We start from the raw sequence: 72,089 nt of genomic DNA on the forward strand, positions 1-72,089 counted from the left end.
CAGGATTCGGATATTCTTAAGACAACTTTTAGGACCCGATATGGCCATTATAAGTTCCTTGTGATGTCTTTTGGGCTGACTAACGCCCCAGCAACATTCATGCATTTGATGAACAGTGTGTTTCAGCCTTATTTGGACTCGATCGTTATTGTATTCATTGATGATATCCTGGTGTACTCTCGTAGCCAGGAGGAACATACCCAGCATCTGAGGATTGTGTTACAGAGATTGAGGGAGGAGAAGCATTATGCAAAGTTCTCCAAGTGTGAGTTTTGGCTCGGTTCAGTGGAGTTCTTGGGGCATGTGGTGTCCAGTGAGGGTATTCAGGTGGATCCGAAGAAGATAGAGGTGGTGCAGAGTTGGCCCAGACCGTCCTCAGCCACGGAAATTAGGGGCTTTCTTGGTTTGGCAGGATATTACGTCAGTTTGTGGAGGGTTTTTCATCTATTGCATTGCCCTTGACCAAATTGACCCAAAAGGGTGCTCCATTCAGGTGGGCGGATGAGTGCGAGGAGAGCTTTCAAAAGATCAAGATTGCTTTGACCACAGCTCCAGTTCTAGTTCTACCATCAGCTTCTGGTTCTTACACAGTGTATTGTGATGCCTCGCGGATAGGTATTGGATGTGTTCTGATGTAGGAGGGTAGAGTGATTTCTTATGCTTCGCGCCAGTTGAAGACCCATGAGAATAACTATCCTGTTCATGATCTTGAGTTAGCAGCTATTGTTTATGCCTTAAAGATTTAGCGGCACTATCTGTACGAGGTTTATTGTGAGATTTACACTGATCATCGGAGTTTGCAGCATCTGTTCAAATAGAAGGATCTTAACTTGCGTCATCGGTGGTGGTTGGAGCTTCTTACGGACTGATATCACCATTTTATACCATCCCGAGAAGGCCAATGTGGTGGCTGATGCCTTGAGTCGCCGGGCGGAGAGTTTGGGGAGTTTAGCGTATCTTCCAGCAAAAGAGAGACCCTAGGGATTAGATGTTCAGGCCTTAGCTAGACAGCTTGTCAGATTGGATATTTCAGAGCTGAGTCGGGTATTGGCTTGTGTGGTCTCTTGGTCTTCTCTTTATGATCGTATCAGGGAGCGTCAGTATGATGACCCCCATTTGCTCGTCATCCAGGACAGGGTTCGGTGAGGTGATGCTAGAGATGTGACTATTGGTGATGATGGCGTGTTGAGGATGTAGGGCCGGATATGTGTGCCCAATGTGGATAGGTTTCGAGAGTTAATTCTTGAGGAGGCCCACATCTCGCGGTATTCCATTCATCCGGGTGCCGCAAAGATGTACCGGGATTTGAGACAACACTATTGGTGGAAGAGGATAAAGAAGGACATGGTTGGGTTTGTGGCTAGGTGTCTCAACTGTCAGCAAGTTAAGTATGAGCATCAGAGACCGGGTACCTTGCTTCAGAGGTTAGAGATCCCAGAGTGGAAGTGGGAGCGGATCACCATGGATTTCGTAGTTGGGCTCCCATGGACTTCGAGGAAGTTCGATGCTATTTGGGTGATTGTGGATCGGCTAACCAAGTCTGCGCACTTCATTCCAGTTGGTACTACTTATTCTTCAGAGCTGTTAGCTGAGATTTACATCCGATAGATTGTTCGCCTTCATGGTGTCCCAGTTTCTATCATTTCAGATAGAGGCACACAGTTTACATCGCAGTTTTGGAGGGGCGTGCAGCGAGAGTTGGGTAATCAGGTTGAGTTGAGCACAACCTTTCACCCTCAGACAGACGGACAATGCGAATGCACTATCCAGATATTGGAGGACATGTTACACGCTTGTGTCATTGATTTTGGGGGTTCATGGGACCAGTTTCTGCCGCTCGCAGAGTTTGCATATAACAATAGTTATCAGTCGAGCATTCAAATGGCTCCATACGAGGCTTTATATAGGAGGCAGTGTAGATCTCCGGTGGGATGGTTTGAGCTGGGTGAGGCTAGGATCTCGGGTACAGACTTGGTCCAAGATGCATTAGACAAGGTGAAATTGATTCAGGAGCCGCTTAGCACGGCGCAGTCTAGGCAGAAGAGCTATGCTGATAGGAAGGTCCGTGATGTGTCTTTCATGGTCGGGGAGAAGGTTCTGCTGAAGGTATCACCCATGAAAGTGTTATGCGGTTTGGGAAGAGGGGCAAGTTGAGCCCTCGGTTCATTGGGCCTTTTGAGGTACGTCAGAGGATCGGGGAGGTGGCTTACAAGCTTGCCTTGCCACCTAGCTTGTCGAGTGTGCATCCAGTATTTCATGTTTCTATGCTCTGGAAGTATATCAGTGATCCATCCCATGTTTTGGATTTTAGCACGGTTCAGTTGGATGGTGATATGACTTATGTTGTGGAGCTGGTGGCTATTTTGGAGTGGCAGGTTCGGAAGTTGAGGTCAAAGGATATAGCTTCAGTCAAGGTGCAGTGGAGAGGTCAGCCTGTGGAGGAGGCCACTTAGGAGACCGAGCGGGATATGCGGAGCAGATATCCACACCTATTTGAGACTCCAGGTATGTTTCTAGACCCGTTCGAGGACGAACGTTTGTTTAAGAGGGGGAGGATGTAACGATTCGGCCGGTATTTTGAGAGTTATAGCCCTGTTTCCCCCATTTCTACTTCTTTTGTGCTTTATAGCTGTATTATGTCTTACCGGGTTGGTTGGTTTGGGTCCGGAGTGGTTTTGGAGTGAATTGAGACACTTAGTCTCTTAATTAGAAGCTTATGTTGGAAAAGTCGACCGAGCATCGACTTGTGGGAAAACGACCTCAAATTTGAATTTTTATGGTTCCGTTAGCTCCGTTAGGTGATTTTGGACTAAGAAGCGCGTCCATAATGTGTTTTGGAGGTCCGTAGTAGAATTAGGCTTGAATTGGCAAAAGTTGGAATTTTGGCGATTTTGGCCGGCAGTGGAAATTTTGATATTGGGGTCGGATTGGATTTTTGAAAGTTAGAATAGGTTCGTGGTGTCATTTTTTAATCGTGTGTAAAATTTAAGGTCAATCGGTCGTGGTTTGGTAGGTTTCGGCGTCGTTTGTGGAATTTGAAAATTTAGAATTTCTTTAGGCTTGAATCCGGGTGTAATTGGTGTTTTGATGTTGTCTTGAGTGATTTGAAGGTTCGACTAAGTTTGCATGGGGTTATATGACTTGTTGGTATGGTTGGTTGAGGTCCCGGAGGCCTCGGGGTGATTTCGGGTGGTTAACGGCTTGATGGGAGTTGAGGAATTGCAGCTAAAGTTGCTGCTACTGGTGTAACCGCACCTACGGAGCGGGAACCGCAGATGCGGCTAAGGAGGATATGGGCAGAGGACACAGGTGCGATGTCATTACCGCACATGCGATGGTCGCAAAAGCGGATTTAGGACCGCAGGTGCGATGCAGTTCACGCACCCGCGAAGAGCATAGATGCGGTCACTTGATCGTAGGAGCGGAGGCAGAGTTTAGTGATTTTTCCACAGAAGCGGGGCTTTGCCCGCAGATGCGGCTCCGCAGATGCAGAAATGGAGTCGCAGGTGCAAAAAGTCTGGGCAGAACCTATAAATAGAACACTTCGAGATTTTTCACGATTTTCATCATTTTTGAGCTCGGATTTTGGGGATTTTGAGAGAGATTTCAAAGTAATCATTGAGGTAAGTTCCTTATGCTTATTTATCTTCAATAATGGTATTTTCCCACTAATTTTACACCTAGTTGGTGAGTGTTTGAGGTGAGATTTGGGAGATTAGGGCTTGGGAATTGGAGAGTAAATTTTGGGGTTCTGGAGGGGCAATTGAGGTCGGATTTTGATAAATTTGGTATGGTTAGACTCGTGAGTGAATGTGCTTTCGGGTTTTGTGACTTTCGCCGGGTTGTGAGATGTGGTCTCGGGGGGGTTGAGCCGATTTCGGATTTTGGACTATATTTTAGTAGTTTTCTTGTGGAATTGATCCTTTTAGCCAATATTGATTATCTTGTACTGTTTGTGGTTAGATTCGGGGCATTTGGAGGCCGATTCGAGAGGCAAAGGCATTTCAGAGTAGGATTTCTGCGCGGTTGAGGTAAGTAACAGTTGTAAATCTGGTTTTGAGGGTATGAAACCCCGAGAATTTGTATGATGTGAATATTTGGAGGTGACGCACATGGTAGGTCACAGGCGTGTGAGCGTGCACCGTGAGGGATTGTGACTTGGTCCGTCCCGTGAGACTATAAAGTCGAATAGCCATTGTTATTACTTGTTTTTCCTTGTCTTTGAGCAATTGACTGCCTTTCATGTTAGAAACCATGCTTAGGCCATATGATATCACTGTTAAGACCTGCAGCGGTGGAATACTTGTTGAATTGACTGCTAATTGTTATCTTGTACTCAGTCACAGTCTTACTTGTGTGTTATATCTCTGTTCCCTCTCACTTCTTATTGATACTTGTCGTATTCTCTGTTTGGGTTAATTATCATGATATTCTGTGAGCCCGTAGTGCTGGAGAGGTTAGTGACTGAGATAGGTCCTAAGTGCCGAGCTGCGAGCTGTGAGGTATATTGGATCGGGTTGCACGCCGCAACAATATTGGATCGGGTTGCACGTCGCAACAATATTGGATCGGGTTGCATGCCGCAACAAGACTTCGGGCTATATATATATATATATACACACACACACACCGCAATAATATTGAATCAGTTTGCACGCCACAACAATATTGGATCAAGTTGTGCGCCGCAGCAATATAGAGTTTGGGTTGAAGGAGCCCCTACGGAGTCTATACACCCCCAGTGAGCGCAGGTACCTATTGAGAGTGTGTATTGAGGGCTGAGAGCCGAGAGTATGAGCTGTTGAGAAAAGTTGAGTGAGTGCTGCCTTGAGAGGCTGTACTCTCTCTTATTTATTGTTGCACTTAGTTGTTATCTGTTGTTGTTGAGAAATTTCTAGAAGATTCATATCTGTTTTACTTGGGCTCGAATTAATTTGACTTACACCACCAGATTTGAAAGCATGTTCACTCTTTGCGAAATTTTTTGAAATGAACTGTATTTTTATAGCTCGTCACTACTTCTCAGTTCCTTATTTAATTTTGTTACTTGCTGAGTTAGTTGTACTCATGCTACACCCTGCACTTCATGTGCAGATCCAGGTGTGTACGGTTCTGGCGGTCGCTGAGTTCATGCGAGAGCTAATTATCAGAGACTTACGAGGTAGCTGCCGGTGTCCGTAGTCCTTGTTTCTCCTTTCGTATTATCTTTTCTATCTTGTATTGGAATTTGGCACAGACTGTAGTAGACTCTATTTCTAGATTGGTTGTCAGAGGCTCATGACTCAGTGACACCCCGATGTCGGGCTATTTTTCCGCACTTATGTTTTATTTGGGCTTTGCCCCCGTTTTTATGAAAAACTCCGATTATTTTAAATGTCTTAATTCATCTCTGTTAAATTTTGAAAGTGTTTTGGAAAGGTCGGTTTGCCTAGTATCACGATAGGCGCCATCACGGCGGGTTAGATTTTGGGTCATGACATCACCATCAGAAATAAACCACAATAGAATGGAGTGGCAGAACGCATGAACCAGACTTTGCTGGAGAAGGTTCGGTGTATATTGTCCAATGCTAGCTTGGGAAAATAATTTTGGGCTGAGACAATAACATATGCATGCCACCTCATTAATCGTCTACCATTTGCCGCTATTGATGGCAAGACACCATTTGAAAATGGTATGGAAAACCTATTGAAGATTATAGTTTTTTGCATGTATTTGGCTCAATTGCATACTATCATGTGAAAGAGTCAAAATTGGATCCAAGAGCAAAGAAATCTATATTTATGGGGATTACTTCTGGAGTCAAAGGATACCTCTTATGGTGTCCAAAGAAAAGAAAAATTATATTCAGCAGAGATGTTACCTTTGATGAATCTGCCATAACAGATAAGGTGACAGTTGAAGATTTCAAATAAACTGATGGTGCTTCAAAGCAGGTGGAGTTTGAGGGAAAATTAATTTTCCTAACAAAGGGAGAAAACGAGGAAACAATAGAAGACTTTCCCCTGGAAGAAGAGTCAGCATAGAGGGAGATTCTAATTCAGGAACCTCAACAACAACTTAAATCAATAGCAACCACCAAGCCAAAAAGAACAACAAAAAAACCTGTTCGTCTCATAGAGACGGTGGCTTGTGCAGCCTCAATTGTAGCTGATGGTGTTCCTACCACTTATAAAGACGTAGTCCAAAGTTTAGAAGAAGATAAGTGGAGGCCTTCATCAGAATCGCACATGGAAATTGGCCAATCTCCCGAAGGGAAAGAAAGCAATTGGGTGCAAATGGGTATTTGCAAAGAAAGAAGAATTTCCTAACCAAGAAGATGTTCGTTACAAAGCAAGATTGGTGGCCAAAGGGTATGCTCAAAAGGAGGAAATTGATTACAATGAGGTATTTTCTCCAATCATGAAACACTCCTCCATTAGAGTTTTGTTGTCGTTGGTAGCACAGTTGAATTTGGAACTAGTTCAGTTAGATGTAAAAACTGCATTTTTACATGGAGACTTGGAAGAGGAAATCTATATGAATCAGCGAGAAGGATTCAAAGTTGTTGAAAAGGAAAATATGGTGTGCAAACTTGAAAAATCATTGTACGGATTGAAACAATCTTCTAGACAATGGTACAAACGATTTGACAAGTTTATATTGTAGCAGAAGTACAAAAGAGGCAAATACGATCATTGTGTGTCTTTGCGCAAGCTTGAAGATGGATCTTTCATATATCTTCTCCTATACGTTGATGATATGTTGATAGCTTCCAAAAGTCAAGAGGAAATTGAGAAGTTGAAGATTCAACTAAGAAAGGAGTTTGAGATGAAGGATTTGGATGAGGCGAAGAAAATTCTTGGCATGGAGATAAAAAGAGATAAACATTCAAAGAAACTCTATCTATCTCAGAGAGAATACTTGAAGAAAGTAATCGATCGATTTGGCATGAATGAGAACACGAAGTCGGTTAGCAACTCCTCTTGCTCCTCACTTTAAGCTTAGTGCTTCTATGTTGCCAAAGAATGAAGCTGAACGAGAGTATATGTCAAGAGTGCCATATGTGAATGTCGTTGGTAGCTTGATGTATGCAATGGTTTGCACAAGACCTGATATTTCACATGCTATCGGAGTTGTAAGCAGGTATATGCATGATCCAGGAAAGGAGCATTGGCAAGCTGTGAAATAGATTCTACGGTATATTCGTAATACTGTAGATGTTGGATTGATTTTTGAGCAGGAAGATAGTCAGTATTTGGTTGGATATTGTGACTCGGATTATGCGGGTGATTTGGACAAGCGTAGATCAACTACTGGTTATGTTTTAACTTTTGCAAATGCACCAGTTAGTTGGAAGTCTACTTTGCAGTCAACGGTTGCTTTGTCTACTACTGAGGCAGAGTACATGGCAATTACGGAGGCTGTAAAGGAGGCAATTTGGCTTCAAGGGTTGCTTAGAGAGCTTGGTATTGGTCAAGAAAGCATCACACTATTTTGTGATAGTCAGAGTGCTATCCAATTAGCAAAGAACCAAGTTTATCATGCAAGGACGAAGTACATTGATGTTCGATATCACTTTGTACGAGATATTATAGAAGGTGGAGTCATGGTGCAGAATATTCGGACTACAGTCAACCCTGCCGACATGCTAACAAAAGTAGTGACTGCGATCAAGTTTCAACATTGTTTGAACTTGATCAACATTGTTGAACTTTGAAGATTGAAGTTGAAGACACAATCAAAATTTATCAGTGAGAGAAAATTAAAAAAATAGAATCTTGCCAGCTTGGAGATTTATTGAATTTGACAAGATTAATGTGAACTAGTGCGAACATTTGAAGCCTCCTTTTAGGAAGAAATTGGTAGATGCATTTTTCATGCATTTACATTGCATGATCACACTTAATATGATGTCATGCATGACATTATTAAGGCCATTTACCTTCTATAAATAGCAAGGGTTTTGTTCATTTGTAAACATCTCTCACTTGCCTTCTTATCTCCTAAGGCATTTGAATCTTCTTTCTCTCTTGTAGTACTTCACCTGTATTTTTGGAGTGAAATAAATTTGAGTTGATTGTGTCCGAGGACTAGGCAAAAATCAAATTTTGCCGAACCTCGTAAATTTCTGGTGTTCTTTTTATTATTGTCTTATTTACTATTTATTAACTACCTTTAGATATAGTAGTTGTGATTTATTCACTCTCTGTATATTCGGCTTCCGCAGTAACCTCAAACCAAAAATTAACTCAAAGCTCAACCACGACTTTGCCTTTCAAATTTGTCTCCAAACCAATCAAACTTAGCAATTTATTTACTAACAATTCAATTTGAGCTTTAGAAATTATTCACAATACGACAGAGACTTAATTTAAGTCATTTTCGAAAAAGTCAATGTGGAGCCCACTTTTTGGAATCCGACGAAAAATAACAGAATCCTAAAACCCATTTCGATACGAGTTCACCCGTACAAAAATTATCGAATTCCGACATCGGATTGCCTTTCAAATCTCCATTTTTTTTATTTTTGGAAGATTTTACAAAAATCTGAATTTCTTCAATTAAATTCACGGATTCATGATATAAATAAGTATGGAATCATGATAGATAAATGATATAGGATAAATAACACTTACACTGTTCAAATTTGTGAATACCCCCTCTGAAAATTGCCCATACTGAGCTCCCCAACTCTATTTTTGTTAAAAATGGCAAAACTCCCTGTTTATAGTGGTTTATGTCAGTATTGCCACAGGTGGCGTGGGGCGCTGCTTGTGGCGCCATTTCTAGAATCCCAAAAATTCCCAGCGCCAGGGCTAGCGCCCCACGCTACCCTGGATGCTGGTGGCGACGAGAAATCTTTCTTGACACGGAAATGGGCTTACTCTCTCATACAATGTCCGAATTCGACGATTATTTTTCCTATGGCTCCGAAAGATAGGGCCTGCTGCAGGCGGGCAACCTCGATTCATATAATAATAATAATAATAATATATATAAAGCCGATATGGCATGTTGCAGACGGGCAGCCCTGATCCCACAAATATTCTCACAATTGATGAACATGACTGAGTATGAAATGTAAATTTTAAAATAGTTAAATTCAACAGCAACACGACCCTATGGGTCCCAAAATATCGGCACGTAGCCTAAACATGATCTTTAATACGAGTCTTAGCTCAATTTTCCTAACACGTGGAGAATATTCAGATAATAACATGATTCTTTAATTTTTATAACTCCATAGAATTTATTCGAGTAAAAAATTCTATGGTGCACGCCCACACGCTCGTCACCTAGCATGTGTGTCACCTCCAACAATTGATATAACATAAAATTCGGGGATCCATACCCTCAGAATCAAATTTAAAAATGTTACTTACCTCAAACCGTAAAATTACTTATTCTGCTATGCCCTTGCCTCGTGAATCGGCCTCCGAACGTCTCGAATCTAGACACAATTAATTCGATTTAGTTAATACAAATTATAGGAATTAATTCCATATGAAAATATAAAATTTTCAATAAAATCCGAAATCGCACTCAAAAATCACCCGTGGGGCTCACATCTCGGAACTCGACAAAGGTTACAAAATATGAACACTCATTCAACCACGAGTCCAACCATACCAAATTTACCCATTTCCGACATCAACTAGACCTCCAAATCTTAAATTCTTATTTTGAAATCCCTAGGTCCAAATTCCCGATTTAAACCTCAAAAACACGTAATCTAGTCGGATTATTTGATGATAATTCAATATTATGGAGTAGAAATAATCACAAGTGACTTACCTCATGTTTTCCCGTGAATTCCCTCTGAAAATCGCCCCAAAACCGTGCTTGAAAGCCCAAAAATGGCAAAACTCGAAACCCCTTCAAAATGTATACTGCCAGGGCTTTCGCATCTGCGGTATTTTAACTGCTTCTACGGACACGCTTTTGCGAAGAAGCTATCTACTTCTGCGACGATTCCAAACTCCCCCTCCCCCATTTCCGCTTTTGCGATCAATCAGCCGCATCTACGACCTTGTAGGTGCGGAAAAATCTTTGCACCTGCACAACCTGCCCTGCCCTTCACTCCTGGCCGCTTCTCCGATGGTCATTGCGCACCTGCGGTGTCGCACCTGGGGTCAAAGCTTCGCAGGTGCGGTTACACCAGAAGCAAAATTTCTAGATTTTCCTAAGTCCAAATTTTAGATCTGTTAACCATCCGAAACTCACCCGAGGCCCCCGGGACCTCAACCAAATACACCAACAAGTCCTAAAATATCATACGAACTTAGTCGAGCCTTCAAATGACATCAAACAACGCTAAAAACACGAATCAAACCAAATTCAAGCCTAATGAAACTAAGAAAATAATAACTTCTACATTCGATGTCGAAACCAATCAAATCAAGTCCGACTAACCTCAAATTTTGCACACAAGTCATAAATGACATAACAGACCTATGAAAATTTTTAGAACTGGATTCCGACCCCGATATCAACAAGTCAACTCCTCAGTCAAACTTCCAAACTTAGATTTTTGTTTTAGCCATTTCAAGTCTAATTTAACTACGGACTTCCAAATAACTTTTCGGACAATCTCCTAAGTCCAAAATCACCATATGGAGCTATTGGAACCATCAAAATTCTATTCCGGGGTCGTTTACACATAAATCAATATCCGGATAACTAATTTAACTTAATCTTTAAATTTTGGAACTAAGTGTTCCAATTCATTCCAAAACCTCACTGGACCCGAACCAATTACCCCGACAAGTTATATAATAACTGTAAAGCACAAATTGAGCAGTAAATGAGAAAATGGGATTGTAATACTCAAAACGATCGGCCGAATCGTTACATATAACCACATCTCTGGTCATAATAGTTGTTCATAATCAATTTCAGCATCGTCAATTAACCTCATATTAACCAAAACTTTATTTTGAGTTTTCACAACACTGACAACAAAATGTGAGACATGAAGACCTCATAATTATTTACCCGACTTAATGAGTCACATTTAACGCCACCTGGACACTCACCTCGTGGGCTAAAACTCAATAATTACAGCACGAAATGGCTAAATATGCACAGAAAAACACATACAAGAATTATCAAATAAGTCTAATAGGCATGACTCCTTATTAGTACCATAGTACAATTTTAAATTTGACGAAGGGAGAATTTATAACACATGAATTTAATCACAAAGATCTCATTATGATATAACTTCCACCGCGACACGTAGCTCGGGTTAAACATATGAAAATCATATGAAAATGCGAGGATCCCATCCTCAACTCTCAATCACAAGTATTATGCACATTGTGCCAACTGAAACTTTCCATTTCTTTTTCTTGTTTTAATAAATTCCGTCAAAAGAATTCACAACACATAATGAACCCTCATACCGGTAGGGCATATAATTCATAAAATTAAAATTAATTATCTCGAAATTATACCAAAACCCACTGTAGTGAGTAACAGAAAGTCACTTTTTGACTCATAGCCCTCAATAGTTTGCAAAACAAAATGATAGACACGGGATAACAACATCAAATATCCCAACAGGGATAAATACGTGAGTGGTGTACAAATCACAAACTCGCCCTATATGGAGAATGATAGGAGGTCTTACCTCGATGATCAGAATTGAATCAAAATAAGAACGACACCATCTGGTGTAGCAGCCTTAGCCATATCATAACAATTATATCAATGGGTCGTGCCTCCACCTCTTAGGTGCCCTCTACCCGCCTGTCCTCCACCCCTAACTGGCTATGCATGTGGAGTATTAACTGGAATAAAGCTTGTAGCCTGAGTGTTCTGATGAAATCCACCCCTCCCAAGTCTGGGACAATCTCTCATGATATGCCTAGTATCACCACACTCATAACAACCCCTCTGAGGTCGTGGCTGCTCATACTGAGTTTGTGCCGGATATCTAGAATAACCACTGTAAGAACATCATACCGGTGGTGCACTAAAAGTTCTAACTAGAGCATTGCGAGTATTCTGAATTATGGACTAGGCTGACTAACTGCCCAAGCCTCCGCCATGATAAGTGATAGCTACAGAGTACAATCCACTAAATTCTATAAAATTTCGAGACCTCATGGCCTCATGTAGACTCCATTTCCTTACTTCAAACACGTTCTAACATCCTGGAAATCTCTACTTGCTGAAACGGAGTATCAGACTGCAACTCTCGAGCCATACATATTTAAAAATAATAATAGAGCCCTTCGATGAATCTGCGGACTCGCTCTCTAACTATATGAAACAAAATAGGTGCATGACGAGTTAACTCACTGAACGTGATAGCATATTTTGACACCGTCATAGTGCCCTGATGTAACCGTTCAAACTCTGTGCGCCACACATCTTGGAGAGTCTAGGGAACAAACTCTTTCAAAAACATCTCTGAAAATTGAGCCCAAGTTGGTGGTGTTGCATCGACTGGTCTACCCTCTTCAAAAACTTGCCACCATTGATATGCTGCTCCTGACAGTTAAAATGTAGTAAAGGCAACTCCACTCACTTCCATAATACCCATGGTGCGGAATACGGTGATACTTTTCTAGAAATCCCCGGGCATCCTCGGTAGTTGTGCCACTAACAGTAGGTGGGCTATACCTCTTATATCTATCAAGTCTCTTTTGTTCTTCTTCTAACATCTCTGGCCTGACCTCGGGCTGAACCAGAATAACAGGTGTTATCGGTACCACACCCAGAACCTGACTAATGTGAACATGTTGCTCTGGAGTACATGTGGTAGAAGTCTGAACTTCTCCCCTAATCTGTGAAGTATTTGGTGCAACAGAGATCAATCCTGCTCGAGTTAATGTACCAAACATGTTCAGGAACTGTGCTAAACTATCCTGAAGTCCCAGGGTAACAACAGGTGTCGCCGGTGCCTATCCCCCAACCGGAGCTACTGGCGGCTCCTCGACTACTGCTCTGACAGGTGCCCTAGCTACGGCACGTGCCATTCTTTGGCCCTGGCCTCTTACGGCCCTAGTAGGATACGCTGGTGTCTGTTCAGCTGTAACGACCCGGCCAATTATTTTGAGTATTACAAGCCAGTTCCCCAATTTACTGCCCAATTTATGCTCTACAGTTGTTATGTGACTTACGGGGGTGATTGGTTCGGGTCCGGTAAGGTTTTGAAATGAATTGGAATACTTAGTTCCAAGGTTTAAAGCTTAAGTTGAAATAGTGATCGGACGTCGACTTATGTGTAAACCACCCCAGTATAGAGTTTTGATGATTTCAATAGCTCCGTATGGTGATTTTGGACTTAGGAGCGTGTCCGAAAAATTATTTCGAAGCCCGTAGCTAAATTATGCTTGAATTAGGATATGATTCGTGGTTTTAAGCATTGTTTGATATGATTTGAGGTTTCGACTAAATTCGTATGATGTTTTAGGACTTGTTGGTGTATTTTGTTGAGGTCCCAAGGGCCTCAGGTGAGTTTCAGAGGGTTAACAGATCAATTTTTAGACTTGTAGCTTTGCTGGAATATTTCTGATGCACTATCTGGTTTACTTCATCGTGTTTGCGAGAGGAGTCTCGCGTTCGCAAAGAGGAATTGAGGGACATGCAAGATTTGCTCTTCGCGTTCGTGAAAGGTTGGGTAGGTTGTGCATCGTGAATGCGAGAGGGTTGTCGCGAAAAAGAGAGGGAGCCGGGTTTGGACCAAACGCGTTGGCCTACGTTCGCGAAGGCCTGGGGTCGTTAACCATCACGTTCGCTAGTAGGATCTCGCATTCACGAAGAAGAAATTGGGGAAGCATATTTTTGTGCTTCGCGATCGCGAGGCAAGGGCCGCGTTCGCGAAGAAGGAATCGCTGGGCAGAGAGTTTAAGTTCTGAAAATGGGACTTCGTCCTATTTTCCATTTTTGACGAATTGGAGCTCGGAAGGAGGCGATTTTCCGGAGATTTTCAAGGAAAACAATTTGGTAAGTGTTCTTAACTCAATATTGGTCAAATTACCCGAATCCATTGTTGTTTTTAACATTTAATCGGTGAATTAAGTTGGAAAATTTAGAAAACCCTCTTGGTTTAATTTGAAGATTTGAGGGTTGAGCTGATGTCGGAATTTGGTAAAATGCACATGGTTGGACTCGTAGTTGAATGAGCGTTCTTATTTTGTATGTTTTGTCGGGTTCCGAGATGTGGGCCTCACGGGTGAATTTTGGGTGCAATTTCGGATTTTTGTTGGAAAATTAGTATTTTTATATGGAATTAATTCCTATAATTTATATTGACTAAATCGAATTATTTGTGGCTAGATTAGAGGCATTTGGAGTTCGATTCGCGAGGCAAAGGCATTGCAGAATAAAGAATTTCACGGTTTGAGGTAAGTAACAGTTCTAAATTTTGTCTTGAGGGTATGAAACCCCAGATTTTGTGATATGTGATTGGTTTTGAGGTGACACACATGCTAGGTGACTGGCGTATGGGCGTGCACCGTAGGAATTGTGTCTTGAGAAATTCCATGTAACTGTATGGTTGAATAATTTGTTGATATCCGTACATTTTTTACGTATTTGAGAAATCGAACTATAAATCATGATTAAGATGTGTGTTGACACTGTAGGGACCCAGAGGTAGTGTACATGTAAATTATCTACTAAATTGCTATTTTGCACTCAGTCACAATTTTACTTGCACATTACATCTCAGTCTCTATTGTTCTTTATTGATGCATAATATCATTGCTATTTGGGCTGCTTATCATGATTTTTGAGAGCCCGAGAGACTGGAGAAGTTGATGACTGAGTGAGGTCGATGGCCTGATTGTGAGGATATTTATGGGATAGAGTTGCACGCCGCAACATGTTTCATTGTTATATGCCATGATTGGCTTGTTATAGCGCTTGGGCTGAAGGAGCCCCTCCGGAGTCTATACACACCCCCAGTGAGCGCAGGTACCTACTGAGTGCGAGTGTCGAGTGTTGAGTGATTGAGAGGAATGAGTGACAGTGAGGAAAGAGTGATTGTGATGTTGGAGTGAATGGGAGGATTGAGTGACTATTACTTTGAGATGATGCATTGATTTCATTATTTTTGCACTTCAGTTGTCATATATCACTGTTTTGAAAATTTTTGAAAGACATTATCTTCTGTTTCAGTCGAATTTGATAAGAAATTACTGTTTGAGTTTTAAATGTTAAACATGAACGAATGCATATCTTCTTATGTTGGAAATTACTGTAATTGGACTTAGCCGTGAAGCTCGTCACTATCTTCAACTCTCTATTTAGTATTGTTACTTGCTGAGTTGGTTGTACTCATACTACACCCTGCACCTCCTGTGCAGATCCAGGTACTTCCGGACACAGTGATTGCTAGTTTTTTTGAAGCTTTATCTGTTGGAGACTATCGAGGCAGCTGCTTGACATCCGCAGACCTTGACTCTCTTTCCTTTTAGTTTTTGTACTGTTCTATATTTTCAGACAGTGTTTAGTCAGTCAGACATTGCTATCATTTAGATGCACATATACTCAGTGACACCGATTTTTGGGAGTGTTTGTATCGGTATTTGCGAGATTTCTGGTATTGTATTTAAATATTATGTTTTCAAACTTAAAGGAAATCGTGATTTATTGAGGTTGTCGGCTTGCCTAGTATTAAGATAGGCGTCATCACGACATGTGTGATTTTGGGTCGTGACAAGTTGGTATCAGAGCCTAGGTTACATAGATCTCATGAGTCATGAGCAGGTTTAGTAGAGTCTTACGGATCGGTACAGAGATGTTTGTACTTATCTTCGAGAGGCTGCCGAACCCTTAGGAAAATTTCACTTTCTTGTATTCTGTCGTGCGAATTTGTTGATTCCGGTAACTAAATTTCTGTTATTCTATTCTCTCACAGTTGGTGATGACACGTACTACCGGATCGGATGGTCAGCCACCAATGCCACCAGTTAGGGTCGCGAGAGGCCGGGGTCGTAGTAGAGGCCAGGGTCGTAGTAGAGGCCAGGGCCGAGGTAGAGGTCGAGGTGTTGCTCGTACAGCAGTTGGAGCAGCACCTGTAGCACCACCAGTTGCTCTAGCTCAGGAGCAGATTCCAGATATAGTTGAGCCGGCGGGACCAGCTCAGGCACCAGCTGCACCTATTGTAATTTCAGGCCTTCAAGAGGCTCTAGCATAGATATTGACAGTTTGCACTGGCCTTGCTCAGGTAGTTTCGGCTCAGGCCGCACCAGCCACTTCTCAGGCCGGGGGAGGTACTCATACCCCTGTTGCCTGTACTCCAGAGCAGGTAGTGCAGAGACTTCAGATACTGGGGGCACTACCATCCTAGCCGGCTGCAGGTGCTCAGGCCCCGGTAGTCCCCGTTATGGCTGATGATGAGCAGAGGATACTTGAGAGATTTGGGAGGCTTCGACCTCCATCATTTAGCGGTGCTGAGTCAGAAGATGCTCAGGGTTTTCTGGATAAGTACTAGTGAATGCTTCGGACAGCGAGTATTCTAGAGACCAGTGGAGTCTAGTTCACTACTTTTCAGTTTTCTGGGGCTGCCTACAGATGGTGGGAGGATTATGAGAGGTACAGGTTGGTCGGTGCAGTACCACTTACATAGCAAGAGTTCTCCATTTTATTTTTGGAGAAGTTCCTGGCGTAGTCTCGCAGAGAGGAGCTGTGTAGATAGTTTGAGCAATTATGTTAGGATGGCATGTCTGTGACGCAGTACGAGATATGATTTTTTGAGTTGGCTTGTCACGCAGTTTGATTGGTTCCCACTGATAGGGAGAGGATTATGAGGTTCATTGATGGCCTTACATATCAGTTGCGGTTACTTATGACTAGGGAGAGGATATCTGGTGCTACTTTTGATGAGGTTGTTGACATTGCTCGGCAGATAGAGATGGTTCCCACTGACCGGGTGGTTTTAGCGGTGTTCCTTTAGGGGGTCAGTTTTACCACGGCAGGGGTCGTCCTTATAGGCACGCTCAGACGGGTCGTCCAGTTCACCGTGGTGCATCATCCAGCCATGGTTCATACAGTTCTCATCAGGGTCAGTTTTCTCTCAGTGCCCTTCCAACCTAGAGTTCGTCCCGTGCCCCTTCAGTTCAGGGTTTATTTGCACTCGGTGCTTCTAGCAGTTATTCTGGTTCTCAGGTCCCGATTCAATCCTTACCACCACCAGTACTGGGGAGTTGCTTTGAGTGTGGGGAGTTTGGGCATATGTGGAGGCAGTGTCATCGTCGATCGGGAGGTCCAGTGCAGCAGAGGAGTCAGACTACGACTTCAGCACCAGTTCCTTCGCCACCGACCAGTCAGCTAGGGGTGGGGCTCAGTCAGCTAGGGGTCGCCCATGAGGGGGAGGCCGATCAGGCGGCGGTCAGGCCCGATTCTATGCTTTTCCTGCCAGGCCAGATGTCGTTGCCTCAGATTGATCACAAGTATTGTCTCAGTGTGCTACAGGGAAGCTTCTATATTATTTGACCCTGGTTCTACTTATTCGTATGTATCATCGTACTTTACTCATTATGTGGATATGCCCTGTGAGTCCTTAGTTTCACCTGTTCGTGTATCTACGCCGGTGGGCGATACTATTATTGTGGACCGTGTATACCGGTCGTGTGTGGTAACTATTGGGGGAATGGAGACTAGAGTTGATTTCTTATTGCTCAGTATGGTTGATTTCGATGTAATCTTGGGTATGAATTGGTTGTCTCCATGTCATGTTATTTTGGACTGTCACACAAAAACTGTGACGTTGGCAATGCCGGGGTTGCCGAAGGTCGAATGGAGAGGTTCTTTAGATTATGATCCCAGCAGGGTAATTTCTTATTTGAAGGACCACTGTAAACTTCTGAAAGCTCTCTTCACACTCATCCGACCACCTGAACGGAGCACCTTTCTGGGTCAATTTAGTCATATGCATCGTAATAGACGAGAAACCCTCCACGAAGAGACAATAATAACCGGCTAAGCCGAGAAAACTCCGAATCTCAGTAGCTGAAGATGGCATGGGCCAACTCTGAACCGCCTCTATCTTCTTTGGATCCACATTAATTCCTTCACTAGACACTATGTGTCCTAAGAATTACACCGAACTAAGCCAGAACTCACACTTATAGAATTTGGCATAAAGCCTCTCCTCTCTCAGCCTTTGTAATACAATACCCAAGTGTTGTGCATGCTCCTCTTGGATACGTGAGTACAGTAGGATATCATCAATAAATACTACGACAAATGAATCGAGATACGACTAGAATACACTATTCATCAAGTGCATAAATGCTGCTGGGGCGTTGGTCAGCCCAAAAGACATCACGAGATATTTGTAGTGACCATAACGAGTCCTAAATGCCGTCTTTAGAATATCTGAATCCCAAATTTCCAACTGGTGATACCTAGATCTCAAATCAAATTTGGAGAATACCATCGCTCCTTAAAGCTAGTCAAATAAATCATCAATACGCGGCAAAGGATACTTATTCTTGATTGTAACTTTGTTTTAGTTGCATGTAATTGATGCATATCCGCATAGTACTATCTTTCTTTTTCACAAACAGAACCGGTGCACCCCAAGGCGACACACTAGGCCTAATAAACCCCTTATCAAGAAGTTCCTGAAGTTGCTCTTTCAATTCTTTCAATTCAGCTGGTGCCATACAATACGGAGGAATAGAAATGGACTGTGTGCCCGACATCAAGTCAATACCGAAATCAATATCCCTATCGGGTGGCATACCCGACAGGTATGCAGGAAATATATCCGAAAAGTCTCGCACGACTGGTACTGAATCAATAGTAGGATTATCTGCATCAACATTTCTCACAAAGGCCAAATATGACAAACACCCTTATATTGTGTATTGTGACACATCGCATATTGGTCTCAGTGCAATGCTGATGCAAGATGGTAGGGTGATTGCCTATGCGTCCAGGCAGTTAAAGGTACATGAGAAGAATTATCCGGTCCACGACCTTGAGTTAGCAGCTATTATTCATGCCTTGAAGATTTGATGGCATTATTTGTACGGTGTCCATTGTGAGGTTTATACCGATCATCGGAGTCTACAACATCTGTTTATATAGAAGGATCTTAATTTGCAATAGTGGAGGTGGTTGGAGTTGCTTAAGGATTATGATATAACCATTTTCTATCATCCCGGAAAGGCCAATGTGGTGGTCGATGCCTTGAGTCTTACGACAGAGAGTTTAGTTGGGTTTGTAGCTCGGTGTTTAAATTGTCAACAGGTGAAGTACGAGCTTCAGCGACCGGGCGGATTACTTTAGAGACTTGAAATTCTGGAGTGGAAATGGGAGCGTATTACCATGGACTTCGTAGTTGGGCTCCCACGGACTTTGAGGAAGTTCGATGCTGTTTGAGTGATTGTAGATTGGTTAATCAAGTCCGCACATTTTATTCCAGTCGGTATTACTTATTCTTCGGAGCAGTTGGCTGAGATTTATATCCGCGAGATTATTCGCCTACACGGTGTGCCAGTGTCCATCATTTCAGATCGGGGCACACAGTTCACATCACAGTTTTGGAGAACAGTGTAGCAAGAATTAGGTATATTGGTTCATTGATTTTGGGGGTTCTTGAGATCAATTTCTACCACTGGCAGAGTTTGCTTACAATAACAGCTACCAATCGAGCATTCAGATGGCTCTGTATGAGGCTTTGTATGGGAGACAGTGTCGGTCTCCGGTGGGTTGGGTTGAGCCGGGGGAGGCTAGGCTATTGGGTACTGATTTGGTTCAGGACGCTTTGGAGAAGGTTAAATTGATTCCGGAGCGGCTTCGCACGGTGCAGTCTAGACAGAAGCATTTCCGTGATGTTGCATACATGGTTGGGGAGAAGGTTCTGCTCAATATTTCACCCATGAAAGGTGTGTTGAGGTTCGGGAAGAAGGGCAAGTTGAGCCCTCGGTATATTGGGTCGTTCGAAGTGCTTAAGAAGATTGTATAGGTGGCTTATGAACTTGCCTTGCCACCTAGTCTATCGGGTGTTCATCTAGTGTTTCATGTATCTATGCTCTGGAATTATGTCGGAGATCCGTCTCATGTTTTGTATTTCAGCAAAGTGCATTTGGATGGTAATTTTACTTATAATGTGGAGCTGGTGGCCATTTTAGACCGGCAGGTTCGAAAGTTGAGATCAAAGAACATAGCTTCAGTGAAAGTGCAGTGGAGAGGCCAGCCAGTCGGAGAAGCTACTTGGGAGACGGAGCTGGAGATGCGGAGCAAATATCCACACCTATTTGAGACTCCAAGTATAATTCTAAACCCGTTCGAGAATGAACGATTGTTTAAGAGTGGGAGAATGTAATGACCCGACTGGTCATTTTGAGTATTACAACCTCGTTCCCTCATTTATTGCCCAATTTATGCTCTAGAGTTGTTATGTGACTTGTCGGGGTGATTGGTTCGGGTCCGGTGAGGTTTTGGAATGAATTAGAACATTTAGTTCCAAGGTTTAAAGCTTAAGTTGAAATAGTGACCGGATGGGGACTTATGTGTAAACGACCCCGGAATAGAGTTTTATGATTCCAATAGCTCTGTATGGTGATTTTGGACTTAGGAGCGTGTCCGGAAAATTATTTGAAAACACGTAGCTAAATTAGTCTTGAATTGGGGTATGATTCATGGTTTTAGCATTGTTTGATGTGATTTGAGGTTTCGACTAAGTTCGTATGATGTTTTATGACTTGTTGGTATATGTGGTTGAGGTCTCGGGGGCCTCGGTGAGTTTCAGAGGGTTAACAGATCAATATTTGGACTTGTAGCTTTGCTGGAATTTTTCTGATGCACTATCTGGTTTCCTTCATCGCGTTCTCGAGAGGAGTCTCGCATTCATGAAGAGGAACTGAGGGATAGGCAAGATATGCTCTTTGCGTTCGCGAAGGAGAGGATGCGTTCGCGAAGGGTTGGGCAGGTTGTGCATCGCGAACGCGAGAGGGTTGTCGCGTTCGCGAAGAAGAGAGGGAGCTGGGGTTGGACCAAACGCATTCGCGTGAGAGCCTTCGCGTTCGCGAACGCCTGAGGTCGTTAACCATTGTGTTCGCGAGTAGGATCTCGCGTTCGCGAAGAAGAAATTGGGGCAGCAGAATTTTGTGCTTCGCGAACGTGAGGCAAAGGCTGCGTTCGTGAAGAAGGAATCGCTGGGTAGAGAGTTTAAGTTCTGAAAATGGGATTTTTGACGAATTGGAGCTCGGAAGGAGGCAATTTTCAGGAGATTTTAAATGAAAACATTGGGGTAAGTGTTCTTAACTCAATATTGGTCAAATTACCTAAATCCATGGTTGTTTTTAACAATTAAACGGTAAATTAAGTTGGAAAATTTAAAAAACCCTCTTGGTTTAATTTGAAGATTTGAGGGTCAAGTTGATGTCGGAATTTGGTAAAATTTGTATAATTGGACTCGGGTTTGAATGAGCATTTTTATTTTATAAGTTTTGCCGGGTTCCGAGATGTGGGCCCCACGGGCGTTTTTTTGGTGCAATTTCGGATATATGTTGGAAAATTAATATTTTCATATGGAATTAATTCCTATAATTTGTATTGACTGAATCAAATTATTTATGGCTAGATTCGAGGCGTTTGGAGGCCGATTCGCGAGGAAAAGGCATTGCAGAATAAAGAATTTCACGGTTTGAGGTAAGTAACAGTTATAAATTTGGTCCTGAGGGTATGAAAACACGGATTTTGTGATATGTGATTGGTTTTGAGGTGACGCACATGCTAGGTGACGGGAGTGTGGGCATGCACCGTAGGAATTATGACTTGATAAATTCCATGTAACTGTATGGTTGAATAATTTGTTGATATCCGTACATTTTCTACGTATTTGAGAAATCGAACTATAAATCATGATTAAGACGTGTGTTGACATTGTAGGGACCCACAGAGGCCGTGTACATGTAAATTATCTGCTAAATTATTTTTTTGCACTCAGTCACAGTTTTACTTGCACATTACATCTCAGTCTCTATTGTTCATTATTGATGTATCATATCATTGATATTTGGGCTGCTTATCATGATTTCTGAGAGCCCGAGAGACTGGAGAGGTTGATGACTGAGTGAGGTCGAGAGCCTGATTGTGAGGATATTTATGGGATCGGGTTGCACACCGCAGTATGTTTCATTGTTATATGCCATGATTGGATTGTTATTGTGCTTGCGCTGAAGGAGCCCCTCCGGAGTTTGTACACCCCCCCCCCCAAAGAGAGCAGGTACCTACTGAGTGTGAGTGTCGAGTGATGAGTATTGAGAGGAATGAGTGACTGTAAGGAAAGAGTGATTGTGAGGTTGGAGTGAATGGGAGGACCGAGTGACTTTTACTCTGAGAGGATGCATTGATTTCATTATTGCTGCATTTCAGTGTCATATATCATTGTTTTAAAAAATTCTGAAAGAAATTATCTTCTGTTTCAGTTGAATTTGATATGAAATTACTGTTTGAGTTTTAAATGTTGAACATGAAACCATGCCTATCTTCTTATGTTAGAAATTACGGTAATTGGACTTAGCCGTGAAGCTCGTCACTATCTTCAGCTCTTTATTTAGTATTGTTACTTGCTGAGTTGGTTGTACTCATACTACACCATACACCTCGTGTGCAGATCCAAGTACTTCCGGACACGGTGATTGCTAGTTTTTTTTAAGCTTTATCCATTGGAGACTATCGAGGTAGTTGCTTGACGTCCGCAGACCTTGACTCTCTTTCCTTTTAGTTTTCGTACTGTTCTATATTATCAGACAATGTTTTATCAGTCAGTTATCATTTAGATGATCATGTACTCAGTGACAGTGGGTTTTGGGAGTGTTTGTATCAGTATTTGCGAGATTTTTGGTATTGTATTTAAGTATTATGTTTTCAAAATTAAAGGAAATCATGATTTATTAAGGTTATCGGCTTGCCTAGTATTAAGATATGTGCCATCACGATAGGCGTGATTTTGGGTCGTGATATCAGCTGACCCGGTAGCACGTGTCCTCACCTTATGTGAGATAATAGAGTTACAAAGACTCAAATTCCAAAATCAACAATTTTCACACGACATGAATGAAAGAAGTGGAAATTTCCTAACAGTTCTATAGCCTCTCAAAGATAAGTACAGACGTCTCCGTACCGATCCGCAAGACTCTACTAAACTTGTTCGTGACTCGTAGAACCTATGAACCTAGAGCTCTAATACCAACTTGTCACGACCCAAAATCCCACCTCAGGCATCCTGATGGCACTTAATCTCTAAGACTAGGTAAGCCGATTTCAATTTCATTTGAAGCTATTTTTTTTAAAACAAATAATTTACAAGTGTCGAAACCAAAAAGCGAAAACAAATATAACAACCTCCCAAGACTGGTAATACTGAGTCACAAACTCTAACTGAATACATGCAATGATCTCAAGGATCAGATATACAATACTGTTCGAATAAGAGTTGACAGTACAATAAAATGGAAAGACTCCAAGGGACTGCGACGGCCAAGCAGCTCTACCTTGAATCCTTGCGATCAACACACTAACTCTGTCCGAGTCCGATATCTCCAATACCTGGCTCTGCACAAAAATGTGCAGAAGGTAGTATGAGTACACCACAGTCGGTACCTAGTAAGTATCAAGACTAACCTCGGTGGAGTAGTGACAAAGTACAGTCAAGACACTCACTAGTCAAATAACATGTGGAGTATAGCATACAAAAATAATAGAAAGACAAATGGCAGTGATAGCAACAATAAATCAACTAGTGGTATAAACAACAAGGCAACAAGAACACCAAAAATATTTCCCAAATGAATAATGAACACAAGCACAACTAATTAATCAAGTCCTTCAAAATATACATCTTTTATCTACAAGTTTTTCGAATAGACATCTTTAGAATATAATCCTTTCAAATAAATATATTGCGAATATAATTCTTTCAAATAAATATCTTTCGAATATAATTCTTCAAATAAAATCTTTCGAATATAATTCTTTCAAATAAACTCTTTCGAATATAATCCTTTCAAATAAAATATCTTTTGAATATAATTCCTTCAAATAAATATATTCCGAATAAAATCCTTTCAAATAAAATATTTTTCGAATATAATTCCTTCAAATAAATATCTTTCGAATATAATCCTTTCAAATAAATATCATTTGAATATAATTCTTCAAATAAAATCTTTCGAATATAATGCTTTTCAAGTAAAAGTCATCATGTGACACCTCATTTCAAAATCATAAAAATTACGGGTCTCAGTCCACTTTCATATTTCCACGACACCTCGTGCCCACATTTCATATCACAAATGCACGGGCAATACACAAGGCAGGAAATATAATAATATAATGGAATGAATAAGAAGTGAACAATGAGAAATTAAAGAAAGAAAAAAACACAGCAAATAGAGGTAAACAACAAGAGCACTCCCGAGGTACCGCCTCGTAATCCCAATAGTAAATATGCAACAACAGGGAGATCTCCCTAGCAATCGCCTCGCAATCCCAAAAGTAAATATGCAATAGTAGGGGGAGTTTCCGAGGAATCGCCTCATAGTCCTAAAAGTAAATATGCAAACAGGGGGATCTCCCGAGTAAACGCCTCTGTGATGACCCAAAATGTCATTTTAAATTTAATAAGTAATTATATGTTCTAAAACCTCTAAAAGCACCATTTATCATTCCTCGACTTACGTGCGCAATCCGTACAATTTTTCGGAAATTTTTTATGTGAAAAATGGATTAAAATGGGAAATAGAGCTTTAAAACTAAACTAAGTTGACTTTGGTCAACATTTTGAGAAAATGGACCCGGATCAGTATTTTGAAACGTTTGGTAGGTCTGTATCGTGATTTGGGACTTGGGCGTATGCTCGGAATCAAATTCCGAGGTTCCTAACCCGAGTTATGGAATTTTGATGAAAAGTTAAAAGCTTGAAAGCTTAATGATTTCTAAGAAATTACTGATGTTGGATTTATTGACCTCGGGTCCGTATTTTGGTTCCGGAGCTCGGTATAGGTCCACTATAATATTTATGACTTGTCTGCCGAATTTGATGCAAATCAGAGCTAATTTGACGTGATTCGGACGCCCGGTTGTAAAAATATAAGTTTTAAAGTTTTCTTGAAAACTTCCTTTGATTTGGTGTCCGATTCGTAGTTCTAGGTGTTATTTTGGGGATTCGATCATGCGAGCAAGTTCGTATGATGTTTTAGAACTTGTGTGCATGTTTGGTTTGGAGCCCCGAGGGCTCGGGTGAGTTTCGGATAGGCTACGGGATGTTTTGGACTTCGAAAATCTGGTATTTTGCTGCAGCAGGTGTTCTGGCATGTTCTTCTTCGCGTTCGCGATGGTACTCACGCGAACGCAAAGAGTAAACTGGGCAGCTGGATTTTTCTTCTTCGCAAACGCGAAGGCTTGGTCGCGAACGCGAAGCGATGGGGATATTACCCTTCGCGAACGCAACCATCTCCTCGCGAACATGTAGTGTTAGGCACACCTGGGGGAGGGTCGATCATTCCTTCAGCGCGAACGCGAGCTATGCCTCGCGAACGCGAAGGCCAGGAGGGGAAACCTTCGCGAACACGAAGGAGGACTCGCAAACGCGAAAGCCACGGGCTGCTACTCATCGCGAACGCGACAGGCCCTTCGCGAACGCGAAGAAGGCCTGACCCCTGTGACTTAAAACAGAACCAAAAACGGGATTTTTCCCATTTTTCACAAACCCTCAATTATAACTCGGCTTAGGGGCGATTTCAAAGGAGTTTTTCACAATTTCGGACTGGGTAAGTGTTCTTTATCATATAGTGATTGTATTTCACAAATCCATGTCTATATTCATCATTTATTTCGGATTTAGATGGAAGAAATTGGAATTTTTGTAAAACTTTCCAAAAACGAAAAATTAAGATTTGAAGGTTCATTTGATATCGAAATTGGACAAATTTGGTATGGTTGAACTCGTATCAGAACGGGTGTTCGGATTTCGCAAGTCTTTTTGGGATTTGAGACGTGGGTCCCATTGCCAAATATTTTAATGAATTTCGGATTTTTATCCGAAAAATTTGTAAATTCATATGGAATTAATTCCTATGATTAGTATTGAATATATTGAATTGTTTGTGAATAGATTTGAAACTTTCGGAGGCAAATTTAAAAGGAAAAGCTGTGGTTTAATAATTAATTGGAATTTTCAAAGCAAGGTAAGTGTCGGGGTTAACCTTAACTTGAGGGAATAGAACCCTTAAATTGTTTGTTATGTGAATTGCATGTAAACGATGTATAGGCGAGGTGACGAGTGTCTATACGTCGTCAAATTAATCATTTTCCTGCTTACTTGAAAAATCATAAATTATTTTTAATCATAAATTAATTATTATAATAATTGTTTCTCTCTTATTCTTTGGAAATATAAACTCTTGAATTCCTGCATTAATTATTACATGCTATTTGAATTATGTGCCTTAATTGTTATTTGACATTTAGCATATTAAATATTAAACTACCTATTTGCTCCCTGATTTCCATAATAATTTGCTATTTGTCATTGTTTGCTTCATAATTAAACCATAATTATTGTATGCTTGTTGTCTTGTAATTTTATATTAATTGTTACATTTATTGGGAAAATTTCTTCTATAAGAATTGGTAAATAAAAATGTTGGAGGAGCGGGTTGCACGCCGCAACATGATTGATTATAATGAATATATTCGAGGATCGGGTTGCACGTCATAACAAGCTTATTAAAAGTCTATATTGGAGGATCGGGTTGCACGCCGCAACAGACTTATTAAAAGTCAATATAGGAGGATCGGGTTGCACGCCGCAACAGACTTATTAAAAGTCAATATTGGAGGACCGGGTTGCACGCCGCAACAGACTTATTAAAAGTCAATATTGGAGGATCAGGTTGCACGCCGCAACAGACTTGATTAAAAGGAATATGTTGGAGGAGCGGGTTGCACGCCGCAACAGAACTGAATGTGGATATATTGTGAGAGCGGGTTGCACACTGTAACAGAAATAATGGAAATGATAATTGGTTATGATTGTTGAGTTGCCTTCAATTATTATAAATGAATTACCTGATTTATTTCTATTATTGTTGTTGTTACTAATATTGCGTACAGGTTAATGTAAGTGAACCGCCTTAGCCTCGTCACTACTTCGTCGAGGTTAGGCTCAGCACTTACCAGTACATGGGGTCGGTTGTACTGATACTACACTCTGCACTTCTTGTGCAAATTTTAGAGTTGGTCCCAGCGGCGTACCATAGACTTGCTCGGATTTCAGCTATCAGAGGAGACTTGAGGTATAACTGCATGGCGTCCGCAGTTCTGAAGTCCCCGTCTATTATACTTTAGCTGTGTGTTTATTTTCAGACAGCTTTATTTTATTCAGACCTTTATTTGTATTTATTCTAGAAGCTCGTGCACTTGTAACATCAATTCTGGGATGGTATTTAGACACCATTATTATTATGAATTATTTCAAAATTGCTTCCGCATTTGCTTCCTTGTTATTAATAAATTTAAAAATTATTTTAAAAATGGATAATGTTATTCTAACGTTGGCTTGCCTAGCAAGTGAAGTGTTAGGCGCCATCACGGTCCGGAGGTGGGAATTTCGAGTCGTGACAGTTGGTCTCAGAGCACTAGGCTATATATGTCTCACGAGTCACGAGAAAGCTTAGTAGAGTCTGAAGGATCGGTACGGCGACGTCTGTACTTATCTCTCAGAGGCTATGAAGTTTAGGAACAATATCACTTCTTTCTTATTCTGTCATGCGATTTTATTCTATCATCGATGATTGAACCATTCTACTCTTATTCTCTCGCAGATGGTGAGAACGCGTAATACATCTACCGATGGACAGGGACCAGAACCCCCGGTGGCAACTATGTCCAGGGGTAGAGGTTGAGGCCGAGGTCGTGGTAGAGGCCGAGGTAGAGGTCAGTCCAGAGCTCAAGCAGCTGCACTTGTTGAAGAACCTCAGATAGACCTTCAGGAGGAGGTCCCAGTTCAGAATGTACCAGTTGGACCAGTTCAGGTCCCGGAATGATTAATAGCCACTCCAGTGCTTCAGGACACTCTAGTCCGATTGGTTAGCCTTATGGAGGGTGTGGCCCATAATGGTACATTTCCAGTGGCACCAGCCGTCTCACAGGCTGGGGGAGGAGCACAAACTCCCACTACTCCTGCTTCGGAGTAGATGGCTCCCCAGAATTAGGCTCCAGCAGCCCCGCCAGTTGGGGTAGTTCAACCAGTTGTTGTGGCACAGACCAGTGATAGGCCTGCCATGTTTTTTGAGGCCTTATTGAGACTGGATAAGTTTACCAAGCTCTTTCCAGTTCACTTCAGTGGTACACCTTCTGAGGACCCACAGGATTATCTTGAACGCTGCCATGAGGTGCTGCAAAACATGGGTATAGTTGAGACCAATAGAGTTGATTTTGCTGTATTCCAGATGACGGGTTCCGCCAAGAGGTGGTGGAGAGATTACACATTGACCCGACCAGTCAGATCACCTGCACTTACCTGGGAGCAGTTCTCTCAACTATTTCTGCAGAAGTTCCTCCCTATCACACTGAGAGAGGAATTCCGCAAGTAATTTGAGCGTCTACAGCAAGGCAGTATGACTGTTACTCAGTATGAGTCCCGTTTTGTGGATTTGGCTCGTCATGCTTTCCTTTTACTACCTATAGAGGGAGAGAGAGTGAGGAGGATCATTGAGGGACTCACTCACCCTATCAGACTTTAGATGGCCAAGGAGACTGGAAGTAAGATTTCTTTTCAGGCGGCTGCTAATGTCGCAAGGAGTATCGAGATGGTTCTTGCACAAGAAAGAGGGCAGAGCTACGATAAGAGGCCTCATCAGTTCGGTGGTTACAGTGGTGCCTCGTCTGGAGGCCGGGGTAATTTTGGTAGGGGTCATCCTCCCAGACCGTTTCATTCAGCACTTCATGTATCTCCCGGTGCTTCAGGGAGTCACGGTCCTATTATGCCTTACTCTGGGCAGCCAGTATTCAGTGCACATTCAGCTCCTATCAGTGCACCACCACTCCAGAGTTACTACAGTGGTTATCCGACCCATCTGGGTCAGCTTCAGCTTTAGCAGCCACGGTATCAGGATGGGTGTTATGAGTGTGGGAACATTGGTCACATCAGGAGGTATTGCCCTAGATTGGCGAGTAACAGATCTCGGCAAGATTTTTGTGCCATCATACCGGCACCGGTTATTTCACCGCCTGCTCAGCCAGCTAGAGGTAGGGGTCGGGCAGTTAGAGGTGGAGGTCAAGCCATTAGAGGTGGAGGTCAGGCCATTAGAGGTGGATGTCAGACCGTTAGAGGTGGAGGCCAGCCAGTTAGAGGCCGTCCCAGAGATGCAGTTCAGAGTGTTGGGGCCCAGACCCTATTTTATGCTTTTCCAGCTAGGCCTAAGGCCGAGTCATCTGATGCTGTGTTCACAGGTATTATTCCAGTTTGCCATAGAGATGCTTCAGTTCTATTTGATCCAGGATCTACTTATTCCTATGTGTCCTCCTATTTTGCTTCATATTTGGTTGTGCCTTATGATTATCTGAGTGCTTCTGTGTGTGTATCGACAACGGTGGGAGCTCTGTTGTAGAAGATCATGTCTACCGTTTGTGTGTGGTTACTATTGGTAATTTTGAACTAGTGTGGATCTTCTACTTCTTGATATGGTAGATTTTGATTTCATCTTGGGTATGGATTGGTTGTCTCCTTATCATGCTATATTGGACTGTCATGCCAAGACAGTGACCCTAGCTATGCCAGGGTTACCTCGGTTAGAGTGGAAAAGAACTCCTGACCATTCTACTAGCAGGGTTATTTCTAATATGAAAGCTTGGCATATGGTAGAGAAAGGATGTCTAGCCTATTTGGCTTATATTCGCTATCCCAGTGCGGATGTCCCTTCTATGGACTCAGTGCCAGTTGTTCATGAATTTTCAGAAGTATTTCCTGCAGATCTGCCGGGGATGCCACCCGATAGAGATATTGACTTCTGTATTGATTTGGCTCCGGGCACTCAGCCCATTTTTATTCCACCTTACCATATGGCCCCTTCAGAGTTGAAAGAATTGAAAGAGCAGTTACAAGACTTTCTTGATCAGGGATTCATTAGACCCAGTGTCTTGCCCTGGGGTGCACCAGTATTATTTGTAAAGAAGAAAGATGGCTCGATGCGGATGTGTATAGACTATCGGCAGTTGAACAAGGCCACTATCAAAAAAAAATATCCGCTGCCAAGAATTGATGACTTATTTGATCAGCTTCAGGGTGCCAAGGTATTTTCGAAAATTGATTTGAGATCTGGTTACCATCAGTTAAAGATTAGGGCATCTGATGTCCCTAAGACAGCTTTTCGGACTCGGTATGGGCATTACGAGTTCCTAGTGATGTCATTTGGGTTGACAAATGCTCCAGCAGCATTTATGGATTTGATGAATCGGGTGTTCAAGCCTTATTTGGATTCTTTTGTGGTTGTATTCATTGATGATATCTTGATTTACTCCAGCAGTCGAGAGGAGCATGAGCAGCATCTTCGAAGTGTGCTTCACACATTGAAGAATAATCAGTTATATGCCAAATTTTCAAAATGTGAGTTTTGGTTAGACTCAGTTGCCTTTTTGGGACATGTTATATCGGCAGAAGGCATAAAGGTGGATCCTAAGAAGATTGAGGCTGTTCAGAATTGGCCTAGACCTACTTCAGTTACAGAGATCCAGAGTTTCCTGGGTTTGGCAGGTTATTATCGTCGGTTCGTGGAAGGGTTTTCATCTATCTCAAGCACATTGACCAGACTAACCTAGAAAGGTGTTCCATTCAGATGGTCATACGAGTGTGAGTTGAGCTTTCAGAAGCTCAAGACCGCTTTGACTACGGCGCCAGTATTGGTATTACCCACAGGTTCAGGATCGTATATGGTATATTGTGATGCATCTCACATTGGGCTTGGTACAGTATTAATGCAAAATGGCAAGGTAATTGCATATGCGTCGCGGCAGTTGAAAGTTCACGAGAAGAATTATCACGTTCATGACTTAGAATTGGCAGCCATTATTCATGCGTTGAAGATTTGGAGGCATTACCTCTATGGTGTCTCGTGTGAGGTATTTGCTGATCATTGCATGCCATAACAGACTTATTAAAAGTCTATATTAGAGGACCGGGTTGCATGCCGCAATAGACTTATTAAAAGTCTATATTGGAGAATCGGGTTGCACGCCGGAATAGACTTATTAAAAGTCTATATTGGAGGATCGGGTTGCACGCCGCAACAGACTTATTAAAAGTCAATATAGTAGGATCAGGTTGCACGCCGCAACACACTTATTAAAAGTCAATATTGGAGGATCGGGTTACACGCCGCAACAGATTTATTAAAAGTCAATATTGGAGGATCGGATTGCACGGCGCAACAGACTTGTTAAAAAGTTCAATATTGGAGGATCAGGTTGCACGCCGCAACAGACTTGATTAAAAGGAATATGTTGGAGGAGCGGGTTGCACGCCGCAACAGAACTGAATGTGGATATATTGTGAGAGCGGGTTGCACACTGTAACAGAAATAATGGAAATGATAATTGGTTATGATTGTTGAGTTGCCTTCAATTATTATAAATGAATTACCTGATTTATTTCTATTATTGTTGTTGTTACTAATATTGCGTACAGGTTAATGTAAGTGAACCGCCTTAGCCTCGTCACTACTTCGTCGAGGTTAGGCTCAGCACTTACCAGTACATGGGGTCGGTTGTACTGATACTACACTCTGCACTTCTTGTGCAAATTTTAGAGTTGGTCCCAGCGGCGTACCATAGACTTGCTCGGATTTCAGCTATCAGAGGAGACTTGAGGTATAACTGCATGGCGTCCGCAGTTCTGAAGTCCCCGTCTATTGTACTTTAGCTGTGTGTTTATTTTCAGACAGCTTTATTTTATTCAGACCTTTATTTGTATTTATTCTAGAAGCTCGTGCACTTGTGACACCAATTCTGGGATGGTATATAAATACCGTTATTATTATGGATTATTTCAAAATTGCTTCCGCATTTGCTTCCTTGTTATTAATAAATTTAAAATTTGTTTTAAAAATGGATAATGTTATTCTAACGTTGGCTTGCCTAGCAAGTGAAATATTAGGCGCCATTACGGTCCGGAGGTGAGAATTTCGGATCGTGACAGTCTCGTAGTCCCAAATGTAAATATGTGACAGGGGGATCTCCCGAGGAACCACATCATAGTCCCAAAAGTAAATATGCAACCCCAAGGATGGAAGAATAACTCAGCAAGAACAACCTCTTCTTAAATCCAAATTTCTGATAAATATATTAACGCATCTTTTTTAACTTATTCAATTAATTATTTGCATATGGACAATCCATAATGTAATAATTGTCAGGAAATGTCAACTCAAGAAGCTCACGGAATTCACATAAAAATTAAAGTAGCTATCACACCAAATTATCATATAAAACAAATTCGACAGCCAAAAAATGAGGCATGACAAATACGGATTAATATATGCCAGTAATTTCCAATGTAATAAATAAAAATGCCTAATACTTTAAAGCAATAAAATTTGTACATATAAGCCCGAGTACGTACTCGTCATCTCGCGCACATGGCTTTCATATTACATAAATGGCACATACAACTCAATGCCTAAGGGGTAATTCTCACACTAAATATTAGGCAAGATACTTACCTCAAACCAAAAATCGACTCAAAGCTCAACCACGGATTTGCCTTTCGAATTTGTCTCCAAACCAATCAAACCTAGCAATTTATTTACCAACAATTCAAATTGAGCTTTAGAAATTATTCACAATTCGACAGAGACATAATTTAAGTCATTTTCGTAAAAGTCAACCAAAATTCTACGTGGGGCCCACTTTTTGGAACCCGATGAAAAATCACGGAATCCAAAAACCCATTCCGATACGAGTTCAACTATATAAAAATTATCGAATTCCGACATCGGATTGCCTTTCAAATCTTCATTTTATATTTTTGGAAGATTTTACAAAAATCTGATTTTCTTCAATTAAATTTACGGATTCATGATATAAATAAGTATGGAATCATGATATATAAATGATTTAGGATAAAGAATACTTACCCAGTTCAAATTTGTGGAAAACACCTCTGAAAATCATCCAAACCGAGCTCCCCAACTCTATTTTTTGTTAAAAATGGCAAAACTCTCCGTTTATAGGGGTTTATGTCTGTAGCGTCACAAGTGGCGTGGAGCGCTGCCTGTGGTGCCGTTTCCAGAATCCCAAAAATTTCCAGCGCCAGGGCTAGCGCCCCACACTACCCTGGACGCTGGCGGCGATGGGAAATCTTTTTCGACATTGAAATGGGCATAACTCTCTCATACGATACCCCGAATTCGATGAATCTTTTTCCTATGGATCCGAAATTTCAATACGGATCTAATGCTTCAATCAAAACTGAATTTGGAGCTTATTTACTTAATGTTATACCATTTATTCTTGAAGAAACGATGTCGAAACATTCTAGAAACATTCATATTAAATTCCGTTAACTATCCGAAATCCACCCGAGGCCTTCGAGACCTCAACTAAATATACCAAAAAGTCCTAAAATATCATACGAACTTAGTCGATGCCTCAAATCACATCAAACGATACTAAAAACATGAATCACACCCCAATTCAAGCTTAAATGAAACTATCGAATTCCAACTTCTACATTCGATGCCGAAACCTATCAAATCAAGCCCGATTGACTTGTACATAAATCATAAATGACATAACGGACCTATTCAAATTTCCACAATCAGATTCTAACTCTGATAACAATAAAGTCAACTCCCGGTCAATTCTTTTCACTTAAACTTCAAAAAAATAAAGAATTGTTCTTTCAATTTAATCCTGTATCATCCGAAAATCAAACTCGACCATACACACAAGTCATAATACACATTACAAAGTTGATCGGGAACTTAAGCTGCTAAAGGGGACGTCAATTCTCTAAACGACTAGTCGGGTCGTTACATAAACCCTAAATCATAATTTAATGTGCCCTAAAAGTCCAACTACGATATTCCATCTACATAAAAAACAAATACATTACATGTTATATTAATCAGAATTCAAATTAATTTATAGAATTAGGTTACATAATAAAATTTAGTTATAAAGTACAACATAGTCAAACACTAGAATATTTAATTAGTTAAGTCATTCAATTAGACTAACCCACTTACTATTAATCATAATTAATAAATCCTAAAACATAATTTAATGTGCCCTAAAAGTCCAACTACAATATTCCATCTACATAAAAAATAAATACATTACATGTTATATTAATCATAATTTAAATTAATATATAGAATTAAGTTACATAATAAACTTTAGTTACAAAATCTCAAAGTCCCAAAAATCCCAAATTGTAAACCCTAGTTTATACAATTGAAAGAATTTAAATAACTAAAATTAACAAATGTAGATAACTAACCTTCAAAGAGAGGAGAGAGGTATGATTTTGGGAGTCGCGCGGCAGTGGCGGAGGAGCAGTGGTGGCGCGGCAGTGGTGGCGGAGAAGTAGTGGTGGCGCGGGAGAGACGAAGTAGGGATGTTTGATTTTGGGTGAGAAGGGACTGGTGAGGTGATTTGGCTGGGATTTTGGAAGGGTTTATGGATGTGGAAGAAAGAGTAAAGAGAAAAATTGGGGAAGAAACCGTTCTTTGGCACCCTTAATTAGAATTTTCTGACCGACTTCGGTCGGAAAATGCGGTCGGTATATTTAAGTTCCTTTTGACCGTTTGACTACACATATCCGACCGAAATCTGTCGGTATTTTAATTTTAAATTATTTTTAAAATTAATTTAATTAGAATACCGACCGAAGTCGGTCGATTTTTGTCAATTTATAATATTTAATATATAACTGATATATATATATATATATATATATATATATATATATATATATATATATATATATATATATATATATATATATATATATATTCTCCAATCGTGTGATTTGACCGAGTATATGTTGTTGTATATATATTCATGTGTGTGTATGTGTGCAATATGTGTGTGTGTGTGTGTGTGTGTGTGTGTGTGTGTGTGTGTGTGTTTGACCATTTTGACCAATAATACCGACCGATTTCGATATACCAATAAAAATAAAATGTGATTTGCTTAACTGATATATGTATATATATATATATATATATATATAAAAATATATTGTATGTGTATGTATATAAATATATATTCAATTTAGGATGTTATATATACGTAGATTGTAAGTAACAATAATCTATAAGTGTTTGACCATTTTGACCACTAATACCGACCGATTTATATATGTAACTTATTAAAAAATAATTAAATATTTAGTGCTATAAGATGTAGTGCTATATTAAAACTTAAGTTGTAGCAACAACAATATATACATATACATACACACACGCGCACACACACATACACACATATGTGTGTGTGGGTGTATAAGTGTTTGACCATTTTGACCACTAATACCGACCGATTTCGGCCGGTAACTTATTTAAAAATAAAATGTATAGTGTTATAAGATGTAGTGCCACTAGTAAGTGTTGATGTCGACCACTTATCACTACTTCTCCGGGGTTACGCTAGATACTTACTGGATACGTGTTGATTTACGTACTCATACTACACTTCTGCACTTATTGTGCAGGTATGTGTGTGTGTGTGTATGTGTGTGTGTGTGTGTGTGTATACCGAACTTTATTTATCATGATTCGATCCATACCTCATACCCAAGATCAAGCACCAGAGCTGCTCATAACAACGTACCAAAAAGAAGAATGTGAGAAGTTCATATTCTCCAGGTTCTACTATAAACCAGGTAGTGAGGATGGAAAAAAAGCATAAGCTACCTCGTGAAGGATACGTTATGTTGGTACTTGGTGAGTTAGGCATTGGGTGCCCGTCGCGGCCCTACGGTTTGGGTCGTGACAATACAATTTAGTATTTTCGAACGATATCGGTCGGAAATTTTATAATTATATGATAAATAATTATTTATTATAAAAAAGAATTGACGTAGGGCGGAAAAAATTAAATTAAAAATTTCGACCGACATCGGTTGGTATTCTATAATTATTTTAATTAATCATTTCTTTTGTAGATAGTATGCAAGTCTGACCAGTCTTTGGTCAAAGATTGACCATTTGCCGACTGAAATCGGTCGAAAATCTCAACTGTGTCAGATAAAACAAACTTTCTTTTTTGTGGTACCACAGAAACCGACCGACTGCGGTTGGTATTCTTATTTATAATTTTTTTATTTGATTTTTTCGACCAATTTACTTTGTTTCCGACCGATTTCGATCGGTATTTCTTTCTGACCAATGTCGGTCGGAATATCTTGTACGCTTTTTGACAGTTTTTTAGTAGTGTTACACATTTTTCCTTTTTTTTTCGCTCCTCCCCCTTCTCCCTCTTCTTCTGTTGCCTCCCTCTTCTTTTGATTTGCTGCCAATTTATGTCACATATTGCTGCCATCAATTCTTACAAAATACCACATATTCCGATTGCTACCATTGATCGTAGATTGTGAAGTATCCTCTAAATTAGGGGGAAAAAATTTAGTGATTCAAATGAAATCATGATGACTGAAAAATCATTTCCAATTTTTAGATTATTTTCTCCCAAAACATGAAATTTATTCACTCATTGAGGTTGGGTAATGAAACTTATTTATAATTTCATACAATATGGATATAAAAATAATACAGCTGTAATATCATACAACTTAAAAGACAACTTTCGTGAACTATATATAATATAACTTTAGTACTATTTTGATACATGTATATACAGCATTATACATGTATACAAAGGGGTGTTCAAATTTTTAACACCCTTTACCATTGGCCTATACAAGGGTGTTCAAAATCTATTTTTAATCAATAATAAGTAATATTTTACCTTATACGTAATATAAATTTTCGGCGAAGGGTGGTCAGTTGACCTTGGGCCAAAATAGCTTCGCCCCTGAGGATAGCTGCACCGCTCGCAAATTTTAACTTGAACAATTAATCATGCAATGATAATGAAACAACACTGAAAGATACTGTGTTCCTGAATCATATCACTAAGCACATCTGTAATATCATTAAGCTTTGAGTTTTTAACGTAACAATCCTTGGCCTATATTATTACACCATGAACATTTCAATAAAGACTATTGAGAAGAATTCTTGCATTCATTTCTCAAAGCAAAGTAAATCTCAAATATGTTTAGTTAATTCTTCAAGTTTATATTATGCCTTTATTGAGTTTCAGACCTAACAAATTTTAACAATTCAAATGCTACTTGGTTTTTGCTGTTTGTTTTTGCTTGGGAGAAGAGGGATAACCTTTGTGATAAGCAGTAAGCTCAAAGTAAGGTCATTTAATACTCTAGGCATTGGAGAGAAGAAGAGCATGTGTTAATAAAGTGGCCACGCGTATGGCCCATTGTTTTGTGACCTTCAATGCATTTGTCGAATAAAGGATCAAATCATTTGTTTTTAAGTCTCGGAATAAAATGAATTATGTGGCTTTGCTTAGTTGGTGTCTCGTTCTGTTCCATTAGTAATTTGATATTTTTAGGGCGGTTCACTTTTGTCCACTATTGTTTTGCATATTTCATCAAAAGTAATAAATAAATTACATAATTTATTATGATACTCATATTAATTGGTCTATAATCTTAATTGATTTGAAAAATGATTTGGAGTGAATAATTAATGCGAAAGACAAAATATGAAAAATAAAATATTTTTCTCTTGATATATGAAAGTGGACAAGTAATATTAAAAATTTATTTTTAGAATAGTGGGCAAGTAAAAGTGTACGGAGGGAGTACATGTTTGGCTTGTTGGCTTTGTAGATTACATATTCCATAATTGCACCACATGCTCACAGCCCACAGCTAACGAGGAAACTTACTACTACTACAATTTTCTGAAACTGACTGTTTTCTAAGATACCCCAGACGACAGTTTATTTTTACATAGCTGTGCACGGGTGGCTCATTAATTTTTTAGGACTTTCATAAACCAATAATTTCTTTCATCTTCCCTGATCCATCTCTAAATGTTTAAGAATAATTTTGAACAATTACTACGTTGTGCCGGTAATGGGGTAACACATAGTTGCTAAATTAACTTATTGAATCAATTCACAGGATACAATGAAAATCTGTTATTAGAAAATGCATCTACTATAGGCATCTTGTTGGAAAATCCAAGCTCAAGCAAGTTTTATAAGTTCTGTTCAGGAAACTTTAAGCTGTCTTCTAAGTTGTAACCCGTGAGATGCATATCACATCTGATTTTTTTTCTTTTCAGATAGATGTTTCTCAGGTAGGGGGAGAAGGGAGTCAGATAAGCCAGACAGAGCGAAAGATACAAGAAGTTTGAAGTATAATTTTTCAATTTGTGTATTGCATAGGTACAAAATTGTTCATGTACAGAATATGGTGAACTATACAGTTAATGGAGTAGGAACATCCAGATTAGCAGGAGAAAACATTCAGGAGCAAGCTTCTTGATCTAATCAGGCTCCTAAATGTTCCCTCCAATCCCTTTTCAATGCTGTCAAGTTGAGCCTCAACAGTCTCAAATCTTGTTTCCAAGTTCGTGCTGTTTTCTAGGCCTTCTTGTTCTCTTCTTCCGTTGTTTGTCAATTTTGAAACCAATGACCATTTTGGTTGCTTTGGCTTCAAAAGTGGCACAGACAAAAAAGACAAGATATATTGGATAACCAAAATACAAATTGCATTGGCTTCCCTTAGTGCTCTAATCACAGCTATTGTCTCCTGATCTGCGTCCAGTAATGCTGAGGTGAGACTGAGAGTCTCACAATCCACTTGTTTCAAAGCCAAGACCAATCTTTTGGCGTCCTTCTTCATTTTCTTGCTGAAAGTGGTGAATCTTGTGATTCCAGCTTCTGCACTGGGATCTCCTTTTCGTCTTCTGAGTGAGGATTGAAGAGCTCTAACATTTTCCTTATATTGAGAGACAATTTCCCTTGTAGCGCCACAAATATCAAGAATCCTAACTGATTTTTCCAGCAACTCCTCAAACCATTCCCCCTGTTGGTGTTGGGAAAGTATCTGAAGAGTTTGAGGCGAGTTAAGAAGATCATCCATACACTTTTGTAACTCCTCCAAACCGAGTAAGCTGTTACAGATTGTTTCTGCTGTTGGTGCAGCTGATGTCTCAAATCCATTGAGCTTATTCAGCACCTCTTCAACCCTTTGAGTTGTAGGGTGTGATCTGACAGGCAAACTGATTGATCGAAAAGGCTTCGTTTTGGAAAAAGGGAAAGTAGCCATGGCTCTTTGTTTTTTCTTTTTTTCTTTGTGAGAAGAGACTAAATTTCCTGATGAGCAATGAACATCAAAACAAGGTTATTTATAGAGGTAGTTAGGCACAAAAGTGGGACGCTGAGCATGTGATTGTAATGTGGCCATGTGGGTATGCCTTTGAATTTGGTGAACTGATATGATATTCATTTGGCAAACAAAGGCTATAATCAATTGTCATTTCTTTAGGCTTCACTGTCGTGGAATTGAAAAAATAATGTGACTTTGCCTTCATATGGGGCTTCAGTTACAGGTCAGCTCCCTCCTGGCTGCCCAAGCATTGTGCCATTGCTACCGGATATATAGCAATTAAGATGCTTACCATGTGGCTTAATTGACGTTGGGAGAGTTAGCCAATATTCAAATTGGCACACGAATGGCGCGTCTGCTCAAGAACTTCGCGTTCAACATTAAATGTCAAGTGTAGATAGCTGTGGTGCTTGAGACATATAATGGAAGAAGGTGGTATGATTTTTTAATAGCTGTGCACGAGTGGCCTGTTCTTCTAATGTTCCCTGCAATCCACAGGTAACATGAAGTGGACCCTTACACAACACGTTTTTATTATTGCCAAACGTACTTCAATCTTACTTGCACCAAACAATTGTTTTTAATTATCAGTTAGAAATAAATAAGTCTAAGAGGTGTCTGGTGGAGGATGTCCCATGCTAGAGGTCGGTACTGAGCAGCTTCTATTTCCTTCCCTCTTAGCTTGCTTTTACACCAATTGGTCTTATGAAGTGAATTGAAATTTTCTCCTGGTGTTCTATTTCAATAAGATGACAATAATTAGCCATTAACTTGTTATAAATATCAAGAATTCCCACGGAACTGTCCAATAACTCATAAAACCATTTCTCTTTTTGATGTTGAGAGAGGACCTGAAGGGTGAGTGGCAAGTTAAGGCAGTGGTCCATGCAGTTGTGCAACTCTTCAAATCCAGAGAGGCCATTGCATATGGACTCTGTGGTTAATGCACCTGATCTTTCCCATGTTTGAAGCTTGTTAAGCTCTTCTTCAATTCCTTGGGTGTTGGGATGAGATCTTGAAGGTAAACTTATTGAGAGATTTTGGTTGGATTTTTTAGTAGAGGTAGCCATGGTTTTGTATCCTTTTTCCTTTGACAAGATAGCACACTAAAGCAAATGATGGACTAAACAAGCTAATAGCATGTTTGGCCAATCTGGAAAAATCAGCTTATTTTGAGAACTGTATTTTTCAAAAGTGCTTTCGAAAAAAGTACTTTTTGAGAGAAGCAATTTGTGTTTGGTTAATCACTCCGAAAAGTACTTTTGAGCAATAATTTGTGTCTGGCCAAGCTTTTCAAAAAGTGCTTTTAAGTATCAAATTACAAATAAGGACATGCATAGATTTACTTAATAGTTAATATTATAAGTAAATAAATAATCTTAAAAAATTTGTTATTACAGGCAATAATTAAATTTTTTCATTTTATTTAAGTAAAATATGAAAATAAAATTAAGAAGTACTTTAATTCTTTTAATGTTATTCAAATATATTAAAAATCATTCAACAAATATAAAATCATTCACCATTAAAGTCACTATATATTTAGAAAACTATCCTAAAAATAAGAAGAAATACTTATACATTAATATCCTAAGTTTTAGATTTAATGGTTATTTTGGTATATACTATATTTTGTTAAGGGTATTTTTGGTAAGAAGAAGAGTCAAAACTGATTCTGCTTCTACTTTTAGAAAGAAGCTACTTTTCTCTGCTTCTCTGAAACTGCTTCTGCTTCTTCCCAAAAGTATTTTTTTCTTCCAAAAAAGCTCGATCAAACACCTCCCCAAAAAAAAAGGAATGGCCAAACACCTTAAGTTGAGAAAAAAATGCATTTGGAAAAAAAAAAAAAAACACTTTTGGCCTTTGGAGAAGCTTGGCCAAATAGGCTATAAGTTCCTAGGATTGCCTAGTTATAGCTAAAATATAGTCATACAAGAAAACAAGCCGAGCCATAATAATGTGATTAATAATTTCTTATATAAAAGCGATGTTCATCCTAGCTTGAGTTCACCTCAGCTATTCCACTGTATACCTTTTACCTCCTGTTTGACCAAAAAATATAACTTTCGGTTAAACTATCAAATTTATGTAATAACGGGTTAAATCTAGTTAATGATAATAAATCTAAATGCGAATCTTGAAAACGTGTGTGAGATGGGACATATCGAGTGAAGTGTTGATAATAATAATAAGCACAAAACGTTCATAAAATATCAGCAATAATGAGGTGTAACTAGCAATAAGTAGTAATAAATGGCATTTAAGTAAATAAGAGGAATGATTCACCCAATAAAGGATGGATTGGACGAATGTTCCTCCTGACAATGATGAATGATAGATAAATCAAGATTTATTCGAATTATTCTCGGATTTGGTGGAAAAGTGTGGAATAATATGTGCAAGAATCTTGATAAAAAGGTAGTCTTTGTTTCTTTACGAGAGATAGTAAGAGAATCTTCTTCAGAAAAGTGTTCTTATCAAGTGAATATTACCTCCTTTTTTCCTTAAGTATCTCCTTATTTATTTGTGACCTGTCTCTAACAAACCCTAATAGTTCTCTTCAATATCCTATTTAAAAAACTAGCCGTTGTTGTTCTGTCAATGGTGCTCGACCTCGGCCATTGTTTTCATATTTACTACGAACCTCGTTGTTCCCTGGCCGACCTCGACTGATTCTTTCCTTAATGTTGCATTACCCTAAATATTTTAGGGCATGTTTTGACCTATATAGTTAGTCCCTCCGCTTATTGAGGCCGGCCTCAGGCGGGCTCGATGAATGGATATCATGTAATGTGGTCGAAGCATTTAGATGGTATGAACGAGTCGTGATGATTGCGGCAAGTTGTCAGCGTGTCCCTTTGTGAGCCGTAATTTTTGGGTCATATGTCCCACGAATCACGCTGACGTCATGGTGACAGGCGTCATTATTACGCGATTTCCCGATACATTGGTTCGTTTCGCGCGCGTCTTCTGATTGAATCTACCACTTCGGTTACAGTGCCAAGTAATAATGGATTAATTCCTTGGTTTCGGTGCTTGAATATAGGGGTGTGCGGGTAACGTTTCCATCTTTATGAAACCCTTGCATCAGAAAGTCTGTGTCTTCTTCTTCTTCCCCCATTTTTGTGTCTGTTCTTTTCAAAAACCTTTGCCTTTTTCTTCTTCCTCCATTGTTGCGTACTTTCTTACTGGTTTTAGTGATTCTTGCCGCTTCTAACACTTTCTTTCTCGAGCATCTTCCCTTAACAACATGGCTTATGTACCCTCTATTTTTGGTATGGCAACTGACCCTGTCCCTTTGGCGGTGCTTATACCCCCTCATGCTGATAGGGTCTCTGTCACCACTGAAGAAGAGAATTTTCCTACGGTAGAAGAAATAATCCCTCGTAGTGAGAAAGTTAGGTCCGATTTTTTGAAGGCGCCTGAAGGTGAGCGTGAAGTCTTGGAATCGGTGATGGAAGAGGCCGATCTGGCCGAGCTTATGGAAAAATTCAACATTCCTTCCCATATCGATTTGGTCCTAGCAGGACGCGACGTGGTGCAAATCCACTACCCCGGATATTGCGCGTTCTATGCGTATCCTTTCCAGGTCAGCTATATTCTCCCCTTTCTCCCATTGGCGGAGGAATTTTGCCGCTATTACGGTGTCTGCCCGGCCCAACTCTCTCTATACATCTATAAGCTTATTAGGATGTTCTTAAAATTCGCCGAGTTGGCCGGGGTCAAGGTCACACTCCGCTATCTGATGCATCTCTTCGCCCTTAGCTTTTATAGGGGGACGATGTTGCATCTTCGCCACCGAGGAGGTAAACGCTTGGTGGTGAAGATGGATGACAAAGAGAATCGTCAGTTCTGGCTCAACTACTTTTTCATTAGAACCAAAGACGTAGTGGCCAACGCGGACGACTTTCATGAGACTTGGAATCGTGCTCGTAAGTATCCGTTTTTTGTGAAAAGTTTAATTTATCTATTTCTAGTCGTAGGCTCTAACATTTTGTCTCTTCTTTATATAGCCAAGGCTATGCCTCCTCCTTTGGTCGGGGACATTTCCGACTGGGTTGACTGGATTCTGCCTCACACTGTGGGGATTTGTGAGTGGCCTTGCTTTCTTAAGAGGTTCGGGCCTGCTTCTTCCTTGGCCGGTGAGTTTGTCGATTATATATATATTTTTGTTTTCTGTTTTGACTGCATAGTCGCTTGCACGCTATATCTTATTACTGGTGGTGACGACCTTCGATCATTCCTTTTCAGTTCGAGGATCTTCGAGGAGGCCGAGGGCTTCTCCTCCTGCATTTCGTAAGAGAAAGGCTGCTTCTTTGGAGTATGTTCCTGCTGTGACCATGGCTAGGCTTGCTCGGTCATCTTCTTCTGTTCGTTCTTCTACTGTGGCCAGGTATACTCGTTCGTCGGCCATACCTACTGCTGCTTCCGTACCGGCTTCTTCTACGCCCACGGATATATCGTCAACGGAGCTTCCGGCTTCCCTTTTGCTTCATCTAGTGGACGAGAAAGAGGAGTCATCATCGAGTGATGGGGATTTGGTTCCCCGTAAGAGGAGATCGGTGGATGTAGGTGATGGGACTGCCCGGGTAGTGGATGCAGTGATGGGCGATTTTGTCATCCGTGAAACGGCGACCATAAAGCTTGAAGATGATGCCAAGCTATCGCCTGTGGTTCTGCCATCGACTGAAGTCGTAGAGGGTATGTCTCTTCCTGAAACAATGATGGAAGCTGAAGGGCCATCGGTGAGAGTCTCTGATATTTTGCGGCAGGATGAGCCATCGGCCTCACGATCGGCCGAGGGTCCTTCTTCGATGGCCGACATAAAAGGAAAGTGTGTAAACGAGGATGGTTACTAGACGGGCTCTGATGTGGATGCCGACGAGGTGAGGATGATGGGGGAGGGATTTACCCGACTTGAAGTAAGGTTGGAAGGGTCCATGCGGACCATTGCGATCCCCATGGATCGGGATTTGTTGGTCAACACAGAGAACGTGGTCCCTTTCCTTGGTCCCCTCTGTTCTGATATGGAGGGTAAAATCCTCGAAAAGCTGAATGATGCTACCTTATCTAGGAGCATAGTCGGCCTCGCTCTTAGGGTAAGCTTTTCGATATCTCTCGTTTTTGTTTGTCAAGTTCAAAGTTTGTTTCGTTCTTACTCTTCGTTTTCCTTTTCTCTTTCTTTCAGATCGTGATTTTGGAAATTGAATGCGTCCGAAGAGCGGATAGGCGTAAGGCTATTGTTTTTAATATGGAGAGAAAATACCGCGAGTACCGCAGTAAGTATCGTGAGATTTGCAGGAGGTTTGACGAGGGCGGTTTCCAAGCTCTCCGAGACGAGCTGAAGGAAAAGGACGACGAGCTAGTGAAGGTCATTGAAAAATGCATCGTTCTTGAGGGGGCGCTAAGGGACAAAGATGAGGAGCTGGAGGTTAGTAAGGGGCTCAAAGCCCAGTGTGGCGATCTCCAAGCCCAGGTGCTCTCGTTGCACGTCGAGCTCAAGGAGTGTGAATTCAAAGCTGATGCTTTAAGTGGTGAGGTCGCGGAGAGGACAACGGATCTCGAAAAGGCGGAGTTAGCTCGGTCGCGGGCTATGAGGAAAATGGAGGCTTTAGAGATAGTGATTCGTGTTCTCCATTCCGAGCGAGAGAATGCCTTGGAGACGGCCAGACTCAAAGAAGAGCGGTTTGATGAACGGATTGGAGAACTAGAGAATGAGGCTTCTGGCCTTTCTGATCGAGTCGCCGCTCTGGAGGCCGAGAAGGCACAATTATTGGCTCGGCCATCCTCTTCCCATCTTTCTAATTTCCCTAATGTTCCTCAAGATTTATACGAGGAGTGGATTCACGCTGAGGCCCAGCTGGATATATTCAGAGATCTGATGAGGGCGAGAACTATTTCAGAAGCCATCTTCGAGGATGCTCGTGTTAAGGCACATAGATCTCGGTTCTCTTGCGGCTATGATCCTGCTACATCAGAGGCCGGTGATAACGAGGAGGATGCGGGCGTGGATCGGATTGAAGAGGACGCCTGGTATGAGGATGGGTATTGCGATGGCGATGGTAATGGTGAATGGGCAGATGGGGATGGCCCAGGTGATCAAGCCAATTAGTCGCTTTTCTTTTCCTTCTTTTTGTTTTGCTGCAGACTTCTGCGTGTTTTTTGTGGGCGTCTTTTCGAGCCTTTGTAAAAAAAATATTCTAAGTTTGAAATACCAATTTTATTATTTGTTCCTGATTCTCTTTTCTTCTGTTCGAGTTTGTACGTTTTTTGATTTTGTTGCTTGGTTGCCTTGGTTTCCTTAGTCGTAATACCTTAGCTTGAGTAGGGTCAAATGAGGTCGGAACAAAACCTAAGTTTGATCATGGCCAAGGACCAGTAGATGTTAGTTCGAACGAGATCAAACATATCATATGTCTATTTATTGTCGAGGGCCATTTAGGTGTTGATTAGATCGAGGTCGAGTATAATCTATGCTTCATTATGTCCGAGGGTTGATTAGGTGTTGATTCGAACGAGGTCGAATATCACCTACGCTTGATTATGGCCGAGGGCCGATTAGGTATTGATTCGAACGAGGTCGAATATCACATATGCTTTGATTATGGCGGGGGGCCGATTAGGTGTTGATTTGAACAAGGTCGAATATCACCTATGCTTGATTATGGCCGAGAGTCGATTAGGCATTAACTCGAACGAGGTCAAATATAACTGACACTTAGTTATGGCCAAGGGGCGATTAGGTGTTGATTCGAACGAGGTCGAATATAACCTATGCTTAGTTATGGCCGAGGGTCGATTAGGTGTTGATTCGAATGAGGTCGAATATAACCTATGCTTGGAGAGAATAGAAATAAACTTCATGTATTTGTGCTTTGTTCATACAGGTGGAGAAATTTACATATTTTTCGGGCGTTGGCTGGTATTTCAGTCCCAATCTCAGTCTATCTAGTGCCTTCGTTGGTCGACCATAAAAAGTATTGAGAGGTCGAGCAATGAACTAGCCGTCCAGTGCCTTCGTCTGTGTGCACTTCAATCATGAAGTGTCCCCTTCATCGCCTCGTTAAAAACCTCCTCGAGAAAACCCAATTAAGACAAAACTCAAGTGAGGAAAAAAGGAGTACAACTTTGGGGACGCTTCGTCTTTTAAAAATTGAAGTACTTGAGGTGTGTAATATTCCAGTTGTTTGGTAGTTGCTTTCTTTTCATCGTTTCTAGTCGGAATGACCCTTTGTTGTTGTTGCCGTGATTTTGTACGAGCCGTCCCAAATTGTTCCTAGTTTGCCTTCCCGTGGGTCTTTGCTTGCTTGTGTTTTGGCTTTGAGCACGTGGTACGCGACTTTGAGTGGTCTGATCTTTGACTTTTTGTTATAATAACATTCTGCTTGTTGGTTTTGGGCGACCATTCTTACGTAGGCCATATCTCTTTGTTCCTCGACTTCGTCGAGCTCCTGCCTTCTGTTGTCATCCTTCTGGGGTCCTCTTTAGCGGGAGTATCTTAGGTTGGGTTCCCCAACCTTGACCGGTATTACTGCATCAGTCCCATAGACTAACAAATATGGCGTTTCTCCTGTGCTCGTCTTTGGCATTGTTCGGTAGGCCCAGAGTACTTCTGGTAATATTTCCGACCATAGTGCTTTAGTGTCTTCGAGTTTCTTCTTCATAATGTTCAGTATCGACTTGTTGGAGGATTCTGCTTGCCCGTTGCCTGCAGGGTGGTAAGGCGTTGAGATTATTCTTTTGATGTGCCATTTTTCAAAAAAGCCAGCGACCTTTTTTTCCCGCAAATTAGGGTCTGTTGTCGCAGCTGATCTCTTTGGGGAGACCGAAACGGCATATGATATTTTTCCATATGAAGGCGATCACTTCCTGTTCGCATATTTGGGCGAATGCTCCTGCTTCTACCCATTTAGAGAAATAGTGAGTTAAAACCAAAAGAAATCACACGTTACCTCATCCTACCGAGAGGGGGTCCACGATATCCATTCCCTATTTGATGAATGACCAAGGGGAAGTCACTGAGTGTAGGTATTCGCATGCTTGATGAATCATTGGGGCATACTTCTGGCATTGCTCGCATTTTTGCACAAAATATGTGGCCTCTTATTTCATGGTGGGCCAATAATATCCTGCCTGTATGAGGCACCTAACCAAAGTTCGATTGCCGGAGTAGGCTCCACAGTGGCCTTCGTGCACTTCTTCAAGGACGCGCTACGTCTCACTTGGGCCTAAACATTTCGGCCGTAAGTTCTCTTGTACATGTCGTTATGAATGATGTTGTATCTGGTTGCTTGCATTTGCAACTTCTTGGCCTTTTTTATCATCCGGGAGTGTGCCATCCTGCAAATATGCAATAATACGGTTGCGCCAGTCCCAAGTAAGGTTTATGGTTCTTACCTCGATTTGATCTACCGATGAGTTAAGGAGGTGGACCACATTTCTTTCACCAGTTGTAATGTTTTTGGTGGCTGCGACTAATTTGGCGAGACCATCTGCCTTGGTATTCTGTGCTCGAGGGATCTGGTCGAGTTGACATTCGTCAAACTTGGGTAGCAGCTTGCAGATTTCGTTCTGGTACTTTTGTAACCATTGTTCCTTGATTTGGAAAGTCCTTGTGACTTGGTTGACCACGAGTTGAGAATCACAATGTAGTTTTAGTCGTTTCGCCCCATATTTGAGTGCTAGTCTCAATCCTGCAATTACGTCCTCATACTCGGCCTCGTTATTAGTCTTGTCCGGGCATCTTATGGACTGGCAAATCATTTCGCTTGTTGGGACTTCGACTACGAGTCCCAGTCCAGACCCTAACGCGTTAGACGCGCTATCAGTGTACAGGACCCAGAGGTCTTGTGTTGGGGAGAAGCGTGGACGGCTTTTTTTTTGAATTCGGGCATTATTTTTGCACTGAAATCGGCGACAAAGTCTGCAAGGACCTGCGACTTTATCGTCGTTCGTGATCGATATGTGATATTATGCTCGCTCAATTCGATGGCCCAATTGGCCAAACTGCCCGATAGCTCCGGTTTATGCAAGATGCTTCTTAAGTGGAAAGTCGTAACGACCGAGACGGGGTGGCATTGGAATATGGTCTAAGATTTCGTGAAGCTACGACTAAGGCTAGAGCCAGTTTTTGGAGATGGGGTATCTCGTCTCGGCATCGACTATTATTTTTCTAATATAATAGATGGGAGATTGCGTACCTTTATCTTCTCGGACCAAGACTGCGCTCACAACTACTTCTGGCATAGCGAGATAGACGAGGAGGGGCTGTCCCGGTTATGGTTTCGAAAGCAACAGTGGCGATGACATGTACGCCTTTAACTTCTTCAGGGCTTGGATGCACTTGGGGGTCCATTGGAGGTCATTATCCTTTTTTAGTATGCTGAAGAACTTATGGCACCTATCAGAGGATCGCGAAATGAACCTCGAAAGGGCAGTGATATGGCCAGTCAACCTCTGAAACTGTTTTTTGGTGGTCAAGTGCTCTGGTATCCCATCGATGGCTTTGATATGGTCGGGATTGACCTCGATACCTCGCTGTGACACTAGGAAACCCAAATATTTTCCTGAGGCCACACCGAATGCACATTTCTCGGGGTTTAGTTTCATTATGTATTGCTTGAGTATGCTGAATTCTTCTCTCAAGTGGTCGATGTGATCTTCTTTCCTTTTGGATTTGACCAGCATGTCATCTATGTAGACTTTTATCATTTTGCCGAGATGGCCCTTGAACATTTTCCTCACCAACCGTTGATAAGTTGCCCCTGCATTTTTCAGCCCGAAGGGTATGACCCTGTAAAAGTACGCCCCCTGGTGGGTGATGAAGGTGATTTTTTCCTGATCATTTTCCTCCATAAGGATCTGATTATAGCCTGAATAGGCGTCCGAGAAGCTTAGTAGTTCGTTCACGACTGTTTTATCGATGAGTTGGTTGATATGGGGTAATGAAAATGAATCCTTGGGGCAAGCTTTGTTCAGGTCAGTGAAATCTACGCACATCCGCTATTTGCCGTTCTTCTTTTTCACCATGACTACATTGGCGACCCATTGGGGGAACTTCGTCTCCCTGACGGAGCCATTTTCTAACAATTTTTCCACTTTTTCGCGTATTGCGTCATTAATTACTGAGTTGAACTTACGCCTGACCTGCCTCACTGGGGGTGGAATGGGTCAACGTTCAATTTGTGCGTGACAATCTCCTTTGGGATACCTAGCATATCTGCATAGCTAAAGGCAAACAAGTCTACATTAATAGTTAAACATTCACAAAATTTACCTGGTTCCTGAAGTCTGCAGCCGATGTAAGCTTTCTTGTGTGGTCGTTGCTGTCTAACTGAATGGGGCAGCGTTCTTCTATGGTCGATCCTGCGGCCTCGACCATATCGGGGTGTCTGATGACGTCCTCGCCGTCATCGCACATCGACCTCGACCCTGTTAACTTCTATGCCTCATTTTCTTTATCCTTGGTTTGTTGGGTGGCCGTACAATCTAAGGAGATGCAGTATCACTCCTGGGACATGCGTTGTTCCCCTCGTATACTGAATATTCCCCATGTAGTTAGGAATTTGATGACTTGGTACAAGCTGAAGGGGGTGGCTCTTATGGTGTGTATCCATGGTCGCCCTATTATGGCGTTGTATGTTGTGTCTTGGTCCATGATGTGGAATGTGGTTTCCAGAGTGACGCCACCCACTAGGACGGGGAGTGTGATCTTGCTGGATGCCTGCTCAACTGCATTGCTAAAGCCTGTTAGTGTGATGTAGTACGACACTATCTTATTCTTGAGTTTCATTTGTGCAAGTACTCGAGGATGGATAATGCATGCACCGCTCCCATCGTCTACCATAATCAGTCTCACATCAGTATCTAAAATTCATAAAGTGATAACAAGAGCATCATAGTGAGGGAGGTCCAAACCATCAGTATATGACTTATCGAAGACGATACTTTCTTTGAGTTCATCATATCGTTCATGGGTGATCGACCGTTTGAGCTTGTGGGTTGTGGTGAACTTCACGATGTTGATGGAGGCGTCGTCCCCGCCACCGATGATCATGTGGATGATGCGGGCTAACGAGGGCAGTTTTGGCGGCCCTTGATATTGTTCACGTCCTCTGGCAAAGTTAGTCTTTCCCCGATCGCTCAACAACTCTTTGAGGTATCCCTGTCGTAGCATGTTTACGACCTCCTGTCTTAGGGCGATGCACTCTTCAGTTTTGTGTCCTCGCTTTTGATGGAACTCGCAGAGGGCGTCTGATTTTCTGGTATTTGGGTCTGATATCATCTTTTGCGGCCACTTCACCTTTGGTTCGAGCTTCTCCAAGGAGTAGACTATCTCTGTAGGTGACATACAAAAATTATGAGCGGATAATAAATAGGGCATACCTCTCTCGTTCTGGTGAGTCCCTGTTCTTGATTGGGGTAGGCCCTCTTCATGGCGGGAAGAAGATGCAGCGGTGGTTCTAACATATGGGAGATGTCGTTCCCGATTAGCTTGCGAGGCCGCGAGATCTCTTCTAATATAATTTCTTCGATCTTTCCTGGATTCTGGTTGCACCGATGTTAGTCGATGGGTTGGGCCATTGAGGTCGTCCTCGTCAGCTAGGACTCTGGCACAATATGCATTATGTATTTCATCCCAAGTCATTGGGGGGTACTTCATAAGCCGACTTAATAACTTTCTTGTTGCCCTTGAACCATTTCTGCTCAACCCGTTTTGAAAAGCTGCTATCGTATTTCCTTCTGATACATTTGGCAAGGTCATTCTTACTCGGTTAAAACGGGTGAGGAAGTCCCTTCTCCCGGAGACTTTTTAATAGCAAAGATGTCATTCACTCTTGCCTCGGTGGCATGGGCTGTTACGAACTTATCGGCTATTTCCTCGAAGGTTTCAATAGAATGTGCAGGCAGTTGTGAATACCAGGTCAACGTGCCTCCCGTGAGGGTATCGCCTAATTTCTTTAGTAGAATGGAGGATACTTGTTCCTTGGCTAGATCATTGCCTTTCACGGCGGTGAAGTAGTGAGTTATATGATCTTCAGGGTCGGTTGTACCACCGTATATTTTCATATAGGATGGCATTTTAAAGGTCTTTGGTATGGCATGTGGGGCCGCACTGTCACCGTATGGCTGCTCGATGAATCGACCGGCATCTCTCTTCGGCAAGAGCTTCGGAGCGCTCGGTATTTTATCGAATCTTTCTTGGTATTCTCTCATTTGGTCCCGAAGTACCTTGTTCTCATTTTTCATTTCCTCCATCCTTTTTAGAATGGCCGTGAGAGCGTCGTCACTTCCATTGTTAACAACATTGTGAGTAATACCTGTCATTGCAGGAGGAGGAGGAAGTTGATCATGTTGCTAGTCCAATGGTGGTATAACACAAGTTGCATTTGTTGTGGCCGTATCCCGGATGGGCTTATGGAGGACGTCGGTCAACGTATCAGTTAGCCAGGCCTCAAGGGGCTTCTTTATTGTTGGCGGCGCCTCCTCTACCGCAGATATGGAGGTTGTCTTACCAAGAAATTTTGTGATGCTGCAGTAGGGAGGGGGTGACCCACCTCGCCTGGGGAGGCATTGGGCGTTGTGTCCACGTCCACTGCTTCAGAGCTCTCATGGATGATGTTCATGACGTTGGTTGGGAGGTCACTCATTATTCTCGTTCTTTCTTCTCTTTTACCCGTCATATTAGATCTATGTATGCATAGAGAAAAAATGTTCTTGTTCTTGTTTTTTTTTTACGTTAGTGACCAGTGTCAATTGTAGATCTAGAAGAAACTAAAAGAGTTAACTAGATAATCCCCATAGACGACGCCAAATTGTTTGACCAAAAAGTATAATTTTCGGCTAAACTATTAAATTTATTTAATAACGGGTTAAATCTAGTTAATGATAATAACTCTAGATGCGAATCTTGAAAACGTGTGTGAGATGGGACAGATCCAGTAAAGTGTTGACAATAATAAGCACAAAACGTTCATAAAATATCAGCAATAATAAGGTGTAACTAGCAATAAGTAGCAATAAACGGTATTTAAGTAAATAGGAGGAATGATTCACCCAATAAAGGATGGACTGGACGAATGTTCATCCTGACAATGATGAATGAAAGATAAATCCAAGATTTGTCGAATTATTCTCGAATCTGGTGGAAAAATGTAGAATAATATGGGCAAGAATCTTGATAAAAAGGTAGTCTTTCTATCTTTACAAGAGATAAAGAGAGAATCTTTTTCTGAAAAGTGTTCTTATCATGTGAATATTACCTGTCTTTTTCCTTCTCTATCTCCTTATTTATTTGTGACATGTCTCTAACAATTCCTAATAGTACAAGTGCAGAATATATTCACTAGAATATTCTTTTCAATATCCTATTTCAAAAACTAACCGTTGTTGTTCTGTCAACGGTGCTCGACCTCGGCCATTGTTGCCATCTTTACTACGAACCTCGTTGTTCCCTGACTGACCTCGAATGATTCTTTCTTTAATGCTGCATTATCTTAAATATTTTAGGGCAGGTTTTGACCTATACACCTCCCACCGGTATAAGTACGATGATTCTACTCACTACGGTTTAGGAAGATAGAAAGAAATCACATATAAATATATCTTTTTTATATTGGGTATTCCATGGTTTTCATCTAATTTCATTGATCACTAAGTCATATTGTTGACGTTGTGATTAACAGTATGTGATCGCAGAGCGAGGCCTCATCAACCTAGTTAACCTGTCACATAATTTGTCCAACAGTATTCCAATCATTTGTTATTTATTAATCCTTTTAGTAATGAGGTGGGTATGACATAGTTTAGTATCATGCCACGGGTAAATACAACCACCATCCTCTTTCATCATATATCTTCTTACATCCGTTTCTACATTTCTGTCTGCAAGTACACGTCTATCTGAGGTTGTCTTAGCTGGCGAAGTGGAAATTTTCAATACCAGGAGACAACACCTATACGATAATATATCAAATCATGTTGGTTATAATTGAGATTAAAGAATGAAGCATATTTTTTAATTCTGCACGAATGGATGGTTGGACTTGTGTGATTGTGATATAATTAACTCAGGAAATCATGGAAGAACAGATCCCTCTAAATGGACTTTGTCTCATCGTGGTAAATTAACAACTTAATAAAAAAAGTATGATGTTTTTAACTAGGTCTACTTATTGTTTAAAGGCTTATTAGAGCAGCTTGTGTACTCGATAGGTAAGCATTTCAAGGATTTGAGGTCTAAATAGACCAAGAATCTCGAGATTTCTATAATCAATGAAGTGATTCAGTGGTTAAGAAGATAGTAACGAATATTGGAAAATCCAAAAAAAACAAAAAAACAGAAGGATAGTGACGAATATAAGTTTAGTTAGGTGTGCCCGAGTGGCTTGATGCATTGATGTTTCCTCCATGTTTTCTACCAAGAGAACCTAGAAATTATTTCTTATAATACAGCTAATTTCCTAATTTTTTAGTTTGGAAATCCTACTGCAAACGTAATCTTTCAATTTATCTAGATCCTACTGAATCGGAATCGTGAGAGATTCTCACGTGAAATGATCTCTAGTTGTTTGGTTTATCAATAAAAAGTATTTCTTTTATATTTCTTTTCTATCAATATTTATTTATGAGAATAAAGCTACTCTCAGCGCTATTCGCTTCTACCAATGGACAATGGACAATGGCCATGAAGTGCAAATTAGGTTCAGAAATTATCTCAAAGAAACGAAGTATAGGATGCCACCAACTCATTATTGTCAATTTCAATGGTTGAATAACAACTGGCTGCACGCCAACGAGACTCCGTTTCAATGAACGGTAACATAGAATCTGTCTAATTAACAGAAATAATCTTTTTACCGGACTACTACAATACTAATGACAGCTTAATGTTACTTGTTCTATTTTGTAAATCCTACTGGCTTACTGCCGCATTGACTATCAATTTTATTGTTCAATTGGACTTCACAAGATGTCCAACCTTTCCTTTTTACCCAAGGGAAAAGCTACTAAAAGTACGTTACATATTACAGTGGCTCTGACTTGGATCCTTACCTTGGCATCGCAAAACATCAAAGTCAAGCATACTAGTTCCTTTTTCTTTCTGCAGTTAGTGAAGCAAAATCAACAGGAGATACCTTGAAATCCCCTTTGGAACCTGCAAATTTGTGTCTTGTTTTGTGTTTTATACTGAACATACACGTGGAAATTGGAATGTAAGAAGCTTCAGATGTAAGTTACCCGAGAGAAGAACTCAGCATTATACCATCAGGAATATCCATGAGATCATTTCTGCCATACCGCTTTTCTTGCAATAAGATTAAGGGCATTGGAATTTCTTAAGGTACCTTTAATATTAGGTTTATTTCATTTCCTTATTTCAGCTGATAGTTTTGAAAGAAAATTATGTATTTGAAACATCTCTGCTATATATTTGTACGGAACCAAAAAGTAACTAGTTCATTCAAGGAAGAATTTTGTGGAGTAAACCATAGTATGTTTATGTTTATCGTGTTTAATTGAAATTAAAAAGAAAGACGAGCGAAAGAGAGACACAGTTTGCAAGTATAGGTATCGGTATATCTGTTTAAGTGTAATTACAAAATTGTTCCTTTACAGCAAGATTCCATAAGCATATATATCCTACAATATTCGGATGCCTATGCAATAATACAAGACTATATTCATTGGCAAGAGACAACATTCAGGAGTGTACTCCTTGATCTGATCAAGCATCTAAATATGTTGTCCAGGCCATCCTCGATGCATTCAAAATGAGTTTCCAGATTTTCCAATCTGTTCTGTGCAAACTGGATTTTCTCCACTTCACTTGAGCCACACTTTAAAAGGCTGTTTAATGCAAAATCAGCACTTTCTATCTCATTTACATTGTCTTGATCTCCCTTGTTTACCAATCTTGAAACCAGAGACCATTTGTTAATTGGCTTAGAAACTGGAGCTGACAAGAAAACCAACACCATTTGGAATACTGAAATTCCCATTGTACTAACTTCTCTTAGCACTCTGATAACGGCTGAGACAAGTTGATCAACCTCCATTACTTCAACCACCTCATGATCCATTTTCTTTAAAATTGTAACTAAGATTTAGCATCTTTTTTCATCTTCTTTCTAAACGAAGTGTAGTTGGTGATGCTCAAGTCTCCTTTTCTCCTCCTCAGTAAGGACTGAACATCCTTAACAATTTCTTTAAACTGTGACACCAGCTCCCTTGTTGTCTCACATATATCAAGAAATCTCATAAATTTATCCAAGATTTCATCGACCCATTTTTTATCTTGGCATTTGGAAAGGGCTTGAAGAGTCTGGGGCAAGTTGAGAAGATCACTAATGTACCTATGCACCTCTCTCAAACCAAGTAAACCATTGTAAACAGCTTCTGCAGTTGATGAGGCTGAATTTTCCCAAGTCTGGAACTTGCTGAACTCCTCTTCAATTTTCTCAGTTGCTGGATGTGATCTGCTTGGCAAACTGATGGATCTGTTATTTGCAGAATAACTTGCCATCTTTTTCCTCTGTTTTATTTTTCCTTTTACTTGGTGTATATTGGAAGTTTGGGATGATCAAAGAGCTTCAAAACTCATCTTATTTATACCAAAATTCTACAGAAAGCGACAAGATGCAGGATAATATGCTAAGATAGCGTTGAGATTGCCATGTGACGAGAGAGTGGGCATTTCCCTAAGAGTTCGGTGAGATTGTTGCGCTTCAAAACGAAACTTTAATCATTTTTGATATTTTAGTGTTCTTGTCTTCGAAAGTTGCCACTTTGCGTTACCTTATTGCTTGTTAGTGATGAAAGATGTCTCAGCAAATACGTGGCTTGTTACTATTGTCTTTGTTGGAGGAGCCATAGTTTGTCAATTGTAACAGCAAAGCGCCATTATTAAATTGAGATGAAGATCTTTTAATGGAGATTTTTTGGTACCTCATAGAAACACTACTAAAAATTCGCTAAAAACCGACCAAAAATACCGACCAACGCTGGTCGGTTATGGCAAATTACCGACCAAAACGCGACCATTACGGTGTGGACGGTGTTTTGATGGTCGGAATGGCTTACCGACCAAAGTTGGTCGGAAATTACCGACCAACTTTGGTCGGTATATTAAAATGACCATCTGACAAGTTTAATTACTTACCGACCAACTTTGGTCGGAAACATATTTTATTAATTTAATTTTACCGACCAAAGTTTGTCGGTTTAACTAAACTATATTTTTTTTATTAATTATTAAAATTAAAAAAAACCGACCAACTTTGGTCGGTAATTGAAAATATATATTTTTTAAAACTAATTAAAATTAAACATTACCGACCAACTATGGTCGGTAATCTCAACAATGCAAGCAAAATACCGACCAAAGTTGGACGGTAGTGTTGAATTCTGGGAATTCAATGTTCATTAACCGACCAACTTTGGTCGGTATTTTGGAATAATTTTATTTTTTTTTATTAAAAATCGACCAACGTTGGTCGGTTTTTTTGGGATTAATTTTGGCATAAAATGCCTGTTTTGGCAGCTAAACCACCTGCCAGCATACCAATACAACAACACAACAACAACAACAACAACACAACAACAACAACAACAACAACAACAACAACAAAAACACAATAACAACAACACAACAACAACAACAACAACATAACAACAACAACCAAAACATTCAATAAATACTTTAAAACTAACAAATTAAAGTTCAATTGAACCCAAAAATCCAAAACCAAGTTAAAACTAATTACAACTAGTTCATAACTGGTTCTATTTGTCTAGTTCAAAGTATATAAAAGTCAAGGGGTGTTTTGTACAATATCATCATCACCGTCTGATGAACTTTCATCTACAAGACGATATAGAGAACGGTCTTGTGGAGGACGGGAAGCACGATCACGGGGAGGACGGGAGGAATGATCACGAGCAGGGCGGGAGGAACGATCACGTGGAGGTCGACCCTTTGGAGATGACTCACGAGATCGGGGCAACGGAAAAGCTCCACTAGATAGGAGAGTTCTGATGTGAGCTTGCATGCCAAGGAATTGAGCATCTCTAAGCCTTTCTCTTTCCTTGGCCGCTTCTAGCTCTGATGTGAGCTTTGTCACTGTCTCTCGCATAGCGGAGAGGCTCTCCCTATTAAGTTGCTCGCCTTGCGAGGAAGTCCCTATTCCTCGCATTCCACACTTATAGCGATGGAAGTTTTTAGTAGGAAGCCCATATACCTTCCCCCATTTTGGACCGCCAACAGACTCCAACCATATTCTTTCAGCATCCTCGTCCGAAGGTTGGGTTGGCTCACCCGATTCACCAGCTGGATGACTACGGATGAAATTCTCTACGTTACTTTGGTAGCGACCCTATATTATTTTAAATTAAATCAGTATTTCAAGTTGTTTATAAAATTAAATTATAATACTTAAATAAAATTGAAAGCTTACATATGTAGTCGAGGCCCGGTCCTCGACCCACCTATCTTGATCCCCCTCTTTCTTCTTCTTCACAACATGTGTCTCCTTGAATAACTCATCATGACTCATTGGACGCCCATACTTCTTTTCCTGAAAATAAATTAATTTAGTTAATAAACAGAATAGATATACTTAGAAAAGTAAAATAATTTAAGCAATTACGTACCAATCTTCTTTTTATTGTCCCTAGGCTGATCGCACCTCCAGTGTGCAAGGAGCCTCCCTTCTCGGATGTGCGAGCTTTCTTTCCTTTTTCGCTCCTCTCTAAGAACTCTGCGGTAAGCCATTGCCTTTGCAAATCATTCCACAAATTCTCAAGTAACCAGCCAGGCCTCTTGTTCTTCTTTCTAGCATCCGAGAAAGCATCCGCCAATCTCTTGCGAGCTTTATGATGAAAATTTATAGCCACTTCCGCGCTATAGCGGTCTTCCTATACACACTTGCTCTGTATTTCAAAAGTTAAATATTAGATGAAAACATCATAAATATAAATTATTAAACTGTTTAAAAGAACATTTATACCTTAAATTGATTGAAAATTTGCTCCTTCAGTGAGAATGGGCAATCAGTCCAAGTCGCATAAGGGCCATCATAAAGCTTTCTGATGGCATTGGTGATTATCCTCGTAGTCTTATTACCCGGCCTGAACCTGCAATTTAACAATAAAAACACATTAATATCTTAGTAAAAATGTTACAAATCAATAAACACAAAAATAATGAATAACACTTACCCATCACCCTCAGGGACTATGATGATCCTGCCATATCGATCATAATGCACTACCTCGTCATCACCATCCGAAGCATGTGTATCAGAGGCATGTGAAGACGGTGTAGCCGGGTCAGAGCTAATGCCTCCCAGGCGAAGGCCTGCAAACGATGGAGTCGATGATGAAGATGGTTGCGATCCCTGTGACTGCGACATAGTTGGATGCGACCCAAGTGGATGTGATACCGATGGCTGTGACCCGAGTGGCTGTGACCCGATTGGCTGTGACCCGAGTGGCTGTGACATGGGTGGATGCGATCCATGTGGCTGTGATATGTAGGGATGTGATCCATGTGGATGTGATGCAGATGGCTGTGAGGCAGCTGGACTGTATGTCGGAGGTATAGTCCTGTGGCCCTGTGATGGAAGACTGGGTGTCTGAATGAAGGTGTACGGCTCGTGATGCTGTGGCAGCTCAGTATAGCCGTGTGGTGGAGGATAAGGCATAGGCATCTCTGAAAATAGTGGACAAGAGGGAGTATTATTTTCTACCCTCCTCTTTCCATTCCTACCCTTTTCTCGACCCCGAGAACTAGTAGGGTCATTGTTACCTTGACCCTTGCCTGCCATCTGCATAATATAATACACATTTAGATTGAAACATATAAGAAACTAGCTATAAAACGAGAGTGCTTTAAAAAACCAACTTTTTAATCCTCATCGACGTATTGTTCCTCGTCCGAGAATTCTTCGTCCTCACTTGTTTGAGCTTCATCAGTTGATTCCTCGTCCTCATTTTCTATAATTGTTACTTCATTTATATCAACTTCTTCCAATATGCGTTCAGGATGTTCCAAATCATTTTCTAACTGATCGTCCACTATTTGGTAAATATTGGAGATATCGTTTTGATATGCAACATCTAACATATTCTCGACTTCCACCCTACCTACAGGCTTAGTTTTTATTACAACCCACCAATCGGACTTATTCCGCCGCAATGGATAAGGAGCATAATACACTTGCCTAACGTTATGTACAATTATGAAAGGATCATAGCGATCATACTCCCTCGTATGATTAACCTCAATTATGTTGTATTGGTTGTGTACTCTTGTACCTCTTGTTGGATTTGGGTCAAACCACTTGCATCTAAAGAGTATCAATTTCTTATATGGCCAACCTGTATATTCTAGTTGTAATATTTCTTTGACCACACCATAATAATCAATATCTCCAACTTGGTTGCCATCACCACCTTGAACCCACACCCCGCTGTTGTTACTATTTTTATTTTTAGAGCAATCCTCTGTATGAAACTTATAACCATTCACTACGTACTTAGACATTGTTGTGACCTGAAGCCCAGGTCCCCAAGATATATCTTTCAAAAATTAATTTACACCATTATTTGGATTATTTACCTACATAGAGTTAAAAAAAAGTCATAAGTTAGCACAACTTATGAATCAATTTTTATACATTCACTACATATGTATATATATATATACACACTTACAAACTGTTTGAACCACGTATCAAATCTCGTATATACAGCATCATAGCCAAATTGACCCAAGAAGTGACTGTGACATATCAAATATTTTTAGTAGTTGCATCAATATGTAGTTACAGTAAATTTTACATTTTGATAACTAATAAATCAATACTTACTTGAGAAATAGTACAACTTCGGGACAATTTAGCAATACATGAAGTGTAGCTGACTTGTACTCCATATCACTCAAACTTCTTTCTAACATCCTTAGAACATCGGCCTGATTGATTGAATATGGACATTGGTAGATATAATGGATCATTCACACATTCGACCGTGTGCCTATTGGGCCTATTCCTAGAACATGGCATGTTACTCTCAAAATAATAAGAACAAAAATGTGCAGTTTTCTTTGCAAGATAGGTTTCGCATATAGATCCTTCAATCTTATTCCTCTGCTTAACAAATTGTTTGCATTTGCCAATTATCCTACATAATCTCATGTTAGCCAATAACATTCAAATAAAATAGAATATTACATCAAACTTATAATATTACCTCTCAAAGGGATACATCCATCTGCATTGAACAGGCCCTTCAAGTCGTGCCTCGTGTACAAGGTGTATTGGAAGGTGTTCCATCACATCAAAGAAACCACATGGGAATATTTTTCCATCTTACTAGAAATTACAGGGATGTTTAGGTCCATCCGAAGTAGGTTTTCTTCCCTTAATGTGGTAGAACACAAGTCTTTGAAAAACAAACTAATCTTTGTGATGGGTTTCCAGATTCTTTCAGGCAAACCACAAAATGCAATAGGCACTAAGGTCTCCATGAAAACATGGCAGTCATGACTTTTCAAATGGCTCAACTTTCCCTACCTCCATATCTACTTTTTTCCAAGATTCGACGCATAACCCTCAGGCATCTTTAATTTCGTAACCCAATCACAAATTTGTCGTCTTTCCTCCAAAGTGAATGTGTAACTTGCTTTGGGCTTGAACACCTTACCATTGTTTGCTGTCTGCAAGTATAATTCAGGCCGCCTGCAATATTCTTGTAAGTCCATTCTAGCCTTCGGGTTATCTTTTGTCTTACCTTTAACATCCATCACTGTGTTGAACAAATTATCAAAATAATTCTTCTCAATATGCATGACATCAAGGTGTCGGAGAAGATTATCCTTCCAATAAGGCAACTCCCAAAATATACTCTGTTTCGTCCAATTATGATTAACACCATATCCGGGGAATCTATAAGGTGGAGCCTCAGTAACTTTACTGAAGTTCTGGACCCTCTCCCAAATTTCCTCACCTGAAAGTATCGGAGGTGGAGAATCATATTCCATTTTATTCTTTTTGAATGCATTTTTCATCCTTCTAAACTCATAATCATCAGGCAAGAATTGACGGTGACAATCAAACCATGATTGTTTTCGGCCATGTTTCAAAGTGAACGCTTTACTATTTTTCATGCAGTAAGGACAAGCTAGCTTCCCAGCAGTCATCCACCCAGACAACATTCCATACGCAGGAAAATCATTAATAGTCCACATTAAATTAGCACGCATATTAAAATTCTGCTTGGTTGATATGTCATATGTTTCAACACCATCATACCACAATTGTTTTAGCTCATCAATCAAAGGTTGCAAATATACATCAATCAAACTTTTCGGATTACGTGGACCGGGAATAATACAATTTAAGAATATATATGGACTAGTCATACACAACTCAGGTGGTAGATTATAAGGTGTAAGAAAGACAGGCCAACATGAATATGGTGTCGCAGATATAGAAAAAGGCGTGAAGCCATCGGCACACAGACCTAACCGAATGTTCCTTGGTTCACTAGCAAAATCTGGATATATCCTATCAAAGTGCTTCCAAGCTTCTCCATCTGAAGGATGACACATAACACCAGGTGGTCTTCTATTTTCAAAATTCCATCTCATATGAGGAGCAGAACTCATCGACGCATATAACCTCTTTAACCTAGGTATAAGAGGTAAATAATGCATCGCCTTGACAGCGACCATATTCCCGCTGGAAAGCCTCTTGAAACGAGGCTTTTTGCAAAATTTACAACTGTCTAAAGTTGCATCATCTTTATAATATAACATGCAACCATCTTCACAACAATCAATTCTCATTGACGAAAGTCCTAACTTAGAAACCAATCTCTTCGCCTTGTAGAAATCACCAGGTAAGTTGATATTAGGGTCAACTAGTTCACTCATAAGGTCAATGAAACAGTTCATGGCTGCTTGAGAAATATTCCAATTAGATTTGATACATAGTAATCTAACTGTAACAGACAGCTCAGAGTGCGGACTTCCTTCACGTAGTGGACGACTAGCTTCCTCTAACTGTTCATAAAAACGTTTTGCGTCATCATTAGGAGTTTGTTCAACATTTTCATTGGGCTCACCCCCAAAAGCATCTGCAACCATATCCTGAATTCTAGAATCAAGATTTGTATTCTCCACCGACCTACTACTTTCACCAACAACCATGTTATGAAATATCCCACGGCTACCATCGATCTCTCCATGATTAGTCCACACAAAGTAATTCTCTATAAACCCCTTCCTATAAAGATGAAGTTTAACTTCCTCCGATTTTTTAAACTTCATACAATCGCACCTGACACAAGGGCACCTAATTACTCCTTCACTTTGGTATGGTGGAAGTGACATTGCATGTCTAATAAAGTCATCAACCCCTTCTACAAAATCCTCCCGCAATCCCCGCCGATTAGGATAATTTCTATTGTACATCCAAGTACGATGTTCCATCTATACAAATAAAACAAGAACAAATTAATTTATTCTACAATTATAAATTAATTATATCTTTTTTAGTTAATTCAAGATAATTATTTTTTCCTAATTACACCAATTTATATCCTAAAAATTCAATTCATATCCAAAAGGTCCAATTCATATCTTAAAAGTTCAAATCATATCCTAAAAGTTCAATTCACAAGAACAAATCCTAAAAATTAAAATTTTAATTCATATCCTACGAGTTTAAACATAAACTAACTAAACTAAAGAAATTCAACCCATACCCTAAAAGTTCGATTCACAAGAACAAATTAATTTATTCTATAATTATAAATTAATTATATCTTTTTTAGTTAATTCAAGATAATTATTTTTTCTAATTACACCAATTTATATCCTAAAAGTTCAATTCATATCCAAAAGGTCCAATTCATATCTTAAAAGTTCAATTCATATCCTAAAAGTTCAATTCACAAGAACAAATCCTAAGAACTAAAATTTCAATTCATATCCTACGAGTTTAAACATAAACTAACTAAACTAAAGAAATTCAACCCATACCCTAAACTAAACTAATTCATAAATAATTGACTAATTAACAAAACTAATTAGTTAATAAAACTAATTAAAATAAGGCCTAAACCCTAATCCTCAATAAAATGCAATGTTCAAATAATTGAAACACTAATCAATTAAAACTAATTCATAACTAATTAACAAAACCTGAAAATAATAAATAAATGGGTTGTAATTCAAACCTAGAATTTGTAGGAGATGGAGGAGGAGATCGAGGGGCGGCAGTGGCAGTGGCAGCGGCGGCGGCGCGGCGACGGCGAGGGTAAGGGCTGGACGGCGAGGGGGAGGCCTGGACGGTGAGGGGGAGGGCCTGGGAGAAGGAGAGAAGGGAAGGAAGAAGAGGGAAAAATTTCAGAGAAATGGGGGTTTCCCCCGTTTTTCACTTCTCTGATTTTAGAATTACCGACCAAAGTTGGTCGGTAATTTTGGTCGGTACATTAAGTGCTGACCGTTTGACCAAAAACCGACCAACTTTGGTTGGTTTTTTTATAAAAAAAATTAAAATCTTTAACCGACCAACGTTGGTCGGTAATTTTAAATATAAATTCTTAAATATTATAAAATATTTTAAATAATAAAATAATTATTAAAAATTTAAAAAATTGGATCCAGATTACCGACCAACGTTGGTCGTTAATCCAAAATTTTCTTGTCTGACCAGCTATTGACCAATTTACCGACCAACGTTGGTCGGTATTTTGTTTTAAAAAATATAAATATTTTTTTTTCCCAGTTTGCGTCCAACCTGGACGGTTTTTGATCGCATTTTTTGACCGACCAACGTTGGTCGGAAATAGTTGGTCGGTTTTTAGCAGATTTTTAGTAGTGAAATTCCTAAATTGAGCGGAAAGAGTAACACGAGTGCAACTGATGCAAGGTGATATTTTAAATTTGTACACGTAGGGCTTGTTGGCTATCTTCCTCTCTTACATTAATTGTTTAAGGATTTAAGTTATATAAATAAATTTTTACAAGTTAATTGTCATTTATTTTCGTATCTTTATATGATTTGATTCTGTAGAGTCATTTTATATCACTAGTACATAAAACTTAAACGCATTATTTTATACTTATTTCGTTTCTTATGCAGTTGATTAAGCATAAATTTGAAAAAAAATAATGTTGAAACTTGTTATTTTAAAACGTATCATATCATTTCTAGTGTTATAAAAGTATACTATTAGGGATAAATTTAAAATTTTAATTTAAAATACTTTTAAATATATAGAACGTTATTCTTTTTTAGAATAGACTAAAAAGAAAAATAACATAAAACGGAAAATGAGAAGTGTTAATTCCAGGATTTAAAGTTTATGGGTTCAGGATTTTAATTTTTTTAAATTATTAAGTTTTAAATTAATAATTTATACATACTCAATAAATATTTTAAGACAAATACATGAATTGGACCAAAGTTAATGAGTTTGCTGATCCTCTAGCTTCTACTCTACCGCCACCCTCGGATATACACACCATCTTCGTCTAAATATGACTCTCATGTATTTCCTTCATCATTATTTCAATTGGTGGGGAAATCGGAATCAATGATAAGATGGTCAATCCAATAAACTTTTAAGAAATAAAATAAACTCATTGAGATTCAAAGAATTAAAAGGACTATAAAAGTCCAATATTTTAGTTACTTATTTTCGATCGGTTGGCTCTTTCGGAAAAGGTATCCATGGTGTGTTTGTTTGCATCTTAGTTACAAGTAATATTTTTCTTGATGATGGACTAAAAATTATTTCATCATGCCACGTGTAAATTCTAGGTTCCCTCCTTCCGGGCATTGCGCCAATACAACTACTTTCCTTCTTTATATCCTTCCCTAAAATATTTGTCTGAAAGTAGACGGCTTTCTTAGGTTGTCTTAGCTGGAGGAATGGAACTTCTTAGAACCAGGAGACACCACCACTACAAAAATATAATGTATCATCTGGTCATAAATGAAGATTAAGGATAATGAAGCAATTTTTTTAGAATGGATGGTTGAATTAATTTTTCTAATCTGGAGAATAGAACCCTCTTTAGTCTTTATGAACTTTGTTTCATCGCGGAAAATCAACAACTTAAAGACATTAAGATATGTTCTTTACTAGGTCTAGTTATCGTTTATAGGTTCATTTGAGCAGTTTGTGAACTATTATAAAATATTTAGTTCCAAACTTAACATTTCATTTAGATCCCATTTTCTCATGGATTTATTTAATTTGAATCATGGAAAATGGACTTCTAGAACCCCATAAAAAGGGGAAGAATGTGAAAACTTTGATTTCCATGAATCGATCATTATAAGTGGGATATTACAAATAAATACATCAAATGGGCATATTGTGTAGGATGTGCCTCATCATCAGCAACAGATTGGGCCAGCTTATGATCAACTCCAACACCCCTCTTCAAGGTGGACGGTGACTGAACCCCCGGCTTGAGCAATAAGGAATGATGAACAAGGCCTGTCAAGGGCTTGGTAAATATATCAGCTAGCTGAGAAGTAGTAGGAATGATTCAAGGCAATCAATCCCTCAGGAAGCTTTGCTCGAATAAAATGGAAGTCCACCTCAATATGTTTGGTTCTCTCACGAAATACAGGATTCTTGGCAATGTGAATGCACTACAAGAAAGTAAGGATACGGCGTCATTAAATAAATATCGCATAATACTGCTTAAATGTCACAAATTCATTTACCGACATTTAATTTACATTTGTTTCAAATGTTATAAATTTTGGGGTCGGAAATTTTCCGACATTTGCATAACCGTCGATAAGAAATTTGCGACATTTATTTATGATATTTTTTGAAACGTCGCCTAAAATTGCTGACATTTAGAATAATGTTGGTAAAAAGATTATGGCATTTATTTACAACTTTTAAAAATGTCGCATTATAATTTACGATATTTTAGTAACTGTCAATAAAAAATTTACAACATTTTGGTGAATGTCAAATAAATTAGTGACATCTTTTTAAATCTTCTGAAATGTTACTTTAAAATATGCATATCATATTTCTAAATTATTATTAATAATTTTTTATTTAGTTTTTCGTCGTGACTCAAATATATATTAATTCAATTTGTACATTCATAAATGTCAATATTTATACACAATGTAACAAATATGAAAAAAAAATATCTTCTCACGTTGTATTTAAAGAACATAGTAACTGACATAATAAAAGTCCTCCTTACAAGTTAAGAGTTCAAATCAAATGACCTATTATATCTCAAATAAAATGTAATTCAAACTAAATCATAAAAGATAAAGTTATTTTAACATGAAACTATGTCAAATTTACTTCTAATCTGAACGAATTCCCTTAAATTCCCGAATAAATTTCGCATCAAGGCTTTATGGATCCATCTTTTCGCAAGCCAAGTATTCCTTGCCAATAAAAGGAGAATTACAACAATATAATAAAGCTCAAAAAATACCATATGTATTACATATTTTTCCAAACTTATCCACTTCTTTTTTTTTTTTTGGTCCCAAGTTCATTAGTGCTGCGACCCAAAACTTAGCCTGACGTGATGGCGCCTAACGTAGTATTGTAACGACCCGGCCGGTCGTTTTGAGAATTAGAGCCCTGATCCCCTAATATTTGCTTTCCCCATATTTGTTTCTGCTTTTGGGACTTGCCGGAGTGATTGGTTATGGAATTCAGAGAGTTTTGGGACACTTAGTCCCTAGTTGTGAGTTTAAGCCTTGGAGTTTGGACCGTAATCAGAACTGTGCGAAGACGGGTCCGGAATAGAATTCTGTCGACTACGTTAGCTCCGTTGAGTGATTTTGGGGTTAGGAGCGCGTCCGGAATGTGTTTTGGAGGTCTGTAGTAGATTTAAACTTGAATTAGCGGAGGTTAGTTTTTCGGCGATTTCGGCCGATAGTGGTAATTTTGATATTGAGCTCGGAATGGAATTCCGAAAGTGGCTGGAGGTTCGTAGTGTCATTTGTGACCTGTGAGTAAAATTTGAGGTTATTCGGACTAGATTTGATGTGGTTCGGCGTCATTTGTAGAATTTGAAAAAGTATAAATTCTTAGGCTTGAATCCGTGCTTAATTCATGATTTTAGGGTTGTTCGACGTAGTTTGAAGGCTCGACTAACTTCGTATGATATTTTAGGATTGGTTGGTATGTTTGGTTGAGGTTCCGGGGGCCTTGGGTATGTTTCGGATGCTTAACGGGTGAAAGCTTGGACTTAGAGGAATTTTTAATTTTGCTGGTTCTGGTATTTTCGCATCTGCGGTGGGGAGTCCGCAGGTGCGGCCTCGCAGAAGCAAGGCTTGGATCACAGGTGCGCTTTTAGGCTGGGGAGTCAGTGGTCGCAGATGCGACGAGTGAGCCGCAGGAGCGGAGCCGCATCTGCGGAAGGGCAGTCACAGATGCGGAGGTGAGAAGGACCCAAGGTTCCGTAGAAGCGGACGATTGAGCGCAGAAGCGCATCCGCAGGTGCGGACCCAGCCCGGATAAGTAACCTTCGCACCTGCAATGATTTTTATACAGGTGCGTGACCGCAGATGCGGCCCCATGAGCGCAGGTGCGGAAATTGCTGTGTTGAAGAGGTAGCTTCGAGGGTTCATCCCTCATTTTTCACCATTTCGATTTAGAGCTCGGTGGGAGACGATTTCTCGAGGGATTTTGAAGGAGAACTATTGGGTAACTAATTCTAACTCTATTTTGATCATAATATATTAATCTATTGTTGTTTTCCTCGTCTAATTAAGGAAATTGAGGGTAGAAGTTCGGAAATGGGGGGAAAGGTTCCCCAATTGAAAATCTGAGATTTGAATGGGAATTTGACTTCGGATTTAGATGATTTTTGTTCGAGTGAACTCGTGAGTAAATGTGTGCTTATAATTTATAATTTTTACCCGATTCTGAGACGTGGGCTCGAGGAGATATTTTGGGCGTTTTTCCTAATTTTACGCTTTAGCTTAGAATTAATTAGTTAAATTAGTTACTTATAGTTATATTTACATTAGGCAATTAATTTGAATAGATTCGGGCCATTTGGAGTCGGATACGCGTGGCAAGAACGTGATATCGAGTTGATTTGAGTGGTTCGAGGTAAGTGGCTTGCCTGACCTTGTGTTGGGACTTTTCCCTTAAGATGTTCGATATTAATTGATGTGTGGGCGCCGTGTATGTAAGGTGACGAGTACGTACATGAGCTATTATTGCAAAAATTCCGATTTTCCTTTATAAATCATAAACTGTTTTTTCTTATTAAATTGCACTAATACGTTTAATTATTAAACTTAGACTAGAGAAGCATGCTTATGTGTTTTAACTGCCTATTTGACATTTTGTGCGCCATGCTTAGTTAAGTCCCTACTTTCCTTATCTGTGTTCAGTATAAACTGTATAACTCGATGTCATACCTGCCATTTCATCTTGGGTTGCATATTTAAATTGGGACTACAGACGTATTCCGGGAGATCCCCCTATACTGCATATTTACTTTGGGACTACGGACGTATTCCGGGAGATCTTCTTGTACTGCATATTTAAATTGGGACTACGGACGTATTCCGGGAGATCCTCCAGCACTGCATATTTACTTTGGGACTACGGACGTATTTCAAGAGATCCCCCTGTACTGCATATCCATTTGGAACTACGGGACGGTATCTCGGGAGATTCTCTATTGTGTTTACCTTGTTCTAAGCCGAGGGCTCCCTTAACTGTTAAATTTTTGAGAATTTCTTTAACTGTGTTACCGTAAATTTTACTTATATTTTTTACTGTTTAATTTATTATATTTACTCCTGTAGGGCCTTGACCTGACCTCGTCACTACTCGACCGAGGTTAGGCTTGGCACTTACTGGGTACTATTGTGGTGTACTCATGCCCTTTCCTGCACATGTTTTTGTGTGAAGATCCAGGTGCGAGCTATCAGCCTTGGGGTTAGTGCGTGCTGCTGATTCTAGGAGACTTTAAGGTACTTCTGCTTGCGTCCGCAGATCCTTGGAGTTCCCTTCTACTCCCTCGCCTAGAGACTTTCTTTATTATTTTCAGACTTTTGTATAGAGCTACATAGATTATAGCAGCTTGTGACTTAGTGATATTCCGGGTCTTGAGAAATTATTTTGTATATGTCGAGTGGTACTACTCTTGGCTATTCACAATATGCTGTTTATCTTTAAAATGTTGTGTTTTCTTTATATTTTCCATAATATTAGGCTTACCTAGTCGTAAAGACTAGGTGCCATCACGACAACTTACGGAGGGTTAGTTTGGGTCGTGACAGGTACTAGGTAAGCCGACACTTCAAAAATACTTCCAACACTTTTAAATAAAAAATAAAACAACAACATGTTTAAATCATCAAACTCTAAAAAATAACCGGATAGAAGGTCAAAACCCAATACGGAAATTCCCAACATCGGGGTGTCACTAAGTACATGAGCGTCTACACAACACAAGTCTGGAAATACTATCTATGATAGTCTGAAACTAAATACATAAAGCGAAAAGATAGGGAAGGAGAGACAAGGTGTGCAAACGTCGGGCAGCTACCTTGGAATCTCCAAACGATCAAGTTGCGCAGAGAATTAACATCCACCGTGTCTGAAAACACCTGGATCTGTACACGAAGTTCAGGGTGTAGCGTGAGTACAACCAACTCAGTAAGTAACAAGACTAAATAATGGACTGAAAGTAGTGACGAGCTTCATAGATATAGCTAAATTACAGTAATTTCAACATAGAAAAATAGGCATACTTTCAAGTTCAACAATTAAGGCCAAAACAGCTAATTCATGTCAAGTTCAATTGAAACAGGATATAATATCTCTCAGAAATTACATGATAGTCATATATGCCAGCTAAAGTGCAACAGTAATGAAATCAAGTGTATAATCTCAGAGCAACAGTCACCTAGTCCTCCCATTCACTCCAACCTCAAAGTCACTCGTTCCTCACATTGCCTCATTTCTTTGAGTCGCTTGGCACTCGGCACTCGCACTCAATAGGTACCTGTGCTTACTGGGGGTGTGTACAGACTCCAGAGGGCTCCTTTAGCCCAATCTCTATAACAAGCCAATCATGGCATAAATCAATAAAACATGTTGTGGCATGCAAACCGCACCCATAAATATCCTTACAATCAGGCCCTTGGCCTCACTCAGTCATCAATCTCTCCAGTCTCTCGGGCTCTCAATAATTATGATAATCAACCTAAACAACGATGATATAATGTATCAATAAAGAACAATAGAGATTGAGATATAATATGCAAGTAAAACTATGACTGAGTACAAAACATCAATTTAGCAGATAATTCAACATGTAACACGACCTCTGTGGGTCCCTACAGTACCAACATATAGCCTCAACATGATTTCTAACATGATTTGCAGTTCAATTACTATAACACATAGAGAATATACGGATAACAATAGATTATTCAACTATACAGTTCCATGGAATTGACCAAGTCACAATTTCTACGGTGCACGCCCACACGCCCATCACCTAGTATGTGCATCACCTCAAAATGAATCACATGACACATAATACGGGATTTCATACCAAACACGCCATACTCCAACCAGTGCAAATCCATACTCTAATCTGTTTAGAGCTATTACTTACCTCAACCAGTGCAAATCCATACTCCAACATGCCATTCCCTCGCGAATCAGCCTCCAAATATCACGAATCTAGCCACAAATAGTTTGATACAATCAACACGAGCTAAAGGAATCAATTCCACAAGAAAATACTAAGTTATTAATCAAAAGCCAAAAGTATACTCAAAAAGTCGGCCCCCGGACCCACGTCTCGGAATCGGATAAAAATCACAAAATCCGAACACCCATTCAACCACGAGTCCACCCATACCAAAGTTACTCAAATCCAATACCAAAATCTCGATCAAAACCTCAAAATTTGGCCTAAGAACTTTCCTCCATTTCCCCCCAATGTTCCACCCCAAATCACTAATTTAATTATGAAATCAAAGACATAAACATGGAAGTTAACCAAAACTAGGTAGGAATCACTTACCCCAATCACCCACTTGAAAATTTCTCCAAGAATCGCCTCCCACCGAGCTCCCAAAATCAATTTTATGTTATGAACCCAAACCCTCATTTTTGAAATTTAACACTGCTGCCCAGTTATCCTTCATCGCGAACGCGACCATCTTCCCGCGTTCACGAAGCACAAAACAGTCTGCCCCTCTAATTTGCCTTACGCGAATGCAAACCAATGTTTCCTCAAACCTACCCGATCACAGCCCTCTTCATGCGATCACGAAGAACAAATGTGTGACCCCAGCTTCTGCCTCATATACCCTACGCAAACACGGCCTCAGCCACGCGTTCACGAATTACAATATCCCACAACTACGCGATCGCAACCTCTTTCTCGCGAATGCGTAGAGCAAAGTTGTGATGACCCAAAAATGTCATCTTTAATTTAAACGTTCATTTATGTGTTCTATAAAGATGTTGAGAGCTTACTTGCTATGAGTTACGTATCATCTGAATAGTTGATGATAATGGCGTTCCTTTTCTTGTAATATATTGCTTATGATGCCACTGTTAGTATTGTTTTCATGTTGTGTTACGTTGATTGGATTATGTATATGTTGTTAGGATTGGTTTCTGGGATTCTCTGGCAGGTGGATAGGCCTAG

At 40.1% G+C, this 72,089-nt stretch overlaps 4 protein-coding genes across 4 annotated transcripts; 1 reads left to right on the plus strand and 3 right to left on the minus strand.

Moving 5' to 3' along the window:
* Positions 1-6,934: 6,934 nt before the first annotated feature.
* On the plus strand, positions 6,935-38,292 carry LOC142172134 (secreted RxLR effector protein 161-like). Its single transcript, XM_075235912.1, has 3 exons — positions 6,935-7,117; positions 7,223-7,448; positions 38,171-38,292. Exons 1-3 carry the CDS (start codon positions 6,935-6,937, stop codon positions 38,290-38,292), a joined length of 531 nt encoding a protein of 176 aa, XP_075092013.1.
* LOC107823092 (uncharacterized) lies at positions 38,052-40,576 on the minus strand. The gene is made up of 2 exons (XM_016649690.2): positions 40,075-40,576; positions 38,052-39,391 (listed from the first exon to the last, which is right to left on the minus strand). Exons 1-2 carry the CDS (start codon positions 40,450-40,452, stop codon positions 38,501-38,503), a joined length of 1,269 nt encoding a protein of 422 aa, XP_016505176.2. The 5' UTR covers positions 40,453-40,576; the 3' UTR covers positions 38,052-38,500.
* Positions 40,577-55,065: 14,489 nt separating this feature from the next.
* LOC107823090 (uncharacterized) lies at positions 55,066-55,464 on the minus strand. Its single transcript, XM_016649688.1, has one exon. It carries the CDS (start codon positions 55,462-55,464, stop codon positions 55,066-55,068), a length of 399 nt encoding a protein of 132 aa, XP_016505174.1.
* Positions 55,465-55,481: 17 nt separating this feature from the next.
* On the minus strand, positions 55,482-55,907 carry LOC107823089 (uncharacterized). The gene has a single exon (XM_016649687.1). The coding sequence runs from the start codon at positions 55,905-55,907 to the stop codon at positions 55,482-55,484; it is 426 nt and encodes a 141-aa protein (XP_016505173.1).
* Positions 55,908-72,089: the final 16,182 nt, after the last annotated feature.

Source organism: Nicotiana tabacum, chromosome 17 (assembly GCF_000715075.1).
Source record: "Nicotiana tabacum cultivar K326 chromosome 17, ASM71507v2, whole genome shotgun sequence".
Classification (NCBI taxonomy): domain Eukaryota; kingdom Viridiplantae; phylum Streptophyta; class Magnoliopsida; order Solanales; family Solanaceae; genus Nicotiana; species Nicotiana tabacum.

Coding starts and splice junctions, on each gene's coding strand:
- LOC107823089 (XM_016649687.1), bottom strand. CDS start 55,907: ATGGCAAGTTATTCTGCAAATAACAGATCCATCAGTTTGCCAAGCAGA.
- LOC107823090 (XM_016649688.1), bottom strand. CDS start 55,464: ATGGATCATGAGGTGGTTGAAGTAATGGAGGTTGATCAACTTGTCTCA.
- LOC107823092 (XM_016649690.2), bottom strand. CDS start 40,452: ATGGCTACCTCTACTAAAAAATCCAACCAAAATCTCTCAATAAGTTTA. Junction 39,392..40,074: donor ACTTCATAAGACCAATTGGT/GTAAAAGCAAGC, acceptor AAATAACCTTGT/TTTGATGTTCATTGCTCATC.
- LOC142172134 (XM_075235912.1), top strand. CDS start 6,935: ATGAGAACACGAAGTCGGTTAGCAACTCCTCTTGCTCCTCACTTTAAG. Junction 7,118..7,222: donor TTTCACATGCTATCGGAGTT/GTAAGCAGGTAT, acceptor ATTTTTGAGCAG/GAAGATAGTCAGTATTTGGT. Junction 7,449..38,170: donor AGGGTTGCTTAGAGAGCTTG/GTATTGGTCAAG, acceptor ATCAATTCACAG/GATACAATGAAAATCTGTTA.